Source organism: Rosa rugosa, chromosome 7 (genome assembly GCF_958449725.1).
Source record: "Rosa rugosa chromosome 7, drRosRugo1.1, whole genome shotgun sequence".
NCBI classification, from domain to species: Eukaryota; Viridiplantae; Streptophyta; class Magnoliopsida; order Rosales; family Rosaceae; genus Rosa; species Rosa rugosa.
Genome location: NC_084826.1, coordinates 25,759,540 through 25,831,482, shown reverse-complemented (window position 1 = coordinate 25,831,482; position 71,943 = coordinate 25,759,540). Strand labels below are relative to the sequence as shown.

The 71,943-nt window shown below is 38.8% G+C and overlaps 5 protein-coding genes and 1 pseudogene across 12 annotated transcripts; 4 read left to right on the top strand and 2 right to left on the bottom strand.

Annotated features, from left to right (window-relative positions):
• Positions 1 to 1,416: 1,416 nt before the first annotated feature.
• On the top strand, positions 1,417 to 3,678 carry LOC133721623 (glucan endo-1,3-beta-glucosidase, basic isoform-like). Its single transcript, XM_062148293.1, has 2 exons — positions 1,417 to 1,561; positions 2,560 to 3,678. Exons 1-2 carry the CDS (start codon positions 1,486 to 1,488, stop codon positions 3,504 to 3,506), a joined length of 1,023 nt encoding a protein of 340 aa, XP_062004277.1. The 5' UTR covers positions 1,417 to 1,485; the 3' UTR covers positions 3,507 to 3,678.
• An 8,083-nt stretch (positions 3,679 to 11,761) lies between these two features.
• On the bottom strand, positions 11,762 to 12,793 carry LOC133723112 (glucan endo-1,3-beta-glucosidase, acidic-like; annotated as a pseudogene).
• A 15,446-nt stretch (positions 12,794 to 28,239) lies between these two features.
• LOC133721268 (phosphoenolpyruvate carboxylase 4-like) lies at positions 28,240 to 31,093 on the top strand. 8 transcript variants are annotated; one of them, XR_009852140.1, is made up of 6 exons: positions 28,240 to 28,754; positions 28,903 to 29,021; positions 29,647 to 29,721; positions 29,831 to 29,902; positions 30,225 to 30,308; positions 30,780 to 31,093. XR_009852140.1 is itself a non-coding variant. In XM_062147835.1 (5 exons), the coding sequence occupies exons 1-4, from the start codon at positions 28,736 to 28,738 to the stop codon at positions 29,899 to 29,901; spliced, it is 342 nt and encodes a 113-aa protein (XP_062003819.1). In that variant the 5' UTR covers positions 28,240 to 28,735; the 3' UTR covers position 29,902; positions 30,780 to 31,093. The 8 variants fall into 8 exon arrangements, 1 of the variants encoding a protein (XP_062003819.1); XM_062147835.1 differs by lacking the exon at positions 30,225 to 30,308 and having other exon boundaries at positions 28,849 to 29,021; positions 29,647 to 29,725; XR_009852144.1 differs by lacking the exons at positions 28,240 to 28,754; positions 28,903 to 29,021 and adding an exon at positions 29,028 to 29,168.
• A 13,552-nt stretch (positions 31,094 to 44,645) lies between these two features.
• LOC133721254 (thaumatin-like protein 1b) lies at positions 44,646 to 45,733 on the top strand. The gene is made up of 2 exons (XM_062147820.1): positions 44,646 to 44,803; positions 44,940 to 45,733. Exons 1-2 carry the CDS (start codon positions 44,749 to 44,751, stop codon positions 45,626 to 45,628), a joined length of 744 nt encoding a protein of 247 aa, XP_062003804.1. The 5' UTR covers positions 44,646 to 44,748; the 3' UTR covers positions 45,629 to 45,733.
• A 2,633-nt stretch (positions 45,734 to 48,366) lies between these two features.
• Positions 48,367 to 50,231, bottom strand: LOC133723111 (uncharacterized). The gene is made up of 3 exons (XM_062149939.1): positions 49,971 to 50,231; positions 49,675 to 49,853; positions 48,367 to 48,400 (listed from the first exon to the last, which is right to left on the bottom strand). The coding sequence occupies exons 1-3, from the start codon at positions 50,226 to 50,228 to the stop codon at positions 48,367 to 48,369; spliced, it is 471 nt and encodes a 156-aa protein (XP_062005923.1). The 5' UTR covers positions 50,229 to 50,231.
• Positions 50,232 to 62,053: 11,822 nt separating this feature from the next.
• Positions 62,054 to 63,203, top strand: LOC133722169 (glucan endo-1,3-beta-glucosidase, basic isoform-like). Its single transcript, XM_062148989.1, has one exon. It carries the CDS (start codon positions 62,141 to 62,143, stop codon positions 62,990 to 62,992), a length of 852 nt encoding a protein of 283 aa, XP_062004973.1. The 5' UTR covers positions 62,054 to 62,140; the 3' UTR covers positions 62,993 to 63,203.
• The last annotated feature ends 8,740 nt before the right edge of the window (positions 63,204 to 71,943 follow it).

Genomic DNA, 71,943 nt, shown 5'->3' with positions numbered 1-71,943 from the left:
TGGCCGGTAGCATTGGAAATGATCATAGGAAAGCATCCTGAAGATCTCATCTCCTATTTTTTGTCATGTACATCATCAACTTCAACAGAGCAACGCATTCAACTGAAGGATCCCGATGTGTTGGACCAACGCCTCTTGCCTCCTACCAATTAAGTTCCTGAGGAAATGATCTATTGTAACCCTTGCATTTGCTTGCTTGCAAGCGACTTTCAACCAACCGTTCATCAGAAGCTTATTGTAAATTAATTAGAACTCTCGCTTATCATAAATGCAATGGATTCTTCTCTGATCTAGTTGTGCTATCTAGCAGCAATATATATTGTCGGCCACAGCTGTGCATGTGAGGCTTATAACAGGAGAATTCAATTGTCTCATAAGTTAGGCCGGGGATAGTAGCCAATACGTGGTGCTCATTAGCTTGCACGTAGGCATAGTACGTGATCTCATCCTTAAAATCTTACTAGCTAACAGGGCAGTACCCTCTCAGAAGACAAGTCTGCCCTACAATAATATCTATCTGTCCTAGAGTTCATGTATAATTAATTGATATGGGATATCAATTCCGGTCAAGGAAGCAATTCACTCCAAAGGTCCCCAGTCTCCGCACCATTAGTTACGTACATATTGCGATAATGGATATGGATGCGCGCAATCACTTGTTAGGTGACACCGCAACTCATGCTTAATGTTTTCTGACAACCATGCATCAAGCATTCCCAACTCATAAGAAACGAAAGTGTTACGAAAGTCGGACTCAAAAAGGAAAAGACAAGAAAGTAAATTATCAGATTAATTCAAGTTAATTAATGCTACCACTTGATTAATTGTGGTATTACAAGTGGAAATCTGGAATGGTATTACAAGTTGGAATAGTACGTCAGACTTCTATATGCCGCCTTCTTCTTTGAACATTTTCGAAGGAGTGGTATTACAAGTTGGAATTAATTAATCGAAGACAGTGATGGCAATAACCGTGTTATACAGGTACGTTAAACTGTAAAAGGATTAATAATCTCACCATTACCTCTCTTACAGGACAATAGTTGATACATGGATTAATGAACATTCAACATTAATTTCACTCGGATTTTTGAACAATTTTCCTCTAAACTTTTTACTTTTTACCCAGATTTCATTGCCCAATTTTTATTAATAGCATCATGCATGTTTCTATGTTTTAGTTGGAGCTTCCGATGGAGACAAGTTAATTAGGAACAAGTCTTCTTCAACTTGTCTAAAGGGGAAGAAACTAGACTTGTTCAACCGATCATATGGTTGATAAGTTAGGCTTGCTCTGCAACTTGTGAAATACGTACTCACACGCACTTTGCATATGTGGAAATCTGGGTCAAGTTAATTAATGCTACCACTTGATTAATTGTGGAAGTGCATTCAAAAATGTTTGAGTTCTCTACTTATAAAATGGCACCTCAAAATGTTGTTGAAACATGCAATTTGCTAAGTTCATCCTTTTGAATACGCAAGATGGCCAAGTCCCATGTAGTTGCAGTTTCCAAGTTACTACTTTTTGGGATCCTAATGGCTACCTTTACCACAACAGGTCTCTCTCTCTCTCTCATGTAATCATGTATCATTATTTAACGTGCATGTTAATTTTAATCATTGTTTCCTTACCATATATATACATAGGGTCTTTTTAGTGAGGGATCCATTTTTTGGTCTTTTCTATTAGACCAACTTTTTGATCATATTTTAGAATCTTAACCGTTCAGATTTTAGGCCCAAATGTGTAGATCACTTCTGCAAATTTTCAGCCAAATTGATTAACGTTAAGGCATTCAAAATGGCGACTTAAGATTATAAGTATGAACGGTTCAAGTTTGACAGATTTGGTTCGTTCATTGATTATTCTAGTTTGATACCTTAACGATCACCGATTTGACTGAAAATTTGCAGAAATAATCTACATATTAGGACCTAAAAACAGAACGGTTGAGATGCCGAAATGTGATTGAAAAGTTAGTCTAATGTCATATCCCTATAAAAGACCAAAAAAGGGATCCCTTAGTGGAAATGTCCTATATATATATATATATATATATATATATACATACATACATACATACATATATATACACAGTCCTTCTCAAGTAAGGATATCCTTACCTATAGCCTTAGGACCAAATTTTTAGTTTTTAACCACTTTTCGATCATATATTCACATTTTAACCGTTCAATTTTTAGGTCCTAATGTATAGATCACTTCTGTAAATTTTTAACCAAATTGATGATCGTTAAAGTATTGAACTCGATTAAACCAATGAACGAATCGAATCTGTCAAACCGGAGCCGTTGTTCATTATTGTAAATTGCAGTTTTGAATGCCTTAACGATCATCAATCTGGCTGAAATTTTGCAGAGATGATCTATACATTAGGACATAAAAACTGAACGTTAAGATATGAATATGTGATCGAAAAGTGGTCAAAAACTTGAAATCCGTTCCTAAGCTAAGATAAGGACATCCTTAGCCAAAAAGAACCGATATATATATATAAAGCTTGTTTTCGAGTGCTAATGTACATGTATCTGATGCAGGTGCCCAAATTGGTGTTTGTTATGGAACTGTAGCAAACAATCTACCAGAACCACGACAAGTAATATCACTTTACAACCAACATAACATCAAAAGGATGCGGCTATATGGTCCTAACCATGACGCTCTTGAAGCTCTTAGAGGCTCCAACATCGAGCTCATGCTTGGGGTCGAACACGAACGCCTTCAGGACATATCTTCCAACCAAGCCAGTGCTGATGATTGGGTCCAAAACAATGTTGTAACCTATGGAGATGTCAATTTCAAATACATTGCAGTTGGGAATGAAATAGAATCAGGTCCATTTGCACAATTTGTTGGCCCTGCCATGGAAAAAATTCAAAATGCAATTTCTAAGGCCGGTCTTGCAAACAAAATTAAAGTCTCCACAGCGGTTCATCCTATAGTCCTCCAAGAATCCTTCCCTCCATCAAAAGGATCATTCAAGCAGGATTATCGAGCCTTTCTTGATCCTGTCATTGGTTTCCTTGTGGGAAACCAATCTCCGTTGCTTGTTAATATGTACCCATACTTTAGTTACATTGACAACCGAGAGATTAACCTTCAATATGCTCTTTTCACATCTCCATCAGTTCAGGTTCAAGATGGACAACTTGGCTACCAAAACTTGTTTGATGCACTTCTGGATGCACATTACTCCGCTTTAGAGAAGGCCGGAGGCGGTTCTTTGAAAATTGTTGTATCAGAGACAGGTTGGCCTTCCGCTGGTGGTGATGGCGAAGTGACAACAATAGAGAATGCGAGAATCTACAACTCACATGTGATTAATCATGTCAAGGGTGGTACTCCGAAGAAACCTGAAGGTCCTATAGAAACTTACATATTTGCCATGTTCAATGAGAATGAGAAAACTGGAGCAGAGACTGAGAAGAATTTCGGGCTCTTTTTACCAACCGGAGATCCTGCTTATCCTATCAATTTCAACTAAGATTTTTCTAGGATTATAGGGGCATTTCTTTTATGCACGGACTAGTAAAGGTAAATAAAAGCTAGGTTGTAACCGTAAACCTAGCAAGAGCCAAAATACGTGTATGATAATCAAGAAATGAATGCCAATAAGCGTGTAGGCATAATTAATAAAAGACTTGCTGAAGTTAATTTCAGGAGCGGCTATTGCTACGTACTCTATCATATTTTATGTTCACCTTACATATATACTTTTTTCACCCCACACATTAATTTTTTTAATTTTTGTTTTTACTTCTTTTATACATTACCCCTAGCCTCAAGAGTAAATTTTTGATTAAGTAAAATAAAATAAAATCATTGTCCAATTATATAACTAAAGATTTTGATTAATCATTATAATATGAAACTTTGAGAATATGTATGATCATAATTTTATTAAAATATTATCTGAATATAATTTCAAATCAAGTTTCTAGAATTCTAGTTTGTAGTTTCTTCTCAATTTGATTTCTCCATTAAAAAAAAAACACTCACTCTCTACTGTGTTTTAATTATAACACAGAAGGAGTTAAGTTAATTAGTTGTTAATTGGTTTTGTTCACTTTTTTTTTTCTCTTTCTTCTTATTAAAAAGATGATCAAATGGTTTCACTCCTGCCCCCATGGTGACTCGAACCCATAACTTCGTACATAAGTGTTCTAACTACTGAGCTAACACCACTTGTTTTTGCTGGAGATTTATTCAAAATATTTCATGTTTAAATCTTTTGCTTTTGCTACTTATTTATAATGCGACTCATCACAATCCATTACGTACATGTGATCTAACTTGGAGCTTTCTCTCAACAAATTCTCACATCGACCATATGTTTCAAAAACAAATCACTCACCCCCTACTTATTTGTTCTAAGGCCTAATTATTGTCCAATACGTGTATCACCCATAAGCCCATTCTTGGTGAACAAGATATGATTTAATATCGATAATCTGTTTCTGATACCACAACCGAGTAGCATGCATATATGGTCTACTATTAATTTGTTCGGCACATGAAGAGTATCCTCAACCTAACCACTATTTTACAGCGTTTTTACCCAAACAGCCTCCATTCTATTTGTATTGAACCACCCACATTTAAGTTGTTTTGTTACTTTTTCTATTGTGTAATCTCCTTATTCTTCCACACAAACATTATCTAGAGTTTGGGAAAAGCGATCTGTTTTTTATTAAGGAAATGAATCTAGTTAAAGGTTTACACTGCTGTTGAAACTGTGGCTGAACAAATTGAGTTATTCTACATACACACAAAAAATATTTTATCGTTAAATAAAATTGAGTCAAATCATAATTAAACGTTCATTTTCAACTTTAAGAGGACTATATCTCCAGGCAAAGGATGCTGGCCAGTAAAATCTGACCAAATATTGTGAGTTGAACAAGTGAACTTAAATGATCAGCAACTAAATATTGAGCTTGGACAGCTTAGATATTAATGAATAGGGATTTGTTATATAAATTAAACCTTCATTTAATCTAAAGCATAACATGATATATCAATACTATTTTTCAAGCCGCAACCGCTCTCTTCTTCTATCATTCAACTTAGAGATGGCAAACGGGCCGGCCCGGCCCATTTTAAGCGGGCCTAGTCGTGCTTCGTGCCGTGCTTGGGCCGACCCATTTATTATCGTGCCGGGCTCGTGCCGGCCCATTTACTTAAACATTAAGCCCGGCCCGGCCCATGCCCGAGCCCATATCTTACCGGGCCGTGCTCGTGCCGGGTCAATAACGGGCCGTGCTCGTGCCTACCCACTATAAAACACAATTTTAGAATCTTAATTTGAACAAATAGAAATTAATTTTATTTAACTATTTAGAAAATTAAAATAAATTAAGTTCTACAACGTTTTTCTTATTCTTATCTTTTTAAGATTAGATTTCTAATAATTTTTATATTTCACTATAAGAAAGAAAGAAGAAAAAAAACTCAAAATATATTGTTTTTAGTATATTATTGTGAGATTAATCTTTAATAATATAATGAAGATTTAGTATCTATTATTCTTTTCTTCATTCTATAGTTGTATTATTATGAGATTAGTCTTTATTAATAAATATTAGAAAAAATACTTATGTCAAAACAAGGATATAATGTTTTGTTTCATTATTTTGACAATATAAAATAAAGTATTGGTGGAATTGTCATGAGATTTTAAATAAAAAGGTCTCATATTCAAATCTCATCATTATAGTTTTTTAATATTTTTTTTTTAAAAAAATGAAATTTTGTGTTTGTAACGGGCCGGCCCACAATATGTCGTGCTCGGGCCGTGCCGGGCCCATTACGGGCTCGGGCTGGGCCGGGCCAATGGGCCAATATTCTTAGGCCCAGCCCGACCCGTTATTCTAACGTGCTCGGGTCGTGCCGGGCCACTAACGGGCTTGGGCCGTGCCGGGCCGCTTTTAAGCGTGCCGGGCCCGTACCGTGCTCGTGCTTTGTGGCCCGTTTGCCACCTCTAATTCAACTGCGTAGTTCTCTATAACCATTAATGACTGCGATTGATGCAATGGTCACCTGCCTTGCCTCCTCCCTAGCCTTGACCAATGGGAAGAAGTCTGTGGACCTGCGTCTGTCAAAGCGGTTGAGACAACCAAAGGTTTTCTTGGTTGGTAAGCTGCTTACGGCAAGAGAGTTTTCTCGTAGTTCTTTCCTTGTCATGTTCAGATCTACATTGAGAATCAATGGCAACCTTTGTGTCGAAGAGGTTGGAGAAGATGATAGGGTCTTACTCTCATTCACAGACCCAACTGATGTTATTAGGGTTTAGAAAGGTAGGCCGTGGTAATACAACAAAGCTTCGATAGCCCTAGCAGAGTACAAAGGTGTTAGTCAGGTAGCAGAGGTGCCCCTAAAGACATTATCACACTGGATGACACTGCAAAGCATATCGCTGGCAGATTGGAGTGCATTATGCGCCTCACTGATAGCACGCTCGGAGACTTCAAGGAGCTTGATAGACCGACTTTTCGAAACAGGGTTCTACGCATCAAGGTCGAGATCGACTATATGAAGCCCCTGCTGTTCCGACGCCAATTCTGGGTGGAGGATGAGGTACTGTTCATGATTCAGTTCCGGTACGACAAACTTTTTGGTCGATGTAGTACATGTGGCCTTGTCACCGTCGGCCTTCCTTGTTCAGGACCGGAACTGATAGAGGCCAATGATGCACAGGTTGGAGTGGTGGCGCAACCCACTGCCCTAATGGTGTTATGTGGGACTGAAGGACCAAACCCAAACGTCAACAGGATTATGGTAAATAACTAAACCCTTGTTTTCACGGCTCAAGTACCGAGCAACATAGCATAAGCATTTCTTCCTTAATCTGTGATAGTCATGCACTGCCATCTAAGGCAAGTTCAGATTAGGGAACTAGAAGAGCCATGACACAATGACACACTTATCATAGAGCAGCAACGACTTAGAGAAAATGATGGGGCAACACTGAACAACCAAAGCAAAAGAGAGGTCGCCCTATTGACAGTGTGAACAAGTTGCCGTATGGAATAGTGGGAAAAGGAAAAAATGCAAAGGACGACGGAGAACCAGACAAGGCAAAGAGCAAGAAGACCAACTTGATGCTGAGGTTGTAGGATGTTGATGAGCCTGAGGCAAGCACTAGCTCTGACCCTAAAGGGAAGGAGAAAGTACTTGCTTAGGGTTTCTATAATATAGACATTCTGAACTCATGCCTTCTCAAGTGGGAGTGCTTTCTATATGCTTCTCTAAGATGTATCTAGTTGATATGTGTACCACAATTGAGTGTTGGCAGCTTAGCCTAGACGATTGATTTTTCCTTGAAAAGCGAGATTATTCTTACTTAGTTTGTTGGCTTGCTATTTTCGCGAGCGTCCTTTTAGTCCTTAATGAGTTTAGGTATGACTTAGATAGGTTATCCGGTCTATTTCAGATTTTTTTATGTAAGTTCTGTTAGACTCTGGCCTGTTTTCATGACTTTGATTTCTAATAATATCAATTCATATTCAAAAAAAAAAAATTATATATCAATACAATCTAATTAACAAGCTAGGGATTCAATATGGGGTAATGATGGAGGATAAGAATAGGCCCGGTTTAGCCGGAAAACCATAAAAGTAAGAAGCGGTGTAGAATCAAGAAGACTGATTGGAAAATAGCTAGGTAACTCATGCGTAATGAGGTTACTAGCCATTGGAATATTCAAGAAGATTTGGTATTGGACTTTTCGGGTTTCTCATGCAAAAAGTCAGGTCTTGATTGAGAATTAGATTTGATTAACTTTTTGCCAGAATGTCCGTTTGAGATACATGATATCTTTCTAGAATGTGAACGACGAGATCTTCACGACTAACTTTAGTGAGTCCTAATAGATTTAGGCCAAAAAAATATCATCTTAATTATCCGATTTGGGATTTAATATTTTTAGGCTAGTTTTACATTTGTTTTAGGATTCTTTTATTTTTAAGTTTTTAGTTTCCTTTTTAATTTGGATTCTTAGGGTTCCTTGTTACATTATAACTATGATTAGATTATGATTTGGATGCCTATAGAAGCCTCATCATGCTATGTTTCATATCAAATTTAATAAAAATTAGAGAGTTTTTTCTCTCTCTCTCTCTCTCTCTCTGGTGGATTCCAGAACTATGTCTTTTAAGGTTTATCACTTATAAACCCTATTACTTCCGATTATGTTAGGTGATTGCGTTAATAACATCGGGGTGGGCTTATCAAATTATTGCAGCTGCTCTCAATAGAGAACCATGAATAATCGAATACTGCTCTATCATCATTATTGTCATGATCATCCTCTAACTCTAATTGCAGCTGGTAGTTATTAGGAGTGTTCTCATTCTTCAGGATCTTAAGATCATTAAACTTGGCCATAATATTATCATATTCTGGCAACTTCGGGTTCACATACTTAGGCTTCTTGAGAGCACTGAACTTGGTATATATATCATCCCAATAAGGCAATTTGGGGTTGACATGGTTAGGAGAAAGGAAGGTAATAAGTTGTAATTGATTCTTGCGATATTGTCATCGTCCTTTTTCTCTGCTGATGATGATCTCTCTAGTGCCTAAGCAGAAGAAGAACTAGTGAAATAGGGTTTAACCACTGAGTTTGGAGGAGAGCAAGAATATTCTTCTGGAAGGTAGGATTTACAAAATGATTCCTAGGCAACCATTTCACAGCAGTTTCTATAAATTTCTATAAAACTCTCCCGTAATGCTTTCTGAATTAGTCCCTGATCTCCTCAAGCTTAGGAATCACCCCGCATCTCAATCTTGAAGAAGCAAATTAAAGACAAGATTTGAAACTGCTTCAGCTAGGTCTCTTTGACGACATTGCTTTCAATATAAAAGAAGTACGAGCATGAGGATGAGCTTGCAGAACTTGCTTGTTGGGGAAAGTGTACACTGAAGATTCGTCTCTGATGTGTTGTTCTTGTTCGATCCTGAGGTTTAGTGCCTTGTAATCTAGCTTCTCAAGCTCTCTCCGTAACTGCGTAGAAATAGCAGACCTTTCCTCTTTGAAGCACTTGAGCCCCGACTGAACTTTTTTGAGTACTCACAGTTTGAAGCTTTTCCCCGCCCCAACATCATGTCTTCCTTGGGGTTTGGGAAGGAAGATAGAGCAAAAGAAAGCAATTAGAGATTTGGTTTTTCTTGTTTCCTAATTCCTAGAAACATTGTGGAGGGTGTTTTATACTTGTACCTGACAGTGGTGCAGTTGCTATAGCTGTTTTCTAGCTGGAATTCATACCGGGACTGGAAATTGATCTCCCTTTCTTAACATCTTGGGTTCTTGCAAAGTGGTATTTCATTCATCTCCTTATGCAACAAGGACTTGAATGAAAGGAGCCCTGTGTTTATTTCCTTTTCTCTCACGTTATATATTCAAACGGTGATATCTTCTTTAAAAAATAAATAAATAAATAAACACCTCAGAGGGTGATAGCCATAAGTTTCTTTCAAATTTTCTTTTGATATGAAGTGGTCAATCTAGCTACTTTTAGCGACCAAAAAAACAATAATAATAATAATAAACTCTATATGCAAGCCAAAGTCAGAATCCTGATAGAAGCATATATTGATAGAAAGCATCAAACATGAACCATGACAAGCAGAAGGCAAGAAAGACGACGCCCAAACAAACACCACCCAAGCCACAATCCGACCAAAAGAAGGGCACCACAGGTGACAGCGCCACAGTGGCACGAGTCTTAGATAAGTCCTTAGACTATCTCCAACGGATTGTCATTTGCCACTTGGAAGCCCAACAACTATAAATGACACATGAGAGTACCCTCCAACCCATATGTCATTGCCACCATGAATGAAAATTTGGTTTCAAACTGTCAAATTTGACAGAGCCAAATGAAATTGTCTTTTCTTTTTTTATTGTTTCTCTCTCGTTCTCCCACTTCCCTCCGCCTCTCTCTCTCTCTTCTTCCAACCCAAAGCAAAATAGATCTGCAATTTTGGCATCACCATTGTTCTTCAGTGGGTCTTCACTGAGTTGGGCATCAAACCCCGTCATCCAAGACGAGCAGTTTGGGAGCAGCAAAGGTCACCATTTTTCGCCGATGGCGGGGCGCATCAGAGGTTATTTATATATGCAAAACCAAAGGATGATGTATGTATAAATTAAGGTGAGGTGGGAGATCAATTTTGAGGAATAAAGAGGGAGAGAAATAGAGATTAAGTCATTGAGAGTATCTGGCCATCTGATCATCTATGTTTGGGAGATATGGAGGTTTCATGGGACAAGTTTGTAATTATATTTTGAAGGAATTGAGGATTTTAGACCTTAAGTTTTGGGAATTCATGAGTTATTGTTTCTTGAAAGAAAAGGAGAGAAAGAAATGGGGAGATTTAAACAGAAGGAAGAAAGCTGCAGAAGAAGAAAAGGAACTTAGAAACAGAAGGATCGAGAAGAAAATAGAGAAGAAAGAGAAAACGTTTTTCTCTTTGTTATAAAATATTCTTAAAAAAAATAATGATTTTGATTGGGAGATGAGTTAATGTACAACGAAAACAATCCAGAGAGGCCTCCGATTTTCTTGGAGTGACCTCGGTTTTACGAAACCTAGGTTTTGTGTTGCTGGCGGCAGTGAACCTTCAGTCCCCATACCAGGCAAGGCTGCGGCGTGCTCTAGGCTGCGGCGACGGTGGGGCAACAGTGCGGGATTGGGCTTGGATCGGGTCTGGTTCGGCGGCGGCGGTGTGGTTCCTGATTGTTCCAATCGGGCTCTGGGTTGGTGTAGATGGGGATCTGAGCAGTTGATCATGGTGGTGCTTCCGGTGAAGGGCTCGGCGGTTTCTGGACTTAGCACAGCGGCGGAGCCCTCTCGAACGTGTGGATCTTCAGAGCGGCGGGGATTCCTTTTCCAGCAGGTTCTCAATGTAGGCTCGGGTATCTTCTTCTTGATTCCGGGCGGGTACTTGATTCTCTGTTACGTGTAGCAAAGAGGCACCAGGATTGATGGTGTTGCACTATTGGAACAGCCGGCCACCAGAGTTGTGGTAGAGGGGCTTGCCACCGGAGGACATGGCGGCGGCAGAGGCAAAGGAACAAGATGCGGCTCCTATTCTGCTGGCTTGGGTTTGGGCCTGGGCTCAATCTTAGGATAATGGGCCAGTTTGATTTTCTTTCTGCTAGACAAGACTGGACTTGGGCTTGGGCCTATGGGCTTGGACTCGGGTCAAGGCAATTGGGACCCTAATGTTTTAGGGTGTGTAAGGTTGGATTAACTTTTATGAGTCTTCTATGACGTTTCTAGTCTCTTGCTTGTACCACAATTGCGTGATTGGCAAGTGAGGGCTAGTTGAATGATTTATTTTCCGTAGGAGGCGAGGTTTTTTCATTCTTGTATAGGCTCGCTTAAATGTGAGCGACCCAATGATCTTTAAAGGTTTGCTTTAGCTTAGCTAGGTTACTCTGGATTTTCTTGTCGGATTTCTTATGTAAGTTTGGGTAGACTTCAGCCTTTTTGCTGTTGATCTAATGAATTCAACTTCTATTTCAAAAAAAATAATCTTAAAAAATAATAAAATAATATTTAAATTAAACATATCTACTGGAGTAGAAGTATGTCAAAATTGACAATTGCCACCTCAACCTTCAAATTCAAATTTGACATAGACATTTTGACTCCATCTCCAATGATTCTCTTAGAGCTAGAACATGTCATCCACAATTCCGCATTAATCTGGATTTATACACTGGCATGGCCATAAATGATAAAAGATCTATCATTGCTACTAGTTGGCCTTTTTATTATAGTTATTGAATTACATAAGAAGAGTACCCATGATTCCAGAAAGCACTAGAATTTTGGCTTAATTGAAATCGATGTGAGATATATTTAGGCTGTTTGGTTGGGTAGAAGAGCCCCCAATGTCTCTCAGTCTGTGGACCTTTCTTTTGATTCTCATTAAACATGGCAAACACATAAGCCTCTATAGTGCTTCCAGGTTTCTTTGGAGTCCCATTAGCCTTCACATGATTGATCAAATTGGAGTTGTAAATTATTGCATTCTCAATTGTAGTCACTTCTCCATCCCCACCGGAAGAGGGCCAACCAGACTCCGATACAACGATTCCCAAGGAATCGCTGCAGCTCTCTCTAGTGCCGAGTAAACTGTATCGAGAATAGCATCAAACAGGTTTTGATACCCAAGCTGGCCATCATGCACTACAGGTGATGGAGATGTAAAAAGAGCATACTCGATATTAATCTGACTGTTTTGATTGTAAGTAAAATAAGTGTATAGATTAACGAGCAGTGGAGATTGGTTACTTTGGACCCAGGAATTAGCCTTGTCTTGGCTAGAAGAAATGTCTTGAAGGCGTTCATTTTCAACACCAAGCATGACCTCGATGTTGGAGCCTCTAAGGGGCTCCTTGGTTAGGATCATAGAGACGGATTTTCTGAATTCTATACTGGTCGAACATAGATATTACTTCCTGTGCTGGCAGTAAGTCGTTTCCCAATGTTCCATAACAAACACCAATTAATCTTGGAACCTGCATCAGATTCAATGAAAGATATACTATTTAGTGATTGCGAATTCCGCAACGTGAAGAACATAAAACAGGGGTGTGTGTGTGTGTATATATATATATATATATATATATATATGAGAGAGAGAGAGAGAGAGAGAGAGACCTGTAGTTGCTGCTATGTGAGCCATTACTAGTATACCAAAAAGTAGGATTTTTGAAAGCATGGAAGGGCTTTTGGCAAGTATATTGGCCTTTGCCATTGTACAGTGAAGTAATTAAGCTAAGAAAAGAAGCAATTAAGTGTAATGCTTCCCCGACTTGTGAGTTACAGGTGCCATCTTTATAGATCGAGTGATTCACTAATTCATACAGAGGAATGTTGACTAGATAACAGGCTAGCTAGCTAACTCCACAAAAGAATACAAACATGCATATTACTAGCTAGCTAGCTAATTTCGAGTACACCCTCTGCCCCAAACTCTCTGCAGTTTTGAGAGTCGGTCAACAGCTTCTCTGGATTTTGACCAAAAAAAAAAAAAAAGCTAGCTAGCTAGCTAATTCCACAAAAGATACAAACACATTACTATTACCTAGCATATACAGTTACAATAGTAAATAGTGCTACTGGATTTTTCTTGCACATGCAAAGCCAAGTCGTACTTATATACAATTATTCATGTCTGTCAATGATTTTTATAGAGGAATTATTAATGCTGGTCTTCTCCTAAGTCTCCTCCGTAGGCTTCTCCATTCCAGCACATGCATTCTACTACAGTCACTACTACAAAAAGGTCATCAGAGGACGGTGATTTTCTGTTGTGTGATGAACAAACTGACTGTGGTCTAAGTGAGTGTTGTGTGATTGAAAAATCAGACAACGGTGATTTCACCGTTGTGTGACAATACTTTGCTCAATAGAATACTTGTTTCCGTTGTGTGAATTCTGCCCAGGCATGTGCTTGGCATGGCATGCCCGGGGATGTGTCGGTACATTCAGACAACAGAAGAAGGAATTCGCCGTTGTGTGAGATTCATAACACACAACAGGTATAACTCATTCTTTGTTGTCTGAGACTAATAACAGACAACAGATATAACTGATTTTTTGTTGTCTGAGGTAAGTATCACACAACTGAAGTGAAATTATCACCATTGTCTGTTGATTATTCAGACAACAGAGATCATTTTATTTCTGTTGTGTGTTATGAATCTCACACAACATAATTTTGTTTTCTTTTGTTGTTGGTTGTTAGTTCACACAACAGCTATATTTGGTTAGCTATGGTGTGAATATTGTAATCAAATTGGGTAACAACAAGTGATTGTTGTAGGAGAAGCCTCAATTCTGAACTCTTTTACAGTCATACAACACATTGTCTTGTATTGTGTTGTATGACTAAACCTTGGACAACAAAAAGAATATCAATATAAATGTTTGTCCAGAAATAATGCTAGATATATTACTAGATAAACAATACTCTAATCCATATCATTCAAGTACCATTATTCAAGCATTCATACATTCAAGTAACTAGATAATGCACTAAATCAGAGCATTCCTAGTTACCTACACAAGAATTAAAAAACATTCATATCCTCAATAGCTCTCTTAGCCTTCAACTGCCTTTGGCTTCAACAAAACTTGAAATGTCTCACTCCCCCAATTGGCCTGCAAGATGAAAACTTGTTTAGTGATTTGATAAAATTTGACAATGCCTGCATTAGGCATAACATGATTCAATGGTTGCAGAAGAAAGATAATACAAAGTTGCATGGGAATGTGATGAAAGAGTAGTGAAAACGAAAATGCAGGAAATTAACAGCAAAGAACAAAAAGTTCAAGTGAAACCAAAACCAGCAAAGTCTAGAAATCACAATATAAATACATTGATTTCCACCATTACCACATGAGTACATGACTCATGACTCTAGATACAAAATGGGCATGTTCTTTCTCTCAAGGACAACAAAAACGACATTTAGCTAAGGATAGAACAGAGCCAACCTTAACAATGATATGCAATCCTAGCTTAGGATAGTTTTGTGAGATTTGCAATTCTAAATAGAAAAAAAAAAAATACATGCTGTATAATTATAGGCTTTAAGGCAACACCTTATTATCTTTGCAAGCATAAGTAGCATGTTATGACTTTAAGCACTAACCATTATACAAATCATTAAGCTTCTAATAAGAATAGATGCAGTTTACAAAAATCAATTAAGGAAAAAAAAATGCCAAGCACACAACTCTTAAGAAAGGGTGAGAGAAATCATGAAATGTTTGAAATAATGCTAACAATGAACACAAATACATGAAAAAGAGAGATCATCAATGATTGAAAAAATGCAGTAAAAACAATTATTACCTCATAGAATGCAGGGTATTTGATAGGCCTAACTATAGATTCAAAAAAGATTGAAATTAACATAAAAAAAAAAAAAAAGAGAAACTGTAGATACAAAATGGAGGTATTGAAGTCTAAACCCATTGTATGTTTCCGACTAGATGGGACAAAGATGAGCATCAAATAGAGAACTACCGAACTTTCATTAGTAATATTCCAACCATTAAAGACATATATGGCATAGTTAACCAAAATCTTTTAGACCATACCTTCTAGACTATCAAGCATTCACAATGACAAATTCCTCTTGTTCATGGAGTAACAAAAGTGATGGAAGGAAGTCTTGACAAGTTCTCTCATAGAAAAAGTATTATGAGAATGAAACAGAATATAAGTTGCTCCAAAACAACTGCAAGATAAAATAAGATTTAATCAAGAATATACCAATAATAGAGAGTGAAACTCATGAAAGCTAGCGCAGCAAGATTTGGGCCCCAAAGGGGTATCCCATTTCGGGTAGGGTTTTGTAGGGATTTTGAGTTTTCTTAGTTAGTACTATTGAGACTTGCCTATTGACACAGATATTTCAAATGCACATGGTGATAATTAACAACAACCATTGAATTTCAGTGAATGATAAATTTTATTTCATAAGAATGATGCTTGACAAGTGAATTAGCAAGTAACCAGTAACCAAATGTAAACTATGAAAGTGCAAGGACACTGACAAACGACAAATTACCAGTAACATTATAAATTTTGTTAGAACTCATAATATTTAACAAAACATCCACAATGATTAACAATGGAATTCCTATATACTTAACCATATTAACTGATTAGCAAATTAGCAATATGGAAGATTACAAAAGAATAGCTATATATACACACACACCCCAAATAATAGTTATTAAACATGAAAACACATAAGCAAATTAATCAATAAAAACTGCAGCAAAGCTTCTGATCTATAATGAATAAAACATCAAAGAGAACATGGCAAGCTCTGAATTCTTGACATGATAAAATGTATTGCATTTTAAAATCATAGGCCAGCAAATAAACCATTGTATGAAAACAAAAGCAAACTCTGACGAATACCTTCCGATAGGCAGCCTCAGCTGGTATTGTGCTCAGACAGGAGCAAAGATAACTCTAGGCAGAAGGAAGGTTAGTGTCCAGATTTATGTGCAGAATATCATTAAAAAAAAAACAATGTAAAGGAACATGTTTGAATATAATTGATGATGACGAATTAAATGACTAGACAATTCAAAGCACAATCAAATAGCACCTAGCTATCGAACCCACTTATGATGTATAATGGTGTCTAACTAATAGAATCTTAATATCAAACATCGTGCAATGCATGAATTCCTTACTTCAAAATGAACTCTTTTCCAACTGTATCAGGATATGAATATAGTAAGTACCTTTGTGCAGGCTCTTACAGAAGCTGTAGTTCTTCCCTGAGCATTCTCACTGTTAAAAACATAAACATTGAACGATCAACCCAATAACTCAGTAAACACATTAATATACCTATGAAAGCAAAAGAATAGATAAACAAAGATGACAAAAGGTTCCAGCGTAGTTGTTTACTCATCTTGTTTGGCAAGATTTACACTTTATATATCCCAGATATTAGTAACCAATTCTAATATGAAGTCTTTGCCCTGTTTTCTCCCTATAGAAAGGGAAAGACAAACCTTTTCATAATCAATCAACAATAACTAAGAACCAAATCAAATTATATCAATGAACCCTAGACCCATACTAAATTAAACAAACAAAACCTAAAATTACTCTCAATTGATAACCCAATATCAAATACCTTGACTAGTTTCGTGGCCGCGACTTGTTCAACCTTACGCATAAATGGACAGAATGAGTAATATGGCAGCAAACTTGTACAACACAATTAGGTTTTCCCCAAATCCTTAACTTGCAGAAAACATTGATATAATTTTCAGGACAATAAAGCAAACGGACATGAAACCGGTCAAAATAGAAAGATGAAGATCTTTATACTTAATAAAAGTGAATAAGAATATGGTTTAGCAAGAAAGTACCTAATCTGCCTCATTTGCTCAAAAAGATCACTTAAGCTTTCAGAACTCCAAATCTGATTCTTAAATGAGCGATCGGTCCTGCATATCAGTTTTTAATAAGATGCCTTGTGTTGATCACCACTCCTTAACTGGGTTGGTAAATCTCAAATTATATAGACGCCATCACATAGAACAGAACAAAGGCATTTAGATCGAACTGTATGTTTTGACTATACCTTCTTCTTCGTTCTCTTAGTCTGCAACAAGAAAAAACCATTTCTTAGAAATACGTAACTTTTAAAGATACCAAAACAATTTGAAACAACCAAATCGATTCCTAACTCGATCTCTAGAACCCAAATAGTAAAACCCAGAATCCGAATTCCGCAAACATGAACCGCAAAGGGATTGATCGATCAAAAATTAATTACTAGTATTGTGGCGCCATCAGCAGTGATTCAAACACTCAGAGAGAAAATACTATTCTCACCTGGCCGTTAGATTCAGCAGGGTGAGCGGCGAAGCCAAGAATGAGAGTGAAAGGAAGAAGGAAGAAGAAAAGTTGGGAAGCAATGCCTGTAGACGACGGGGGTCTTCTATTTCAAGATAGGACCCAAACGACGCCACTTTTAGAGTACAGGAACACCAAGTCACTGAGCCAGAGGCACCAATCGAGGCGGAGAAAAACCAAAACTAGGAGGAGGCTCAGGCTGTTGAGGATGGTGACGGCGCCGGAGAAGAGGCTGAGGCGGAGGATGAGAATAAGGAGCGGAGTACAAACCTTGAAATTGAATCCATTCGCCGGAAAAGGGTTCGAAAGAGAGATGGGTTTTTTGTCCAGCTTTGTTTAGAATTTTCAATCTATGAAGAAGAGGACTGAGATCGAGATGGTTTTGCAAGAGAGCTGGGTTTCTAGGTTTAAGAGAGGACAAAGATTTCGGTTAGGGTCGAGAGAGAGCTGAGCGTCGAGCGTCAAGTGTCGAGAGGAAGGCTTTCTTTTTCTTCCTTTCTTTTGGACACGATGGCAATTAAACCTAGCTAAAAATTTGCATAGTTATTCACACAACACAAACCTTACCAACTGTCGTCTGAGTGCAGCATTAAAAATCAAAATGTGAAATCATGGAATGGCGCCTACATCATTTTAGCTCAAAGTTTGTCATCAACCTTTCATAATACATTCTTATTATTTATGTGTGAGTATTATTTCAATACAATTATCTAAAATACATTATATTAAGAGTTCCTACCATTGATTATGTGTGTGTCTACATTTGTTTAGCCTCTCAAGTTAGTCTTATTTAAACGATTAATTTTGAACTATACTCCATTTTCTTTTGGTACATAGAAGTTTCTTAAATTTGTAGACTGTGTTTGAAGATAGCTTATTGTCAATCTATAAGAAACGAGAAATTCTAGTAAGTTAGCTAGGTGCAATATTGGTACCGGAGACAACAAGATAGTAAAGCATGCGTCTTACCCCTTCTCCTTATACGAGGACAAACTTTGCAATTTAGATTTAGTTGGATGAACGTAATTACCTGGGAAACATATTCCTCATCTAATAATACAGGTCATTCCACTTAATAAACGTATTATTTTTCCTTCATTTGTAGGTAGAAGAAAATTGATTTATTGCACAATGATGTTTGATTCATGATTGACTTGCTAAATAAAGAAAAAGAAAAAAGAAAAATAATTACAATGGAGGGTAGTTAGGGTAATTTGTAAAAAATAATTGAATTAAAGTAATAGAAAAATAGAAGAGGTGTGTGAATAGAGAAAATGGGTGTGTGAATAGCACCACCCTGTGTGTATATATATATATATATATAGATTATAGACCGATAAACAGACTTTCTGTTAATTGAATTTTGCAATTTATTAATTACATTATTAATTTCTTACCTTTGTAAGGTGAAGAATATTTTCTGTAGTATCAGTACAGTTTGAAATTTGAGTCTTGAATTTCCATAGACCTAAACTTTTGTTCCATGACAACACTCTAGACTAGGACTTGAATTATTGCTTTGAAATGACATGCCTACAAGATTCTTGCTTGCTCAGAATTGATACGATAAGCTTATTGTCCCGCTAGGCTTCCAATCCCTTTGTTTGATCAGAATGGTAATATCGAGAAATGTAATTAGTTCACTTATGTATGGAGGGGAATGCAAGTCAATAACGCTATGGAACTTTATGAATTGATTCCACAAAAGAGTACAAAACATAGTAAGGTTGCAGTAGTACTACTAGATTTTTTTTTTGCAAAAAGGCAAGTGATGCTGTCAATATGATTTTTGTGGACGAATGGTGATCTTCTTGTAAGTCTCCGCTTTGTAGAATTATAGTGTTGGAAAATTTAATATTAAATTATTAATTTTCATAATTTGTGTATGAATAATTTAGTGAAAATGTGTGAAGTTTAATAAATGTAAATGATTATACAATGAGAAGTCATGACTTTTCATGTAATACCCCGAAAATTAGCTATTAATTCCTAATGGTTTCGGGAATCATTAAAGTGTTCATTGATACCATTTCACTGTTCAAGGGTGGAGCGGAAATTATTTCGAATAATTATTCGTTCAGAATGCTTTGTTTCAGGGGTTGACTTTTTATATGTTAGGATTCTATGAAAACTTACTTCACAGAAATTGTAGAGCGCATCGATACGATTTCGTGGACATACAGAAGTAACAAAATGCAAAAATCGGAGTTCGTATGAGGAAGTTATGGCTTTCGAAAAAAAGTTTCCATTTTGGGACAAATAGAAAAATTTGGCGAATTTTTCAGAAAACCCTAATTTTTCCAAAAAAGGAAAATACAGATCCCTTTTTCTCTCTCTTCCTCCCGACACTGGAAATAGCCTCAAAACTTCGTCTGGCGATTTCTTTGCTGTCCAGTAGAAAAGAATACTTCAATTCAGTGTTAATTTGATGATTCTATTCATCCCACAATGAGGGTATATATACAAGTACAAAGGAGTAGTCTAACTCTAATAGGAAACAATCTTTCCATAAATATAGGATATCCTAATTAAATAAAATCCTAATTACATATAGATTTACAGCGATTCTACACTCCCCCTCAAGTTGGTGCATAGATATCTATCATGCCCTTGTCAACTGAGCTGTCAAATACCTTCCTGGACACTCCTTTAGTAAGAACATCAGCTAATTGCTCTTCTGAGTTTACAAATGGAAAGCGAACAACCTTTCTGTCAAGATTTTCTTTAATAAAATGACGGTCAACCTCCACATGCTTTGTTCTATCATGCTAAATTGGATTATGTGCAATCTCAATGGCAGCTGTATTATCACAATGCAAATCCATAGGCTTTTTAGCTTGTATCCCAGGTTTTTCAAGACATTACGAATCCACAACATTTCACAGACTCCGTGTGCCATACCTCGGAACTCAGCTTCTGCACTTGATCTGGCAACAACTTTATGCTTTTTACTACGCCAAGTGACAAGGTTCCCTCCAACAAAAGTGAAGTACCTAGATGTAAAACGTCTGTCAGTTTTATCACCAGCCCAATCTGGATCTGTGTACCCAACAACTTCCAATTCATCTTTTTTTCTGAAACCGTAACCCTTTACCTGGCGCCATCTTTAAGTACTTCAAAATAGGAAAGACTGCATCCATATGCTCTTCACTAGGACAATGCATAAATTGACTAACAACACTTACAGCATAAGTAATATCAGGTCTAGTATGTGAAAGATAAATCAACCTTCACCGCCCTTTATCAGTTGGAACTTGATCAAGATAGATAGCAAGTCTGTGATTCATCTCAATGGGTGTCTTGATGGGTCTGCAGTCCAGCATCCCCGTTTCAGCAAGTAAATCAAGAACATATTTCGTCTGTGAAAGTGAAATCCCCTTCTTAGACCTTGCAACTTCAATACCCAAAAAATACTTCAGTTGTCCCAGATCCTTCATTTCAAACTCCTTTGACAAATACTTTTGCAATTCATTTATCTCTTTTGGATCATCCCCTGTAACAATCATGTCATCAACATACACAATAAGAGATGTAATCTTACCACTCTTGCACTTGATGAACAAGGTATGGTCAGAATTGCTCTGTCTGTATCCAAAGGCTTTCATGGACTTTGAAAATCTTCCAAACCAAGCACTTGGAGACTACTTCAGGCCATACAAAGACTTCTTCAATTTACACACCTTGCCAATGTCACCTGGGTAATTCTTAACACCTGGGGGCACATCCATGTACACTTCTTCCTCTAAATTCCCATTAAGAAATGCATTCTTCACATCAAACTGGTGCAAGGGCCAATCTTTATTTGCTGCAAGTGAGATTAGAATCCGGACAGCATTAATCTTTGCCACAGGTGCAAAATTCTCCTCATAATCATTCCCATAGCGTTGTGTATATCCTTTAGCAACCAACCTCGCCTTGTATCTATTAATAGTTCCATCTGCATTAAGCTTCACAGTAAATACCCAACGACATCCTACAGTCTTCTTTCCAACCAGCATAGGTACTAGCTCCCATGTTGCATTTTGGTTTACCTAGAGGGACGATGTGAGAAGCCTGGAGGAGGACCTGGTTTGCGTTGGACAGCCATAATAGAAGATTCGGTAGGTATCGAATGCCCCATAGCCTGTTTCTCTTATTGCACCTTGCGAATGTAAGCATAGCTCTGCTCCAAAGAGAATTTAGGTTCCTTGCGCAGGATTTCTCCATGCACCTGATCATACTCTAGGTCAAGTAACATGCATCCGAGACATCGCTGAGGTCTCTTGAACTACAGCTGCAACATTATCATTCTGAGAGGCCACCATTTGATCAATCTCCTGGAACATCGCCACTAACTCATTATAGTAGGTAGGAATAGGCCGTCCATTTTTCTTTGCTTCAAAACACTTATTGTTCAATTCAAAGATCCGGGTTTCATCAGAATCATCATAAAAATTTTTCTCTACAGCTTCCCAAATATCTTTTGCAGTAGGGAGACAAATATACATGTTCATAAGAGAGGACTCCATGGAGTCAATGAGCCAACTTTTCATCTTTTCATTGTCCGTGGCCCAAGCTTCATACTCTACAGAATTTATGGCGGGTTCAGCCTTCACTCCGGTCAGATAACCAACCTTCCCTTGTGCTCCAATGCGCATCCGCATGAGAGGAACCCATATGGTCTAGTTGGATTCATTCAAGACAACACTTGTTGGGAACGCAGAGTTGTCTTGTTGGGTGGTGTAGTGGTGATGGATGACTTGTGAGGATGGCACCATTGCCTTCTCGGGTTTGACTGTTCGCCTTCAATTACAGGTCCGGCCATTAAGGAATTCAGGATTTTTGCAGGATTGGGTTTTCTAGGGTTTCAAGATGGATCTGAATTTTTTTTTTTTTTTTTTTTTTGAAAAAAGGTAGGGTGATGGTGGTTTGGAATTCAATGGTGGTGGTACGCATTGGTTTGTGGTGTTCTTCAGGATTCAAAGGATGTAGTGCAAGTTCAAAGGATTGAACCTGGCTTTGATACCAAGTAGAAAAGAATACTTCAATTCAAGGTTAATTTGATGATTCTATTCATCCCACAATGAGGGTATATATACAAGTACAAAGGAGTAGTATAACTCTAATAAGAAACAATCTTTCCATAAATACAGGATATCCTAATTAAATAAAATCCTAATTATATACAGATTTACAGCGATTCTACACCACCATAGGCCTCTCCACCGGTCTTGATTGTCTTGCCTTGAAGTCCTCCAGCGATCTGTGGTAGCTTCTCCTCCCTTCTCTGCATCTACGCGGTAGTGGAATGAAAACTCAATCCGATCTCAATTTTTGGTCAACAGCAAGTTCTCCCTCCTCCAGCCACTTTAGATCGAGCCGCTAGCCATTCTAGAATCCCCAGGAGATGCTGATCATGCTCCTTAAGTGGTTTTAACAGAAAAGAAGCATGGATGGAGAACTAAGCCAAATCAAAAAATGGTGAAAATCTCCAATCTATCTACTGTTTATGTAATTTCCGGCTTATTCGCTTTGATTTAGACTTTGTGCTAGTTGTGAATGTTATTGGGCATATTGTTAGGAAGAGATTAGCATAGGTTCCACTACCCAATTCGAAGGTGGACGGCGGCGCTTGGCGGTGGCTTCCGACCACTTCAAGGATAGGTTTTGTTCCTGATTTTGATCTACTCGTCGATACGAGTATTTCGATATAAAATAAGTAATTTTTGGAGATTGTACATTATGTTATGGATTTTAGGGTTTTTGATTCGATCGGTTTTTGATCCGTGAGGATTTGGCTATTCAATCGACTTGTAGTTTTGATATATTGATCGTATAAGTATTCTGGAGACCTTAGGTGGTCTTGGGCGAAGTTTTTCCTCGATTGGCGTTACTTTCAAGGTTTTAATTCAAATGGGGGTTCGAAACTTAATCACTTTTTATTTGTGTACTAAGTTGTGACGTATATTACTTAGGTGATTGATGGAGCGTATTCGATACCTTATCTCTGCTGTAAGAGAAGATGTAGCGGGATTTAGAGGTGAGTAAATCTCACATGGTTCATTTACGAACAGAATTAGTTATTATTCGAAATTATGTGATAAATTGTAAATCGTTTTCGGAAATGAATATTTGTTTTAAATAATATGAACTCAATCGACTACTGTTCACAAGACTGCGGTTCACAGGTATGTAAAATGAGTTTTCAAGTATAAAAATGATTTTCTCTAGTTTTGTGATCGTGGACTATAGTTGGTATTAGTATCATTCCTCAGCGGATGACTATGTGTGTGTGTGTGTGTATATATATATATATATATCAAGGTTCGAAAAATCGCTAGGCGCTAATCGGGCGGTGGGCTGGGGAGGAGCGCCCAGGCGCCTAGGCGGGAGTCTAGGCGGCGCTTAGGCGGTTTTGTATTTTAAAATTTTTATTTATTTTTATATCATAAAAATATATATATATATAAATATATATATATATATATATACACACACACACACGAGTATATATAGCCTAATATATGAATACTTATTATAACTTATAACTAATAAGATATTCAATAAAATTATATTTTATTCCAAGTTTCCATGCCCACAAACAAAACTAGTGAATTAAAAGAGGGAACATAGGGAAGAGTATTCTCCGTCAAAAAGAGAATACATGAAAGACTAAACATAAAAGTTACCTCTGTCCCTCCCACTCCCCCTCTCTCCTCTCTGTCTCCATTCTCCAACAAATATTTATATAATTTGTATAGGAAACATGGAAGCCTTACACGCCACCTAACATATTCAAAATTTCAATATTCAATTATTCTTCTAATTATGCAGCCACTTGCACATTTATCCTCTCTCTCTCTCTCTCTCTCTCTCTCTCTCTCAGCAATGTTCATTGTCATCTTTTCTTCCTCTCTTGCCCAAAACCAGTAGCCACCACCCTCCACAGTCTCATATTTCTCTTCATTGTTCAATCACCTCGTGAATTACTTCACAAAAACAAGGTTTCAATTCTCATATTTCAAGATCTTGATTTAAGGGGAAGTTGGGGGTGGCTTGGGGGGAAGCTGCGGTGGCTCGAGGGGAGCAAAGGGAGTTTGAGGCCGAGATAAAGCGGTGGAGCAGAGGCTCGGTGGAGCTGCGGTAGAGGAGTGGTGCAGAGACGCGGTGGCTTGGTGGGGGAGAGCGAATACGAGTTGTGGGGATCGAATGGTTTAGGCGTTTAGCAGATTAGATAATACTATGTTGATTTCCAATTGATTTCCACAGCTCGAGTTGTGGGGATCGAGCTGCCATCTTAATACTTGTTGATTTGGGGTTTCGGTGTCGCGAAAAAAGAAAGAAAAAGAAATTGAAACTCTCCCAGCCGCCCAGCTACCCAGACGGAAGCCCAGGCCGCCTAAGGGACCGCCTAAATCCATTCCGCCTAACAGCTCCGTTTAGCCAATACTTGCCTCGGTCTCCCGCCGCCCAACACCTAGGCGGCCTGGGCGGCCGTTTTTTAGAACACTGATATATATATATACGTGGAATATATATTGATGCAGTTGTTTAATGAGGTGGAATTAACTTGTTTTGTGAATTCGATGTTGCTATTATTGTGATTTAATTTTCTAAGAAAATGAATGAGTTTGGTTCTTTTGAATGGAAACAATTATATTATTGACATTTCGTAATTGAGAGTTTTACTTGTTAAATTGTGTTGGTGGTTTGTGGTGTGAAAACAATATTTTGAAATTGATTTCTTTATTATTTTTGGAGATGGGAGTTGAGCTTTGAAAACAATATTTGTTGCAATCGAGTTTATTGTTTTGGAAAGTGTTGAGGTTGTTTAACAATTTGAGTCTTGAGAGATTTTTCAAATGTTTTGGTCTTTGTACCGAGGGCCACAGTAGTGAATGATGGTGGGTTATCAGAACCCTGCCCTTGGTCGGGGTATGGTTATGATTCAATTAGAGCTCTAGTTTGTCTGTCATTGTATGTCATGGGGATAACAAGCAGGTTACTTGCGACTCATGAGTACGTATTTTTAAAAGAGAGTTTGAGGTGTATCCTTCTTTTAATTGTCCAAGGAGAGACTTGATTTCATATTAAATTGTGCGTTGAAATTTATATGATTTTGTCACTTTAGTGATGTATGTTACCCTTAAGAGGTAAGTTTGTCGAGTTTTGAAAACGAGTCATTTTGTGGGATCGTTTTAATGGAGTTGAAATGGTGATTTATGTTTCATTTAAATTGTTTGATTTCATAATTGATTTATGTTTTACTTTGAGTCGTTTGATTTTAATGTAATCGATCTCCTGAACTAAACTATGTGCAGGAGTTGCTATGATTTGAATTATGTGATTTTGGGTGATCTCCTGAACTAATTTCTATGCAATGATTACTAATTTCTACCTAGTGTGATTGTATGTTTGGTTATGTTTTGTGGAGTTAAATATTGTTGCTTTGATTTATCTCATGAGTTGAGAAATTTTAAGCATGCGTGATGTGAGTCATTTTATTTGAGTTTACTCATACAAGCTTAAAAAGCTTACCAGGTTTGTTGTTGAAACCCGGTGCACTATTCCATGGTTTAAGGGTTTTACCTACAGGTCAGGGTAACCAAGATTTAGGTCGTAGCTCGTTGACATAGCAGTTTTAGGTTTAAAACCTATTTTGTTTATTTTATTTACTGCTGTTTGTAGTATGCTCTTAGTGAGCGTTTACATTTACCTTGATACTTCCGAGCTTATGTAAACACTTGGTGATTTGATATTTGACTCTAGTGATTGAGTCTGTATTAACCTTTGTGGTTTCAATTCGTTTATTGTTTAACTTAATTGGAAAAAAAATTCTATGTTTTTGGGTGTTTCGTTGAGTTATCACGTTTCGGATTCCAATTTCTTTATTCGAAATTCGGGGCGTGAGAGTTCACAAAAGGTATTTTTGGTGAAAAGTCATATCTCTTCAAAAGTCACCTTACATCTATAAAACACTTGCTACACCATCTTCTGAAGATCACTTCTTGAATTCATCTTTCCTCCTCTCCTTTTATATATGAGTCTTTCCTAGTGTGATAAAACCAATTGAGTCTTTTCAAGAGAGAGTTCATACACAATCTAATTTTGCTGTTCTTGAGGTTTGGAGTGCTATTACCATAAGAAGAAGGTCGTTGTATCCTGGGAGACGTTTGCCATTGAAACCTTTAAGCACCAATGAGGCGGTGATTCCGTCTTAAGGACATAAAACCAAGTTCTAGACTCAACCATATTATTTAAGGTTTCCTAACTTTTATTCGTTTTGGATTGTTTAGATTTATGCATTCAATTTAGTATATTATTTGCATAAATAATTTCTTAATTTTCCTATTAATATAGCAATGTTACCAACAATTAGCACATTATACAGTTCACGAATATTCGAATTATTGGATCGTACTAAGCAGTTTCACAAACTTTTCCACGATTATTGGATAGGCCGGTAAACAGATTTACTATAGCTAATCGAAAGCAGATGAAATGACATGTGGTTTTAGCCTTTAGGGCTAACTTTTGGGATTCCCAGTTAAACTTATTTCCTAGTCTTTACTACGCTACTCAATCTTGCTTGGTCCTTCCTTAAAGGGACACACTATTTCTTCAGTTCCTGAGGAAAATGAAGACCCCTTAGGCCAGCTTGATATAGCTAGCTAGGGTTTGGCATTTTATGTGGACTTGATCAATGGATATTGCAGACTCAATAATGCATATAGGACTGCTATTACATACTGCTTGGAAAGTACCTCCACTTGTTCATGGCGAACCCACTCAAAACATATCCAGTGAATAGTGAAACCATTTCGTAAACACCCTTACCGCAGAGAGCGAGGTAATTTGTATTGCTCTTTTATATTTGGATTTTTATTTTTCATGTTAATCAATCATCAAATATATGCAAATTTAAATTTAAATTCTGAATTGCAAAATGTCACTAAGGTTTCAGATCTGTATCGTATCAATCCACAATTGTGTGCTTCAATTACAAAGAAAAAAACTGATATGCGTGTGCATGTGCAGTCTGAAACTGTAAAAGTTCATGTTGATCTAAAAGGCTCATAGAAACATGTAAAGCCCTTCTGGATAGCCCATGCTACCATCTTAGTAGATTTTTGTTGCACGAAGACAAGTCGTGGAGAAGAGTTTCATGGAACTTCAGTAATTCCACAAAGATGACTAGATGAGTGGTGCAAATTCATTCAAATTAATGCATGTCTCTAGACAGTTTCTGTGGAGGAATATATGGCATGGTCCTCTCTCTCTACTCGAGTCGCTCATCTGTACGTAGGCTCCATTATTCAACAAAATTTAATTGTGAAGACAAGATGACTAATTAAGTTAAGGAATTAGAGGCTTAGAGCTAGCTAGCTAGGCATGCAAATGTCATTTAGGTTTGCAGTATTTGCGTCATAAACTAGGAATCAGTCCACACTACCACAAATGTGGCCTAAAGATACTAATATTTACACACTTTTGCAGTATTGGTGTGTGAAATGGAAATAGTAAGCCACCGTTGTGAAATTTCGGTAGATAAATTATGGTCACACTGTACAACAGTGTGAAAGTGAGAAAATGGAGATATTTATAATTTAGTAATAACTCACTATATCTGATATTGGTGTCAAACCCGGTAATGGAGCTGACACACTTGCCTTTATCGATTTTGTCAATCTTTTATAACCGTCGGATTAGTGATGAAGAGCTGATCGACGATGAGAGAAAGCTTCCTTCAATATACCCCCTTCACTCCAGAGTTGAAACCTAATCTATTAGATCTGGAGGTTTCTCCTCTCTCTCTCTCTCTCTCTCTCTCTCTCTCTCTCTGTGTCTCCAGACCAAAACAAGATCGATCTAGTTTTTTCTCCCCTCCTTTTAATTTTCGATCTCTCTCCTCTCTAGTGTTTTGAATCTTCTGGGTGACTGTTGCAGTAAGGAAAAGATCTCGTCTCCCATCACTTAGCACTACAAAGAACTCGAAGCCGCCATTCACTTGCTCCAAGCTCTGTGTCGAGGTCCAAAATGGCGTTAACTTTAAGCCAAGGAGGGATTCTCGAGAAGAACGGCTCTCCGTTTGAAGCCTTCAGCTTTGTTTCATTTCTCTCAAGATCTGACCCGTTGCCGCTTAATCTCCAGGCCTCGATCAAAAGTTAGTCGAGGTTAGAAGTTGCTTGGATGTTGGTCAAATAAAAAACCCAAGCTTGAGCCCTTCGATCTCTCTCTCTCTCTCTCTCTTCGTCAAACCCTAAAATTCCATTCTCAGATGCCAAGTTCTCTGGCAGTCTAGTTCCTATCGAATCTATGCCTTATCTTCTCCAAGGTAGTTCCTATTCCAACTCTTCCTTGTTCTCATTGTTGTTTTTTCTGAATTTGATCTATTCTGATTTGGGTTTTTTGGTGTAAAATGGACCCAGATTTGAATGTTATAAGCATTTTAGTGAATATAGAGAAATTATTGATTTGTGCAGGGTTCGTAGACAAAAGAATGTGGCATCCCTATCAAAATCTTGTGAGTGATGGTACTTTTAATCAGCTTCTACAGCGTGGTGTTTCCTCAGACCAGCTTTACGATACCATTTGCAAGCAGGTTGGTTCTTTTCCTTCTATCCTTTGTCTTGAATTGTATGCCTGGACAGAAAATAGTGCGGCAAATATCACTCATATTGTTTAGTTTTCTGGTACAGATAACACTCGCTCAATTAAGGAACTATGATCTTGTTTAAAACTCACTCAGGTTCTGCTTCATTGATGTTGCCTCGTTTAATCAGCACACTGTTGAACATAAGATGTGTGTGTGTTTCTTGTTGACTCATTTAGATGTCTTGTTCTCAACCTTAAATTCTTACTGTACATTTTACACCAATTAATCGCCCAACCTTACAATACAAACATTTCAGACTTTCTTTGACTGGATAGTGGCTTTGCTCAACGTTTAGGATGTAAACATTATGATTAAAAGACATGGTGAAAATTCTTTAGGCTAATAATATCAAGTTACTTGCAACATCTTTTAAATTTAAGAGACCGATCTGATCTGATCTGATCTTACTAGTGAAGACAGAGATAGGTTGATTGAAGATCTGGTATTGTTTTTCCAACCTTATTCTCTTCTTACAAAACAATTTTACTGGGGTGAGGGTGGTTGCATCTTAATGACATTGATATATTCTCTAATTTTCCTTATGATTTATATTTAACTCTTGCTTTTATAGGTGCGAGATATAACTTATATATGGCAGACAGATGAGCTTAGACGTCATAAACCCACACCAGTTGATGAAGCTAGGGTAGGTAAACCACTTCAGCATTAGAGCCATTGATTTTCACATGCTTTGGCTCTTTGAAATTGTGTGTATCTCTTACAGACAATAAAATTGTATATATTGTTTACCACAGGTTTGAACATTGTGGAGCAGTCCCTTTGGAAAGCTGTACCTCATTATTTACATCGTGTCAGCAATAAATAAGGTTTGTCTTCAAATTCGTTTCTGGGATCGATTGATCTGTTTCTAGTTCTTTATATGCATAAGTTTCCATGTCATTCAATATTGTTGTCAAATTTGAAACATTTGTAAATCTTTTCCACCAAAAAATTAAATACCTTATGTAAGGCAGAGTCAAAGATTTTTAATGGAAAGCATATACTGTGAACAATTTTAGCTATGAATGCTATTCGATTTCTTTTCTTTGGTTTGATGTTGTTGTTGAGAATGACCTAATTTTGTTTCCTATTATTGAATTGAATTGAAATTCTGCTATCGTTGTCTTGACTCTCACCATCACCCTGCAGGAGTCAATCATTAAGGAGATAACCGAAAACCCTTAATATGCTGCTGGCAAGCTGCTATTCTCCGCTCAATGTACCAATTACACTGTAAGCCTTTAACTGTTGGCATCTTCTCTGTGATAATTTAGAAGATTTTCCTCTTTTTGTCTCTGCACTCTCAGAAATGCATATATTGGTTTTTACGTTTGACTCTAACTCTCAAGATAATTTGAATACTATGACAGTGAGCAGTGGCTGACATGAGTGATTACTTTTGAGCATTTACAGAGGCATTATTATTCTTAGTTTAGACCTTCAGCTATGCTGCTATAACTAATGTTTAATAACTCTAGCCAGGAGTCAAATATTCTCTTTGACATAGCTTGACTGGTTAATGGGGCTTGAGGTCCAAATAGATGGTGTTCCCCTTTAAATTTGGTAGAAAGCAGAAACAACTACATGCCCACTATGTAATAAAATATTAAATAAGTTATTTACAATAGATTGTGACAGTTTTTTCATTGCATAGTTTGTCTGGGATCTAATATTGACTATCATGCTCTTATTTTGGATCAACAGCCAATGGATTTTGAGTTCCCAATGGAGTTTCTTGAGGCTGGGAATGTATACAAGTATGCAAAGAACTATGTTTCTCGGCGATCCGTAAGCTGTTGTTACCACTGCTTGACAGATTACTTGCTTGATAGTACTTGACAGTTTCGTCAGGAGATCATACATATATTAGGTAATCATATAACCATTTCCTTAATCTTGTGTGTTTCAGAATTTTAATTGTTCCACAGCAATAATTTTAGTTGATATCTCATATTATGGCTATGTAACAGTCTTGGCTTGTCTAAATTCTGGAGCAGAGGAGAATCAGGAGTTCATTGGTATCACACTATCATGCCATGGTTTATTATTATTATTTTTTTGAAATAAGGGCCGGTGCGGCTGCCCTCAAGCCTCCATAAATGAAACTGTCGAATACAAGGGGGGGACATTGAGCCTAAACCCCAGATTACAATAAGAACCTAGAGTACATCCTGAAAAGAGATCCAGTGACGACTCTACTACACAATTGTATTCAAAACCACACCAACTAGCAAAGAACTCGCTCCAGACGGTTCTATTTGCTTCCCAGCGGTGACACAACGAAGAGATAACTAGATCTGCAACTCCTATACAGCTACGCATAATGTCCATTCTCACAGCTCTCCTATCATGTTGCCACTGGAATCTACATCCAGTGGCACGAAGTCTCATCCTGCCACTAGGAGGCAGCGACCATTTGACAACGCAAGGAACTCGCCTCCTACCTAGAGCAGACAAGGCACTGAGAGTGCACCCACAGGCACGAGGCCCGACATGCCCTACACGCCAAATGTAGGGACTTATTACTCGCAAAATGCGCAAACCAACTAAACAACAAACAACAGTAAACAACACACTGCAAACAATAACAGTAAAAACAACAACAAAAAACAAGAAGTAAAAGTCCAAGCAGCATGGCCCTGACAGTAAGGCCCAGCCCAACTCCCGCACACCACCACCAACCAGCTCCACCGTCCACCAGGCAAGCCACCAGAGCGCACCACCATCAACCCGCCGCCTTGCACTGAACCGTCGTCGTTGCGCATCACAGCGCCACAACACCGCCACACCACAAAGCCGACCGACCCAGAACCCGGCCGACGTCAAAACCCAGCTCACCGGAGTAATCAGATCCAGATCTCTGCAACGAAATCGAAGATCCAGCCACCGCCTGGAACCCAGCCTCAACCGAGCCGCCCTACGCCTCCGCCGCTGCACCATGTCCGGCCTCACCCACGATCGGAGGAGAACAGATCTAGATCGCTCCGCCCCGATCGAGAAACATCCACTTTCTTCCTTTGCTGTGCTAGGCCACCACCACAGCACCACCCTACAAGGACCGATTAGGCATCCTCTCCCGGACCGAAAAGCAGCGGCAGGGGCGCCGGCGGCGTTCGGCCGGGAGAGATAACTCGCATTCTCTCTCTGGTTTTTTCGCAGCGCGTGAGGCGCGTTCCTCTATTAATAGGGCTTTATCATGCCATGGTTTAAGGCTGCCAAGAATTGTATTTTCTCATTATGTGGTTTGATAAAAATTATTGATATTGTAAATTTTTTTTTTTTTAATTTATAATATTGGTAGTCACCATTATTAAGATGGAGCCACATATTTTATATTAAAATAATGCAAAAATGAAGTCACCAATAAAATGAATGAGATTGCTGGTGGTGATGGGGCCCACAGTTTTCAGTCACCAAAAAAGTGATAGTGGTTTCTTGGGTATATGTCACGGCAGCAACAGAAACCATTAAGTAATAGTGGCAAAGCTGGTGTCTATTGCTATCCCCACACCAATCATTGGTGTCTATAGGATCAACACACACCATTCTCAATGGTGTGTATAGGCCAGTTTTGTGGTAGTGCCATCTATGACACGTCAGATTCACAGAACCTACTGCCGACAGATATATCGACGTCGATATACTTTTTCCATATGTTCATGCCTGGCAGCTTCTTCCGATCCCCGGCCATACTAGCTTTGAATTACGTTCAAGTGTACAACATGTGTTTCTAATTAAAAATGTGTCTGATTTTGGTACGGCTAGGTGTTTGAAGCCTAATTATTCTAATATAGCTTGGAGTGGTAGCATTGGAAGTGATCATGGGAAAGCATCCCGAAGATCACATCTCCTATATAATTTTTGTCATTTCCATCATTAACTTCAACAGAGAAACACTTTCAACTGAAGGATCGATGTATTGGACATACGGCTCTTCGCTCCTAGCAATTCACTTCCTGCGAAAGTGATCTCAGGTGCAAACCTTGCATTTGCATGCTTGTGAACAAATCCACAATCTCGACCAACCATTCATCAAATTTCCCCGGAGTTGTTACTTTAAATATTACACAATTTTGTCAGTCAATGTCAGATTTAGAAATCTGTATTAGCTTCTTTCAATGTAAATATGTCTGCGTTAACTCTTTGATGTTGTAAAGTGTCTCTGGAATATATTCGTTTTGGACTGAAAACATTATCATTTCAAAATCCAGATATAAATATTAATCTCCATTAATTCTAATTCAGGTGCAAGACCAGTTACTCCCAGAAGCTTCCTGTAAATTTGAACTCTGTCTTCTCTTGAATTTCCCTGATCATTCAGCTTCGATCTGTAGCTGCACAATCGTTATTGTCGGCCAGATCGAGCTGTGCACCAATTGATTTATAGAACTGCCTCATCTACCTCCCACTTAATATCTTTACTTGAGATCACGTGGAGTCATGAAGACTAGTTCATTTGCCTGTTCTTTTTCTTCTATCGTTTTATTCCAAGTCTTCTAGCCTCGAAGCAATGTGAGGCTTCTAACATGAGAATTCAATTGTCTCATAAGTTAGGCGGAGGTAGTAGCCAGTACGTGGTGCTCATTCTTGTACGCAGGCATAATAATATCATCATAGAGTCTACCAGATAATAGGGCATTCCATTCAGAAGACGTACAAGGGTGCCATACAATAATATCCATCTTTCCTTATCAAATAATAATATCTATTTGTCCTAAAGTTCGATCATGAATAATTAATTAACTGATATTGAAGATGACTTTCCGAGAAGGAAGCAATTTGATCCAGCAATCAAAAGGTCCACACCATTTGTTACGTACGTATTATGATGATGCATCATAAATCAAATGGTCGACTTATTGGGTTGACTCCGCCAGCGACTTGACTTGGTTACTCACTCGATCACTTACTAGGAGACAACCGCAACTCATGCTTAATGGTTTTAGACAACCATGCACCAATCATTCGTAAGAAAATGAAATTGAATATGTTACGAAAGTTGATAGATCGAGTAGGGACCCAAAAAGGAAAGGAAAATAAAGTACTTAATTAATTAGTAGATTAATTCAATGGAAATGTAGGACTTAAATAGTAAGTCGGACTTCTATATGCCTTCATCTTCTTCTTTGAACATTTTCAAGGGGTAGTAAAACAAGTTAGAATTAAAAGATGGATGACAGTGATGGCAATAACCGTGCTATGCACGTCCGTTTAATTGTAAAATGATTCATAACCTCTCTTACAGATGCATGACTAATGAACATTCAAAATTTCACCGGGATTTTGAACAATTCTCCTTCAAACTTTTAACTTTGTATGCAGATTTCATTGTCCAATTAATGTATATTAATAGCACCAATCATCTACTTCGTAGCTGGAGCCTGCGAAGGAGACAGGTTAATAAGAACAAGTCTTCTCCAACTTTTCCACAGGGGAAGAAACTAGTCTTCTTCATCAACTAATTGTTAACGAAGAAGATTAGTTTTTCTGTTAATTAGGGTTAATTAGATTTAATTGTTACTTAGTCTATTATTTGCATGCTTATGTGATTAAGTGGCCTACAACTGTTTTACACGTGTCTCAATTCTGCTCACTTGTTCACTTGTATAAATAGCTGTACTCTCTCTTGCTTCGAGTTAGTTGAAATAGAATCACAATAATAGAAAAATCTCTTTTCAATTCTTCTCTCATTTTCTCTCTAGCTGTTAAAGAACCCTAGCTTTCACTAATTACCTCTTTCATAAGTCAGGGTTGCAATGCAACTTGTGAACTACGAACTCACACTTTGTATTTATTTGTGCAAATCTGTGTCAAGTTAATGCTCACTCTTGATTAATTGTGGAAATTCATTCATAAATGTCTGATTTTACCGTCAAGAATTTCGTAGGAACAGTAACGCAGACTTAAAGTTTACTCTTCCTTAGGATCAAGGTAGGACTATACCTTCTTTGTAACTGACTGCTACGCTGCTTACAGGGAAATTCTGCACAGAGACTGGATTCACAATAGCTGTTGTGTTCCTTCTACACTTCACCAAGAGTTGATGATGTGGAACAGGGTGACAGACAAAGCAGAATTGATTAAAGTTGATCCTAGACCCTTTCCTATCTCTGCCAATGCAGTTGATGCCAGGTACTACTCAGAGCCGTCTCAAAAGTTTGCAAGATAGAAAATATGGCCCTCTTTGTGTGATTATACATGAATATATTGTTGAAAATTTTTGTTATATACAAACAAATATAAATACATAATTAATTACTTTATTTTGATTTTTTTGTTTTATTTTGGCCCTCTTATCTTATATTATTATTCCACTTCTTTATAAACAAAAAAATTTCGAGAGAAAGAGGACTAAAGCTTGTTAACAAAAATCCATTTACAGACAAAATTACAATTGAAATATTATGAATTATTAATGAAGATAAATACAATACTATCCAAAAGACAGAAATAAATGAAAGAGGGATCAAGGATAAATGTAATATCTACCAGAACAAGAAAATGGACGCAGAAAAAGAGCCCAGAAAATGAAGAAATAAAAAGCAAATCACTTGCAATGAGGAAAATGGGCCCAAAAGAACAAGAAAATGGGGGTAGGAAAAGGGGCCCAAAAAAGAAATAAAAAGTAAATCAGCTGCAATGAGAATTGAACTTGTACTACTAAGTTTGAAAGAGAGCTAATTGCCAACTGAACTACAAAACTTTCAAATAGTGAGGGTCCTTTCATAAATAATATAGATGTACAAAGAAGTATATATAGTTTGGGGCCCTGTTCCATCGCACACTTTACACAGCCTCTAAGCCGGCTCTGGTACTACTTTTAATCAATCACACATTTACAGGTTACTGGCATCAATAACAAGGGCCGCCTTGTAGGGGTGACGGCCTCTGACTTAGCACAATGGGGCTAACCTTAGCCAAAGAAGACCTAGAAAGACATGACCATGCTATTCCCCAACCAAAGCCCAATTAATGGATCGCTTCCTTACAGAGGAAGAAGTAGAGGTCTTCCAATCTTTGTATGACAGACTATCTTCATACTTGGTTGAGAAAGAGGCCTATGATCGAGTGACTACAATGAGTACATTAACAAAGAGATCTCTGACCATGAGGAGGAAGAGGAGCCAATTCAGTTATCTCCTGCTGCCTTGGATGATACTCCCCCTAAGGTCAGAGACCCCACTAAAAAGGTAAATTTGGGAACAGAAGATGAGCCAATGAAAGTGGCGATCAGCTCCCTGGAGCCTGACGAGAAATAGAGGGTCATTGACTTATTGCAGGAATTCAAGGATTGCTTCACGGAGAAGTATGAAGATATGCCAGGCCTGTCAACAAATTTGTATGCCATAAGCTGCCAACTATGCCTGACAAGAGGCCCGTGAAGTAGGAACCAAGAAGAGTGAACTCTGAAACCCAAATCTTGGTCAAAGAGGAAGTTGAGAAGCTGCACAAGTCAGGCACCATTAAGGTGGTCAAGTACAACCAGTGGTTATCCAATATCATGCCAGTTCGCAAGAAAAATGGCAAGATGAGAGTCTGCGTTGACTACAGAGACCTCAACAATGCTACACCCAAAGATGTTTACCACATGCCCGTATCGGATATGTTAGTAGATGCAGTAGCAGGTCATGGAGTTCTATCCTTCATGGATGGAACAGCAGGCTATCATCACATTCTGGTAGCGAAAGAGGACAGACACAAGACTGCTTTTAGATGTCCTGGTTTCACAGGAGTCTTCGAGTATGTGGTTATGTCCTTTGGACTGAAGAATGCATGGGCTACATACCAGCAAGCAATGAACCTGATCTTCCATTAACATACTGGGGAATATCCTAGTGGTTTACATAAATGATGTGGTCGTTAAGTCCAAGAAGTGGGGAGACCATATCATGGACCTGTGAAAGGTCTTTAAACACATGCGCCTTCACAAGCTAAAAATGAACCCAGTGAAATGCATTTTGGTGTCCAGGCAGGTGACTTATTGGGCTACATTGTCCATGAAAGGGGCATTGAGGTGTCCGAGGACAAAGGCAACGCAGTCATCAAGGCCTCATCCCCTCGAACAAATAAGGAATTACATAGGCTATTGAGCAAAATTAACTTCCTACGCCGGTTTATTTCTAATTCTGCCAGTAACATCCAGCCTTTCTCCTCTATGCTGAAGCTATAAGGACAAAAAGAGTTCTTCTGGGAATGTAAGAGACTTTCAATAGAATCAAGGCCTATCTCGCGAGTCCGCTAGTTCTCGTCCCTCCAAGACCTGGTTTCCCACTCAAGCTCTACATTTCAGCGACAGAGCTATCTATTGGTAGTCTGTTAGCCCAAGATGATGAAGGAGAGTAGAACGTGCCATTTTCTACCTCAACAGAACGCTAACAGACTACGAAAGCAGGTACACTTCCGTGGAGAAACTCTGTCTGACGCTTTATTTTTCTAAATGTAAAATATGCCATTATATGTTATCTTTCACTACATGCATTATCGCTCAAACAGACCTGGTCAAATACATGCTATCAAGGCTTATATTCAAAGGCCGAATAGTTAAATGGGTACTGGCCGGCTCATTTGCATTATAGCTCAAACAAACCTGATCAAAAACATGCTATCGCGGCCTATACTCAGAGGTTGTATAGTTAAATGGGTACTGGCCCTTTCATAATTTACAGTATGTTCCCTAAAAGACTGTTAAGGGTTAGGCTATAGCGGACTTTCTCGCACACCACCCAATGTTAGGGGTGCTAGAGGTCCGAGATTTGTAGGTTGCATCAGGTTTGCTCAACAGACTTGATTCGCCATACATACCTGAGTTCGCTCATCTCATGCAGGCGACAATTTCATTGCAACCTTGGGTCCTATGTGTGAGCCCCCGAAAAATTTTATTTAAATTTTGAAGGTAAATTTTCGCCAATAAGATTTTCGCAAGGCGATTTAAGTGACGAAATCTATTTCAGAAATTGTTTTGGTGTCGAGACCACCCATTAGGCCGAAATTTAAACTTTGGACCAATGCTCTTTCATTCGGGCCTAGGGCAAAGTCGCAAAATAATTTAGGAGGTTCCCGACGCACAACGAGTAAAAGAAAAGTTACGAGCCCAAAACCGAAAGCAATTAACTAGGAGAGTTTCGTAATTCCTTGTAAGGGCAAAATTGTCTTTACACACGAGGTATAAATAAGAGGAAGCCCTAGCAGCCTTCTCATTTTTTTTCTGTCTTCCTCTCTCGGCCACGCCTCTCTCTTTCTCCCCCGACCTATCTCTCTCTTCTCCGTCCCTCTGTCATCACCGGAACCACAGTGTCCGGCCACCGCCTCACATCACCGCTACCACCAATCGAAGCACCACCTCAATCCGACCCAAACCCATGAGAGATCGACCCCATGCATCAAACCCCGACCTCTCGCTCCCTCTCTCTTCTGATTCCTTCTGCAACCACCGGAGAACACCAGCTCCGGCCGCCATCTCACCACTCTGCCTCCATCAATCGACGCAGCACTAAAACCCGACCAAAGCCTAAGCCTCACCTTCGACATACACCGCCTGCAGCCACCATACGCGGCCACCACAGTTGTGACGCCACTGCCTGACTCAGCGAGCAACGAGGAGCAAAACCCAGCGAGTCCTCTTCACAGATCGACGCCGCACGACGCCACACGAGCATCGTCGAAGCTCGAGGCTCTGCTTGCCTTCATTCTCCCATCTCCGGCGCGAATCGAGCCAAACCACCACCGTAAATGGAGTCAACGTGTTCTTGTTCGCCGGAACCCTTTGATTCCGATCTCTGGTTCCGCCCAGAACTCTTGCACGCGCCTCACGCGCCGCCGCAGGCGCGTGGACCACCATAGCCACTGTGGACGCCGCCGTGAGCGCCACCAGCTTATCCTGTTCCTCTGGTAAGCCGGATTTTTATCCCTTCTCCTTAGTTGAGGCTTCTAGTTTGAGTAGATTGAACTCTAATAACTTGTTATTTGATTTGGAGAGCTTTGAGGTCCATGGAGTCTGGGAACTCGAGATTTTTGGAGGAGGAAAACTGCTAGCTTAGCTTCGAATTGAGTTGGGTAAGGTAAAAACCAGGAACTCTGTGTTGGATACGAAATTGACTGAGAATGGATTATTGATCCTATTTTTCGTAATAGGGAGCTTGAAGGATTAGGGGTGGTGGAGTGCAACTTCGATGACTTGGCTACTAATTTGGAAAAGAAGAATGGTAAGTGTCTGGGTGTTTGGATCTGTTTTGTAGTATGTTGTTCCTACTTAGTGGAATTCGGGATAATTGGAAAGGATATTAGTATGTGTTGGAAACTTGCCATGGTAGTGAACAAAGATGAAAATGGTTGACTGCTTGAATGTATGGAGAGATTTGGGTTGTCAATTAAATTGGTTTGTCTGTTATTATTTTGGAAAAGTGTTGTTCTGCAAGAATGGACAAATAGAGACCAATTTTGTGGTTTTTGACAAGTTGACTAAAATTGTGTATGATGTGAAAGGAAGTGAGTAATTATAGATGTTGAAAGGGTGTTGATAATGAAAATGGTGGATTTTATTTGATTGAGCTAGATTAGGATATTGGATTAACGTTCATGAAATAAGGTTAAAAATCGGAGTATTTTAGTGTCGCCATATCTCGAAGTTATTGTAAGAATGTGATCATTGGGAATGGCAACTACAATTTATTTGCTAATATTTGTTGATTAAGTAAAAAGGGTCAAACTGGTTGACTTGGGATACATTAAGGAAATAAGTATAATTACCATATCTCGAAAGGAGTCTGAAAGGCGAAATCCTTCGGGAATGGTAATTATTATTTAATCACTTAAGTTTAAAAGCTAAATAAAGTGATGTCAAACCGGTTGACTGAAATTTTAACATGGAAAGAAGTGTGATCACCATCTCCCGAATGAGCTTACTCCGTTAAGTGAATTGTTCGGGAATGGTTACCATTAAATATCGATTTAGAATAAATTGGTGACTCAAAGAAATTGAGCAAATGAGTTATGAATTGAATACTTATCGGATTTGGTTCTTGTTAAAGGATTTGAGCGTGTGCAATTGGATTTGGACAAATGATCGAAAGTCGGGAACGAACACGAACGTGGGCGAGCACTCCAATTCCAGGTAGGGTGAGTTGTCCCTTCCTTGTTAGAGGCTTTTCAGTATATGTAGAATGCTCTACTATGATAGTATGTTGCCTGCAAGAACGTTTTTGGTTGTTCATTAGTCGATGCCTCGTGATTCATGTGTTTTCAGAACTGATAATTGCTAATTGCGAAAACCGAGGCTAGACTTGCATGTTGAGATACTGTACCCTTGTATGTTTATACTTGTGACCTGAAAGTGAATGGGACCTAGACGCTTAGATTCCTAGGGATCCCACGGTGTCGATAACCGTGAACCTCCAGAGGGGGCCGTGCTCCTATGTTTGTCGAGGAAAGATAGTATAGACAGTGAACCAGTCATAGGAGACTCAGGGCCAGGAAATGGACACTTTCGCTACTTGTAGTCAGAAATACTACAGAGTAGTTGGCTGGTTCTCGAATTCAGGACGAACCAGGTCGGTCACTGATTTGTTTTATATTAGCCGGCAAGTAAGTATCTCGGAGCTCCAAATTGTGTGAAGCATACTGCATATGCTTTATAAAAGAAATAAATGTTTGTGGTTGCCTATTTTTAAAAGTATTTTCGATAAACGTGCACAATATTATGTAGTAAATATTTTCAAGTATTATCTTTCAAACCTAGCATGGTTGGGTCGGCCCCTACTGGGCATGCGAGGACGAAAGCTCACCCCTACAACAGTGTGCAGGTTTCGAGGATGTGGTCGGGGAGCATATAGAGGAGGCACGTGCCTGGCTTGGCGTGTTCTTCTTTGACTTTATCAAGAAATAGTTTTGGTCCTTTATCGGATCTTGAAGTAACTTGCTTATTTACTTTCTTACTAATTTATTTATTTATTTATTTCTTACTCGCTTACAAAAAAATTCCGGGAGGCCCGTAACCCTGGGGCGCGTCTCCCATGCTTGTAGTTACTTAGTGATTTGTTTTATTTTCCAAATTGGGCTCTGATTGCAAGCCCAAAACACTTAGCCCATTTCAAATTCTGCTTTTGAAAATGTGTTGTTTGGTTGCTAGAACGACTTGTCCAAGAAAGTGTTTTGTAAACCAACAGTCTGAACCTAAAAGGCCTTGCGATTTCGGGTTGATGAGTTATCGGGATGTCAATCGTGACATGTCGGTTCCTCATTGGCTCGGAGTCGTGGCGCTGTGGGACCCCTATCTCGGGTCACTACACTATGCTTTGATGGCTCCAGAACTAACATGATGGAAAGAGCTGGAATTGTTCTTGAAACCCCATCTAGGGATCGTTTCTCATACTCCTTTCAGCTAGAGTTCCGGTGTACCAACAACCAAGCTAATTATGAGGCCCTCATTATAAGCCTAGAGGTACTTCTGAAGCTCGGTGTCAGAGACGTGCAGGTCTTTGGGGACTCACAACTCTTCATTAACCAATGAGCGAGAAGTATAAATGCATAAGTTTCTCGTTGGCACCCTATTTGGAAAGAGCACTTGAGCTGCTCCTACAGTTTAACGATGTAGATTTGGAACACATTCCTAGCTAGGGAGTTCAACTTTGTCGTTAACGAGCTTGCCCAAATCGCCATAGGCATTACCCTCAAGGATGGAGTTAGCTAATAAACAGATGGACTAAAGCAGATGATGGGGATTTAGGCTAACTTGGTTTAAGGTAGGGCGGTTTTAGGGCTAACTTTGGGGGTTCTGAGTAATCTTTACTACTCGATCTCTCTCTGTCCATCATTCACGGGACACACTTTTTTCTTTGGAATCTTCTTGTGCCTGAACCACTTAAGCTAGAAAATAAGTTCTGTAGGGCCAGCTTGATATAGGGTTTGGCATTTTATGCATGTGCACTTGATCAATCGATATTACGGACTTAATAATGCGTTTAAGACCGCTACTGCGTACTTCTTGGAATAGGGATGGCAAAAATTCCCAGCGGAGCGGATCTCCATTGGATACCCGTCCCTAATGGGGGGAGAATTCGGGGACAAATGGGGAATTGGGATGGGGATCCCCAATCCCCACTATTTAAGATTGGGGATGGGACATGGATGATATTGTGAACCTCATCCCCAAACCCGCCCCAATAATATATACATATATTTAACTTATATATTTTTTAATTTATTTTTTATAATATAAATCACAAATATATATACATTTACTACCTTACTTTAATGGCTACACTTTACTTTAATGGTGTTTTGACTTTTACACTCACTCAATTATGATTTATGAATTTAATCATGTTTTAAATTTATTTGGTGTAGATTTTAATTTTTAAAAAGGCAATGTGAGAAAAAATTATTTTATTTATTAAATTCTTATTAGGGATTTGGGGCAGGTTTGGAGACTTAGTCCCCAGTGGGGATGAGGACGGGGAATCCCCAATATATTTTTATTGGGGATTGGGGCGAGGATCGGGGTCATTGTAGAGAATGACCCCGGGGATGGGGATGGTATTGTGATCATCATCCCCAACTCACCCCATTGCCATCCCTAGCTTGGAAGGTACGTACCTCCAACTGTTCGTGGTGGCAACACTCAAAACAGATCCGGTGAAACCAATTCGTTGATGCCTTTATTCTTGTGTCACTTGTGTGGCAGAGGTGAATAAGTCCACATTCTCCCCTCAACCCCTTTCCCCACTTCAGCCATCCGGTGGACAACGGATCGGATATGTGATTTCAAAAGAAAAGGCCTCGTGTAATACTATTTCTTATAACTCAATAATGACTTGTCATGTATTTTTTCTAATGTGGGATCCTAAATCTCTGATCTTTTAGTCTCTATTCCAACATTTATCACAGAGAACGTTGTAATAGGTCTCAAATATCTCGCTCTTGATATTTGGATTTGTATGTCTGTAAATTGATTGGTGTTAATCAATCATCGCATGCAAATTCAAATTTAAATTTTGAATTGAGAATTGTCACTCAGCTTTCAGATTTGTGCCGTATCGATCAATCCACAATTTTGCCCTTCAATTGAAAAGAAAAAACTGAAATTTATAAAGCTGTAGTCTATAAGTATAACGTTCATATGAATCTAAAAGGCTAGCTCATAGAAACATGTAAAGCCCTTCTCGATAAACCATGCTACTCTCTTCGTAGATTTTTGTTGCACGAAGACAAGTCGTGCAGGAGAATATCGTGGAACGTCAGTAATTCCACAAAGATGAGTGGTGCGAATTCGTTCATGTCTGTCGGCGGTTTTTGTGGATCGGAGGAATATATGGCATGGTCTTCTCCCATAAATTACTGGAGTCTCTCGTCTGTGCGTAGGCTCCACTATTCTGCGGAATAATTGCATGGACTTATAGCTAGCTCGTCATTTACGATTTTATCATTTGCATCATAAACTAGGAACTAGATGGACTATGACCTCAGGCGCGCCATTTAATTTATTGGTTTTTTCCATACGTTCATGCCTGGTCGTTTCTTCCGATCACCGGCCATACTAGCCTAATTTGTTCCAAACTTAAAAAGAGTATAATAAAAAAGGGCAATGATATAGAGCATCAATGAGGCCTAAGATTTGTGTCCTCAAATCTTAGGTATCATGCCAAGTAAGCAAATACAAATTTTATTTTCAATTCCACATAATATATTTTGCCACATGATAATATTGCAACACCAATTTTACCATTTTATACTTCCTTTTAGATGTTAGGGAGTGAATTAATTACAATAATGAATTTAATTAGGTGACGAAAAAAAAAAGATAAGTTATTAATTATGTATTAATTTAAGAGATATGTCTACAAATCCTTTGACCAATATTTTTCTTAATTTAATTAAATTCTTTCCTATAATTTTTCTTTCCAAATAGTATTAATATATATTGAATTAGGTGTCAAGAAATAGGCATTACTTTTCTTTCCAAACATTGATTAATTTCATCCAAAAAACTAGCATTAATAAATTGATTTTGAAAAATAGTATGTCTAAACTAACAGCCATTAATTATCATCTACAATCTAAATATATGGGGGCAAAAAACAAAAAAATAATAAACTCAAATATAACGTTTAAACCCTAGCTACATAAAAAGAAAAAATGAACAAAAGAATATATATAATCGTATGAATATGTATTTTTCACACTATATTTTCAAAATTTACAAGAACCCAACAAAGGTTGAATTCATATACATGTGTCAAGCAAATCTATTGTGATCGAATGTATGTGCAAATCCATTGACTGAATTACATGCAATAGCCACACCCCCAGAAAAAATTGTTATTTAAATCTAAGCATGAGTGCAATGAAAAGAAAAGAAAAAACTAAAATAATTTTTTTTAGAAAGCCAAAATAACATAGTCATTAGATTTTGGAAGGATAAAATGATATTTTTCTCAAGAGTTACATAGCATGATTTGACAAATAGTTGATGTGTGTAGGTGACATGGTATGACACCTAAAATTAAAGCCACAAATTATTTTCCAATAAAAAAAGGCAACGAGATAATCTAACTTGTTGACCAAAAAAGAAGAATAGTCTATAAATCTAGTTCTATAAATATAACTAAACCACAACCTCGATCATCACATTGCAACCACAATTGGCTGTATTTAGGGCAACAGATCGAGATATTCAATCATGATGAAAATCCAAGTACTTCTCTACCTCACCTTCGCCTTCCTTTTCTTTCCAGGTGAACAGACACTTCTTATTTCCTTCGTGTGCTCTTCTTTGTTGCAAGACTGATTAGTGATTACCACACTTTCAGTACTTTTTGCAGTGGAAATTATTTATTTTGCATTTGATTTTTTTCCCCTTAATGCATGCAGGCGGACATCCGGCTACAATTTCTTTCACAAACAAGTGCAACTTCAAGGTCTGGCCAGCAACCCTAACTTCTGATAACAAACCTCAGTTAGCATTGACGGGGTTCGAGTTAGCACCCCAAGCTAGCAATTCCATAGACACTCCGGTTCCATGGAATGGCCGCTTCTGGGGCCGTACCAACTGCTTCACGGACAATTCAGGAATGTTCACTTGTGACAAACCAGGGGATTGCGCATCCGGTCAGGTCTCATGCAACGGAAAAGGAGGAATTCCGCCAGCCACTTTGGTGGAAATTAATATCCCAGCAGGTGGGGGTCAAGATTTCTACGATGTTAGTCTTGTTGACGGCTTCAACTTGCCCATCTCCGTAACCCCTCAAGGCGGTCACGCTCCCGGGGACTGTCGGAGCTCTAGCTGCAGCGCCAACGTGAACGCTATGTGTCCGAGTGAGCTACAAGTAACGGGGGCTGGCGGGAGCGTGGTTGGCTGCATGAGCGCGTGCTTGAAGTTCAATGAGCCCAAGTATTGCTGCACTCCACCTAATGAAAAGCCAGAGACATGTCCTCCTACAGACTACTCTATGAAGTTTAGTCAACAATGCCCTGAGGCTTACAGCTACGCTTATGATGACAAGAAAGGCACATTCACTTGCTCCGGGGGACCTAACTACGCTATTACTTTCTGCCCATAAGAGTCATACACCATATATCTAATATTATGCTAGAAAGGAATTATCACGACAGAGATATCATTTCCTTAGATGTTAAAATAAAGGAATAATCGATCTTTTTGAATCTGGAATTTGACACCCAGCTATTGCCATTATATCATTCATATGATATGACGAAATATTTCGGTTTCAATGTATGGCGTTCATGGTTCCGATAATAGAGAAATACCGGTCATCTTTCTGACCACATCTCAATTCTCACCGCATACAATTTATAATGACTTAATGATAGATGTACGCATAAAACTAACAATGACTTAAGCGTACTCTCCAGTTTGAATCGTATTGTTGTAATTACTTTCGAGTATTCAGAGCTCGCTACTGTATGCACCTTTGTTTTTGCTGGACAGCTACACATATCCATGCATTGTGTCACCTAATATAAATCAAGTCAACGTAGGTCACCTAATATAAATTAACTCAACCTACGTATTTTGAAGATGTAGATTGACTTTGAGCGATTGAGCGTGCTATTACATTTTGAAGATGAAAAGCTTACATAAGCTAGCATTGCCTTGAATTATTTCACAGGTCTATTGCATCTGCGAATTAGTATAGGATGGGATGCTCATACTTCTACACCAAATAATGTTTCATCAGCATTAATACCGTGCCCATTTGTATCTAGAAATTATCAAACAGTTTGAATTACATAAAAATATGTTTCTAATTTAGGCATCAGATCTCTAAATGTCTCTGATTTTGGTACGGCTAGGCTTTTGAAGCCTAATGATTCTAATTGGATTACGTACATTTGCAGGCACATTTGGATACAGTGCTTCAGATTTGGCATAGATAATATGGAATCAAATGAGAAATTGATGTTTTTGAGTGGCCGGTAGCATTGGAAATGATCATAGGCAAGCATCCTGAAGACCTCATCTCCTATTTTTTGTCATGTCCATCAACTTCAACAGAGCAACGCATTCAACTGAAGGATCCCGATGTGTTGGACCAACGCCTAGGGTCTTGCCTCCTACCAATTAAGTTCCTGAGGAAGTGATCTATTGCAACCCTTGCATTTGCTTGCTTGCAAGCGACTTTCAACCAACCGTTCATCAGAAGCTTACTGTAAATTAATTAGAACTCTTGCTTATCATAATTGCAATGGATTCTTCTCTGATCTAGTTGTGCTATCTAGCAGCAATATATATTGTCGGCCACAGCTGTGCATGTGAGGCTTATAACAGGAGAATTCAATTGTCTCATAAGTTTTTTTTTTTTTTTTTGATCAAATTGTCTCATAAGTTAGGCCGGGGATAGTAGCCAATACGTGGTGCTCATTAGCTTGCACGTAGGCATAGTACGTGATCTCATCCTTAAAATCTTACTAGCTAACAGGGCAGTACCCTCTCAGAAGACAACTCTGCCCTACAATAATATCTATCTGTCCTAGAGTTCATGTATAATTAATTGATATGGGAAATCAATTCCGGTCAAGGAAGCAATTCACTCCAAGGCTGTGTTTGTTTCACAGATTTTGGGCATTGAGACATTTCCTGTGTTTGAGAGTGACAATGGAAGGAAAAATGCTTCCCAGTAAAAAGAAAAAAGATGTGGAAAATGATTCTCCCCAACCTACTCAGGATCCACTTTCCCTATATATATATTCATTTCCTTTCCACAGTCTCCGCACCATTAGTTACGTACATATTGCGATAATGGATATGGATGCGCGCAATCACTTATTAGGTGACACCGCAACTCATGCTTAATGTTTCTGACAACCATGCATCAAGCATTCCTAACTCATAAGAAACGTAAGTGTTACGAAAGTCGGACTCAAAAAGGAAAAGACAAGAAAGTAAATTATCAGATTAATTCAACATAACGACTATTTTAAATAGTACGTCAGACTTCTCTATGCCGCCTTCTTCTTCTTCTTCTTCTTTGAACATTTTCGAAGGAGTGGTATTACAAGTTGGAATTAATTAATCGAAGACAGTGATGGCAATAACCGTGTTATACAGGTACGCTAAACTGTAGAAGGATTAATAATCTCACCATTACCTCTCTTACAGCACAATAGTTGATGCATGGATTAATGAACATTAATTCAACATTTCACTCGGATTTTTGAACGATTTTCCTCTAAATTACTTTTTACTCTTTACCCAGATTTCATTGCCCAATTTTTATTAATAGCATCATGCATGTTTCTATGTTTTAGTTGGAGCTTCCGATGGAGACAAGTTAATTAGGAACAAGTCTTCTTCAACTTGTCCAAAGGGGAAGAAACTAGACTTGTTCAACCGATTCTGTCGTTGATAAGTTAGGCTTGCTCTGCAACTTGTGAAATACGTACTCACACTTTGTATTTATTAATTTGTGGAAATCTGGATCAAGTTAATTAATGCTAGCACTTGATTAATTGTGGAAGTGCATTCAAAAATGTTTTGAGTTCTCTACTTATAAAATGGCACCTCAAAATGTTGTTGAAACATGCAATTTGCTAAGGGATAGTACTTGGCTGACCAGGTGTGGTTAGCACCTCCTGACCAGGTTTTGGATGCTCTTCTAAGTATCTTACACGTGTCCCTCTTTCTTTTCCAACAACCTTTTTTCTACTTTTATCCGTTTACATAATTATCAAGCCTTAATGTAAAATTCAAAAGCATAGATCTAGCCTTCAACATGCCATATTTCACCTAACGACATCCTGTCTAAACGGTTACTTTCAGGGCGGAATCACTGCTGTTCTAGGCTTCATGAATAGTCAATCTTAGCTTGAAACTAATAAACAGAAAAAATTGCAGTATTCAGAAACTTAAACATATATTTTCAGACTACATATTGGGCTTCATATAGAACTTATTTATTTAACATGAATACAGAAATTCAGAGCCTCATTCTCAGGTAAACAGCTAAGAAGCTGTTTAGCTATCCATAAGAATGATTACAGTTACTTACTTGTAATGAAAGCACACTTCAAACAATGATAGGAAAGCCGAGCAAACTGCTACTATGGCTTTCTTGTTTGAGAGAATATAATTCTGTCTCAATTTTCGAATGCCTTACAGATGAAACTAAAGCTCTTTATATAGAGAGCGGAACTCAAACTGGAATTCAAAATGCTAAAATATACAGTATGACTCCGTGATCTTCTGCTTTTCTGAGTGCTCCTGATGATGGAGGTCGGACGGGGAAAAGCAAAAGCATCTGGGTGAAATGTTTTTCACCTTCTTCTTTTCTGAAAAGCAAAAGTATCTTTTGAAAAGGAAACAGTTGCTTTTTGTTTTTGGTGCCTTTTTTCTTTCACCAGCTGCTACATGTTGTCATCAGTCTCTGAGTGGTGGCCAAAGACAAACGAGTGATTATCTGTTTGGGCCATTCTAACTGTTGTAGCATTGTCTTCTACGTCCGTGTCGACATACATCTTGTAGTGGTTGTTATTTTCAAGTTTGTCCATCCACTGCATGCATGCCATTGTTGAGTCTATCTCTTTTCGGGTGAGAGATAGGAATAGGTCACTGCTGACGACGTCAGGGTGATCGTAAGCAGTGATGATTATCTTCTCTCCTGCTGCCAGGAAGGTATTACTGAGATCTTCAGAGATGATCTTCTTTATGTATTCCAAGGTCATGGCCTTCATCCATGGGATGCTGGAGTTTGGTTGGCCATTAAACCCAACACAGGCAGGTTGCAAATATTGTCTTGGAATAATTCTCACATAGTGATATGGAGCAATATATTCAACCTCACCATTTGCTTGCCGGATCCATTCTGGAGGGGTGGATCTAAACTTCAGACGAAGCTCACAGTCTGTTTTTCTAACATTTTTAACTGTATTGACGATGATGGGTGGCAAACCTTTTAGATCATCATTAGTTTTGGTCCACAGATTATGGACAAAACCATTTTCAACAAGCCAAAGCTTGTGTTCTTGTGGATGTTCACTCTGAACATTTATAAGGTATCTTCCAACATATGGTCCCGCGATGATGAAGAGGGTTGGAGGAACTAGGTCTTCTGAATTATGTCTTCCTATTAGATTGTGGAATTTATGCCAGTCTGCTTCAGTGAGTGCCATGATAGGGACCCTAGCACTTTCTGGACTTTCAAGGAAGTTAATTTTTTCTTTCTTGACAGCACTCTGCTGTAGCTCTTCGAATTGTGGTCTAGCATTCTCGTATAGTTCTTCAGCTAATGCAAATAGGGCTGGAAACATTAGACCACTGCTTCTTTCCTGAAAGGCAAATAAAAGATTATCCAGAATTGCCTTCTGGTGGTAAGCTAATCTCCTGCCAGTTCTGAACACAGGAGTATCGAAGGTTCGAAGTTCATAATTGAAAACATTTATTACTCCAGTTGGAGTAGGTTTGCTTTTTGGCAAAGCAACAGCCGTCAACGGTCTTGATGAGCCTTTACCGTCTGCCGTTTGAGACGGGCTAGTCAATCCTTTACCCTGGGATTGATCAGTTGTGGCTAAGCCTCTTGGACTTAGCAGGAATCTCTTGAGGATGTTTTCTTTGGGATCCTCATTGGTTTCATGTTCTTTCCCAGCTCTTCTGCTTCTGGGATTGCGACCTTCGTCGTCGTCATCATTCCTTTTGCTGAACATGGCTAATTCTCTTGTTAAGGCGTCTGAAAGATAGTTCTTGTTTCCTGCAATTAATTCAACAACGTAATCATATTGGTTAAGGAATAATTGCCAGTTAGCTAGTCTTCCTCTATCAGCAGCTTTATCAAGTTTGAAATTTTTGAAATTCTTTACTCTGGCACAATCGGTGCGGATAGTAAAGGGTTTTCCAAGGAAAGCTGGAGAATTTAAAATAGTTTTCTTAACAGCTAAAATTTCTTTTTCCCCTGTGGGATAATTTAGTTCTGCAGGGCTGAACTTGCCACTACAAAATTTACAGATCTTTTCAATGTTAGTTCCAGGCGCTTTCGCCAGAACTACACCGGACCAGTAATTATCACTCGCATCTGTTTGGAGGATAATCTCATCATTCTCTTCTGGTTGTTGAAGAGGAGGGAGGTTTTTGCAGAGATTTTTTATCTGCTTCACAGTTTTTTCATCATCTTCTGTGAAGTTCCATTTTCTTTTGAAACTCGTTTTAGGCGATAACATTGCTGTTAACCCTGAGATCTTGGGGATGAAATCTCTCCCATAATTTATGACACCAAGAAATCTCTCTAGACTTTTGGCATCAGGTAGTTTATCTGGGAATTTCCAGATTTTCTCAAGGATATGAGGTTGGAGTTTTATCACTCCATTCTTGATATTTATTCCTAGGAAATCAACTTCATCAAGGATAAAGAAGATTTTCTTTTCACCTAGGATAATTCCATGCTGAACTATCAGCTTTACAACCTCATGGAGGTGTTTCATGTGTTCTTCTCTGTTTTTGGAGAAGACCAGAATGTCATCTATGTAGACGACGCAAAACTCCGCGACATGCTTGAAGATGTTGTCCATCTTTCTTTGGAAGATTGAAGGAGCTTGCTTGAGACCAAAAGGCATCACTAACCATTCGTAATGTCCTTGCGGTGTTCCAAATGCAGTGAGAGGTATACTCTCAGGATGCATCTTGACCTGCCAAAACCCCGACTTTGCATCGAATTTTGAAAAGACCTTAGCTCCTCTGAGCTGGTTGATCAATGCTCGTACTTGAGCAATTTGATAGCCGTCTTTGACAGTCTTCTTATTGACATCTCTGTAGTCAATAACCATTCTAGCTTTTCCTCTAAGGGTTTCTGCATGATTTCTTACGTAGAATGCTGGAGCATGATGAGGGCTAGTGGAAGGTTGAATTAATCTCTTGTTCAGGAGATCTTCAATATCCTTTCTGAATTCTTTTTGGTCTTCCTCTTTGTACTGAGGAATGGCTTTGACATGACAGATAGCATTCATGTCATGCAATCTTAATTCACAGACCACTGGGTCTTTTTCCCAAAACTTCTGAGGATCTACATCGATGTTCTGCTCAAGTAGTTTCTTGATTTTTTCAAGAGTGGGAATTTTCTGAAACTCAAGCTTATTCTGAAAGTGCTTGAGGTTATGCTCATGGATGAAACTAGCTTCTTCTTCTTCACTAGTTTCTGCTTCTTCTTCTTCTTCAGAAGAGTCTTTAACAAGTAATTCTTCTTGTTGTTTGATTTGGAGTATGGGTTCAAATTTGGGTTTGTAGGGGGTAAGATCACCACTATTTTGTTGCGATCTCTGATATTGGGTAGTAAAGTTTGGACCTACAATACTTTTGGCCTGAGTAAGCCTATCAGCCCAGAACACCCGTTCTCCTTTTCTGAAGCCGATTGCTTCTTCATCCTGAATAAATCTCTGTTGGAGAATGAAATCATTACCCAACAAGAAATCTGCGCCTTGGCCTTCAGATTGCCAGACGTTATGGATGATAAATGTTCCTCCACCAATGGTGATGTGAACATTTTTTGCTACTTTATTCATGGTGAGATGGCTTCCATCAAAAGTAACACCAGTAGCTGTTTTCTTTTCTTCTTTCCAAAATTTTTCTGGAATTGCAAATCTCTTTGCAACTGTAAATCCTGATCCATTATCTACAAAGGCATGTAGATGATATTTTTTATGATCAGGGAATTTTAGTCCAATCTCTATGTAGTTGCTGTATCTACTCGTAGAGACGACTTTCGATTGCTGAAGCTCATTTTCTTGAGCCTGTTCCTTTGGAATGAATGGTTTACATTCTACTGGAACATTTTTCTGAGTGGGAGATTTATCAAAACTAGAAGGTTTTGTATCATCCCAGTCTGTAGGAATTATCTCTTTGCTATTTGGATTACTGAACCATGACGGAGGGTCATATTGGACTTTATAATCAAACTTGCCAGAAGGTTGGCCAAGTAGATCCCATGTTTCAGTAACTGTTATAGCTGCTTCTTGCTTTTCTAAGAGATGAACAGGTTCTGGTGGTTTCACCAGTTCTACCTTTTCTGGTATTTCAACCAATTCAAAGTTGTCCTTCATTTTTTCTTCGACGATATCTTCCGTTTTCGAGGAAGATGGTTCCATGGTTTCCTGGAACAAGGTTTCTTTCTCTTTTTTCTCAAAGAAATATTCTTCATATTCTTGTTCAACTAGTTGGCTGACAAGTCCATTCTTGGTTTTTCTTCTTGCTTCAGCTATGAAGCATTCTTTGTGATAAGTCTTTTTTGACTCCTCACAAAACATAGGGAGACCATTCATTTCGTGACATAAGCAGTAGTCACAAACGAATGTACCAGGGTTCACCTGATAAGAAGATAGCAAAGATTTTGTCTTATTTTCTTCCCAGTTTTTGATTTTCAAAATATTCATTTGTCTGGATTCGAAGTACTCTACTTCAGAATCTGTCTCAGACTCAGATGAATCTTCTTCTTCAGACCAGGCAGAGTAAACTGTCCTGTCGTCTTCTTCGTCATCAGAATAGACTAATTCGTAGCCTTTCATATTTGCTGATTCTACTATATGCTCATATTCTTCAAAGAGAACTTTAGTAGAAGATTTTTTACCCTTTTCCGGGCATTCATTGGCATAGTGCCCTTCAGCTTTACATAACCAACATCTGCCAGCTTTCTTGCTTGGTTGTTTATGTTGATGAGTATTCTTCTTTTTCTTGAAGAATTTCTTTTTTGGATCTTCCTCCTGTTGTTTTTTGTAATTGGAACTTTTCTTGAATTTCCAATTCTTTCTTTGATTACTCCTTTTGAACTTTTTAGAGTAATATTTTCCTTTCTTCTTTCTGTGGAACTTGGATTCATGACATCCCCAGTTGGTTGGCATATCCAGAATTCCGTAACAGAAATTTTCAACTCCTTTGAGTTGTTTCTTGGCCATCTTAGCTCTAAGATTGGCTTTGCATTGTTCTTTCAGTAATTGCCAGATTCTGTCGGCAATTCCTCCAACTGAAAATCTTTCAATTGGTTTTTCTGCTATGCTTTCTCGCACAGCTGTTCTCCATGGTTCAGGGAGTTTCCTGTGCAACAGGTTGACTAGATCAGTGCTTTCTAGTTCACCAATTGTACAGTAATATTCTTGAAATTCATTCAAGTATTCTTCAAAATATCTCATGTCACAAATTTTGAGAGCATAGATATTTGATTTGGCCGTTTCTCTGGCCTTTTCACTCATATTTGCAGAATCTCCACAGAACTGATCGTACAGGGGTACTGCAAAGTCATACGGAGATTTTGAAGCTTTGATATCTTCAAGCCATTCTTTTCCTCTGGCCGTTTCTTTGAAAGAGAAATAGTATTTCTTCGCTACTCCTGTGAGAGTAGTTTCAAAGTACATCTGAAGATCAGGAGCTTCGAATTTTCCAAAGGTGAGAGCAGATGCCATCATCAGGCTGTCTACCCATTGGTCAAGAGTTTTTCTCTTGTCTAAAGTTTTATCCAGATCTAACCAGATACCAAAATTGGTAATTGGTACTCTGGGTATCTTGTCCTCTGGGACAAATCTTTAAGAATTTCTTTCTCCATCTCTGCCCGTGGGGGCCTTCTGTATAGGGAGTTTCACCTTTCCTTTTTCTCTGGTGATGGAAGTTTTGGAGCTTTCTCCTTCTTCCATTTCAACATCTTGGTAGGGAAGGAGTTTTCTTTCCTTTCCTGGATTGAAATTTTTCATTTCTTCGATTAGTTTTTCTAATCTTTCTGGATTTTCACAGAATTCTGCTTCTTCATAGAGATCATAGAGCTTTTGTGTTCTAAGCATATTGACTGGTCTGTTTAGATCAGCTTCAAGGTCTTCTTCAGTAATTGGATCTTCAATAGTGGATTTTGTGCCACTAGTACTAGCTTCTCTAGTGCTGTAGCTTCTTCTGAGAAGAGTTTTGTTTATCCTGATATTCTCAGGACAGACATCACTTTTTCTGTGATTGTCAAAATTTAGACTGATTTCTCCAGTCTTTCTGCTTTCATAAATTTTAGCTTTTGCACTTTCTGCTGGTAGCTTCGGACCAGATAATTTCCATTCAATAGGAAACGTTACTTCATTCCAAGTAACCTTGTGGATCTGTTGTGAATGGTTCTTCTGACTGGTGAGGAATCCAGTAGTAAGACCAGGGATGTTTGATATCCTTGTCTTTGGCTCTACTGTAGTACTCATCAGTTTATAGTATATCCTGTATACTATTGCCAATTCTTGCATATCATTTTTCATAGATATGCCATCTGTTTTGACTCTCAGTCGGAGACAGTGAGCTGCATCTTTCAAGCTTGTTGAGAAGTTGGGGAAGCAGTTGAAATATGCTACTTGGTTGCACAGAGATGCTTCAAGGGTTCCCAAAAGACTAGCTTGAAAATCTTCCAGCCTGTTGTCTTGTAAGACACATAGAACTGAACAGTTTATGCCTTCTCGAGCTAAAAGTTTTATGCCTACTTGGACTGCTCCAATATGCATAAATTGATAATTTTTTGCTTTTGCTCTGGCGATTTCTGCAGGAGTGATCAGTAGTAGATCTGTTTCTCCTGTTGTAGAGGGGGTTGTAAATTCCAGCAATTTGAAATGATGGCTGTCCATCAGGTCAAATGTTCCCCTTTTGTATATTTGCTTGAAATCTAGCTTTGGAATTGAGGCGTTTTTTACCTCATGCTCGATTTCATTGTATTCAAATTCTTCAGAATTTAGGAGTTGTACTCCTTTCTTTTTCCCGAATATGCTCATCATATTGACATCTCGAGTTTCTTTCGGGTTTTCATACCGAATACTAGTAGAACTAGTTGAAGGATCCAGAAAAATTAAGTTTGGAACAGGATTCTCTGGTCTTTCTAATGGTTTGAATCCATTAGCTTTCTTTTTTACTGTAGGTACTTTCTTGTCCTTCAGTATATTTTTCATAGAATCCAGCGTTTTTTGCTGTTCATTGATTTTTCTACTAACAGTTGTTAGCTTTTCTTCTTCCGTTTTTGGAAGATCTTTGATATAATCCAGTTTGTTTTCCAATTTTTCCAATTGGTGGATTATAACAGGAATTTTTTCTAGATGTTCTTGATATCTAGAAATCTCTTTCTGCAGGATCTGATATTTTTCATCAGAAGATTTTAATAGAGAATTCAGTCTCTCTATTATTAAATCAGACATTGTCCCCATCGGGGATTCCCCTGCTGAGCTATTTTACAAGCTCTGATACCAGTGATTTGCGGATCTAACCAATGCTCAGGTAGTCAAGAGGTCTTTGTTCCTCTTGCAGAGTATATATGAAATTTTCAACTTCTTCTTCAACTTTATAGATTCTTGTTTGCAATCTATAAATGATATCCCAATAGTTGGGAGTTTCTCTGCTAAGATTATCTCGAAAGATTTTCAATTTTCTCAACTTTTCTTTTTCTTTTTTCAATTCTTTGCTAGTAGTATTACAGATAGCAACTAACTCAAGTCTGTCGACCACTGAAATTATGAATAGTAAAATTTAACTGCTTACCTTTGAGCATTGAGGATGAATAGTCTGCAACATATTATAACAAACAAATTCAAAATATGGGCCCACTATGTTTCCCTAGTAATAAGTGTAAAAGGAGTAAACCTGCGGTAGATTTGGGAGGTGAAGCAAAGGAAGAGATAAAGAGAGGCAAAAAGGTGTCTTATGTGTAGGGTTTTAATTGGCTATGGGCAGCCCTTGCTGACCAGGGCTGGTTAGCGAAGTTTTTTCCTTTGCTAAGTTCATCCTTTTGAATACACAAGATGGCCAAGTCCCATGTAGTTGCAGTTTCCAAGTTACTACTTTTTGGGATCATAGTGGCTACCTTTACCACAACAGCTCTCTCTCTCTCTCTCTCTCTCTCTCTCTCTCTCTCTCTCTCTCTCTCTCTCTCTCTCTCTCTCTCTCTCTCTCTCTCTCTCTCTCTCTCTCTCTCTCTCTCTCATATGTATCATTATTTAACGTGCATGTTAACTTTAGTCATTGTTTCCTTTTTACACCCACACACACATATATATATATATTGTTCTCGATTGCTCTATATATATATATGAGAAAAATTCAGGTACCGTCCTCAAACTATGCTGCCAAGGCCAATTTGATACCCGAACTCTCAAAAGTATCACTGTGATACCCAAAGACCTATATTGGCATCAATGTGATACTTCCGTCAAAAAAATCCAACTGCTCCGTTTGTTTGCTGACGTGGCAAGCACGTGGGCAAAAAAAAAGGGCAAAATGGACTTTTTACCCTCTTTTTTTATTATTATTATTTTCTTTTCATTTCTTTTTCTTCTTCTTCTTCTTCAACCTGACTCTTCTTCTTCTCTCTCCACCTCCTCTCTCTCCTCTCCTTCTCCACCACCCAAACCATCACTAACCCCGCCGATATCCTCTCCAATTAGGCTCCGCCATCGTCCGCAAGCTCCAGTCCTTAGGTTTCACCAACCTCGTCCTCCACACCCACACCAACCTCTACCTCACGCGCTAAAACGACGTCGAGTCCTTCTTCGCCGCCGAAAAGCCCCAATTCGTAATCCTCGCCGCTGCTAAAGTCAGCGGCATCCGCGCCACCAACACCACCCGGCTGACTTCATCGCCCTCAACCTCCAAATCCATACCAACTTCATCGCCCGAAACCGAAACCGATATATTTTTTCCGGTTTGGTGTCGTCCCTTTTTTTTTGCCGGAACCGTGTTTTTCGGTTCAGTTATAGCTTGTAACCGGTTCCTTTACAGAGTAAGAAAACAGCAAAGCTATCTAGATTGGGGAAGAATCTGGGGAAGAAATTGGAACTGGAAATTGGGGAAGTGATGAAGATGAACTGGAAATCCCGATTCAGGATGAACAAAGGGAGTTTTTTTTTTTTTTTTGTTACAACAAAGGGAGTTTTTTATTGTTGGGTATTTGTTTATTGTTTTTGGGTTAAAAAGCATGGGCTAGTGGGCAGTGGGGCGTGGGCTGCACACAAATATGACTTCTTCTTTTTTTGTTTTTAATGTTTAATCTAATTACTTTTTGACAGGACCCGCCCCGAACTTCACCTTGAAATCCGGAGTGGCCCTGCGGGGCCCACCTTAGAAGAAATTCTACCAAAAATTTGGCGGAACTCCCTCTAAAAGTGGACTACCCAAAACCTGTAGAAAGACACTTACACTTCTAAAATAATCCACCCTTACTCTTCTGGAGCCACCCTGCTCCCTGTATCACAACATCTCTCATTTCACAGTACAATTCTGAACTTAATAATATTAATCTCATAGGTTATCAGAGCAATCTAATGTACATGCGTACAAAAGAATATAATACAAGATAAATGACCGATACTTTTATAATGCGGAAGCTATGACAGCTATGCCTCAACCCCATGTACGCTCGACCTCAAGCTAAACTGGCTTGCAAACTGGGCATTTGAAACCGAAGGGCCCAGGGGAAAACATTTAAAAACCGTTAGAGTGAGTGGACGAAAAATAAGTAATTTCGAATGAATAAGTAAAATGTAATGCTTTCCCAAGTTATTCTCTAAAATCTCGCATGCAGTAACAATCTTGAAAAATACTTTTAATCATCATCTTTATTGCAATCTTAATCGCGTAGAAATAGAACATCTTGAAATCTCTTAAAATCTCATCCTCAATCCTTATAAAAACATCCTTTTCAAGAGGCTTGCTTGATGACTGACTGCTGTCTAGTCATCTCATGCCATCTAGGAGGGACTGCCACCCAAATGACGCATCGGAAGGGACTGCCAACCGGAATAGGAGGCGGTGGTAGAAGGGACTGCCAACTAACCACAGGTAGTAGACGGGACTGCCGACTAACTACCTCATGTCATCTGGAATGGACTGCCACCCAGATGACGCATCGGAAGGGACTGCCAACCGGAATAGGAGGCGGTGGATAGAAGGGACTGCCAACTAACCATCTCATGCCATCTGAGAGGGACTGCCACCCAGATGACGCATCGGAAGGGACTGCCAACCGGAATATAGTCTGGAAGGGACTGCCAACCAGATTATTACCTAGAAGGGACTGCCAACTAGGTAATATGCGCATGCGCCGTAAATAGCCTCCTCAATAAACTGGAAACAATCTCTTTCAATTACTTGCTTTCGGAAAGAAACTCGCTGTTACTTCAATAAAACATTAATAATCCACTGAAAGCATAACTCAGGATTATCCCGCTAACTCAAACCTCAATATCTCAATAAATCCTCGAAAGCATAAAATCAAATACTCTGTAAATCAACAAATGCTTTCTGAAAGAAATCTCAATCTAACTTCAAGGCTGAAAAGCTCAAAACTCAATAAATCTCGATAATTCAACTATGCTCAAATATTTGCTAAAACCTTCGTACTCGTATATCATCGTATAACTGATATTCGAAATCAATAATTCTCATAATATTTTCTTAATCAATCACTTCCTGAAAATCGTTTTCCAACTCAATACTCATAAATAAATAGCTTGAAAAATCTGTTGAAAGTCTTCGGGAAGGAAATCCACTAAAAATCTCGTAACTCATAGAGCGTAATAAATCTCAAGAAATCAAGGTCATAAAATCATAATGCTCAATAATTCAAATAATAAATTAAACCTCAATCGGAAAATAATAATATACTGCATGCACATTTAATTTAAAATAAATGTGCACTCACAGTACTATTTAGGCAATCACGTATACGAATTCCTTCATCGAGCAATAGCTCGGTATATCGGCCTGTACACAATTATAATTCGTGAATAACAATCCGGAAATTAAATACGATTCCCACATCAAATCCTCATAAATTAACATTTCCATTTCTTCTCCAATTTAACCCAAACTTCACCATTAACACCAAAACTTTATCATTTGCACCAATTCTTTAATTGAAGGTTTCTAGGGCAAAACTGAGAGAAATCCGATAGTGGAATTCTCATAAATCAATAACCAAACTATTGAACTTCAGAAATTCCGATTAATATCCAAACCTCCTCCAATTTCCACCAAACATCTATCCATAAATTCGTAACAATATAAACTACTCAATAGACCAAACAACTCACCAGGAACTGCCGGACGCGCCCTCACGCGCCGCCACAGACGACTGCACCTGGGCCCCACGCGCCGCCGATCAACCACCATATCTGGCTACCAAATTTTACCAACATCATCAAATCAACATTCTAAGCGTCTTTCATAACTGTGGCCAAGTCAGAAAATACCTCTAAGTGGCCGAACAATTAAACAAACCGAAGTAGAGTAAAATTTTCTAATTATGCTTTCTTCCTCCACGCTGCAAATCGCTTCAAGATATTTGGGGAGCTTCAAGTACGCCTCAAGGCGCTTCTAAAAAGCCTGGCTTTGTCGCCGGAGGTGACCGGAATTTAGGTCAACGGTCACTTGCTACAGTAAAATTCTCGGCCTTGGTTTGCCGTTTTTCTGGCCAAGACTCGATGAGCTACCACCACAGGCGTGTCCGGGAGGAGGAGAGGAAGCCAACGGTGGTCGCGGTTCGCTCCCAGGTGGCCGGAATCGAAAAGTGGCCTGAGGTGCAGAGGAGAGAGAGAGAGAGCTCGGGGAGAGAGAAACGGAGAGGAGAGAGAGGGAGTGGTAGAACTGATCTACCACAGTAAATTTTCAAATATATATACTAATTTACCATGAACAGTAACTTTACCTTTTCGCTTATAACTTTCGCATACGAACTCCGATTTTTACGTACCACATATGCACGCGCTCGGTTTAACGTCCTCTACAACTTTCATGAAGAACATTTTCTCAAATTTTGACCCGAACAAAAAGCCAACTTTTAGGGCCCCCTAAAATATCGAAACGGAGCCAAAAAGTAAATGTAAATGTCGTTTACCCATCGAAAGGCTCGTAAACTGGTAAATTTAGGTTCGGGACGTTACACTTTTATACATTCACCACTAAATATCAATTAAAAAACCCCTACTTGAGGTCTCAAAAGAACCGTGCGGACCTTTTCCTACTTTTACACAATATAATAACCAAAAGATGATTCTCATTCACTCGGCCTTCACAAAATGACGCGAAAGCAACTTCCCAATCTCCAAAAAGTTGACCCATTCCTTCCCTTCAAAGTTCAAACAACTCCGACTGCCAAAAAAAAAAAAAGTTCAAACAACTCAGCTGGTTATTGCGAATGATCTCCCTCATGTTGGCTTCAGAATGTCGACGTTCCTATTCACGTTTCTCTTGGGGTTGATTGGTTCGGCGTTTGCTTCGGGCTTGGCCTTGGCCTTGGCCTTCGATTTTGGTGCAGCAGCGGCGACCTTGACGACAGTTCCCATTCTCTTGCCTCAACCTCGCTGCCAACCCCAACTCCCGATCCCTGCCTAACTCCGCTTCTCCTATCACCCTCCACGGCCGCCACCTCCAAACCAACCCATCCTCTTCAATTTCTCAGCATCCAACCACCGAGCTCGAAGAAGAAGCAGACCCAGAAGAAGATTTTAAAAAAAAAAAATGAGGTGGGTGGCTGGTGGCTGATGACATTGTCAGGTAATTAAGGAAATGTGGTGGCAGAGCTTGCAGCGGTTTGGCTAGAGGAAAATCCCAGAAGAAGAAGAAGAAGAAGAAGAGAAAGAAGAAAAAGAAATGAAAAGAAGAAGAAGAAGAAGAAGAGAAAGAAGAAAAAGAAATGTAAAGAAGAAGAAGAAGAGAAAAAAGAAAAATAAATGAAAAGAAAAAAAATGAATTAAAAAAGGGTAAATTGGTCATTTTACTTTTTTTGAGACCCCACGTGCTTGCCACGTCAGCAAACAAACGGAGCAGTTGGATTTTTTTTACGGAAGTATCACGTTGATGCCAATATAGGTCTTTGGGTATCACATTGATACTTTTGAGAGTTCGGGTATCAAATTGGCCTTGGCAGCATAGTTTGGGGACGGTAACTGAATTTTTCTCTATATATATATATATACACACACACATTACATACATACATACATACATACATATATATATATACAAATATATATATATATATATATATATATATATATATATATATATAAAGGCCCTAGTGAGAGATTCCATTTTTTTTTTGTCTTTTCTAGAGATAGGAAATTAGACCCACTTTCCGATTATATTTTTGCATCTCAACCGTTCAGTTTTTAGATCCTAATGTGTAGATCACTTTTGCAAATTTTCAGCGAAATTGATTATCGTTAAGACATTCAAAATGGCGATTTAAGATTATAATTATGAACGGTTCAAGTTTGACAGATTTGGTTCGTCCATTGATTTAATTTAGTTTAATACCTTAACGATCACTGATTTTGCTGAAAATTTGCAAAAAAATGATCTATACAGTAGGACCTAAAAGCTGAACGGTTGAGATGCCGAATATAATCGAAAAATTGGTCTAATGCCATATCCCTAAAAAAACCAAAAAAAAAAAAAAATCCCTTAGTGGAAGGGTCCTATATATATAGACACACAGTGTGTGTGTGTATTGTTCTCGATTGCTAATGTATATGTATCTGATGTAGGTGCCCAAATTGGCGTTTGTTATGGAACTGTAGCAAACAATCTACCAGAACCATGACAAGTAATATCACTTTACAACCAACATAACATCAAAAGGATGCGGCTATATGGTCCCAACCATGACGCTCTCGAAGCTCTTAGAGGCTCCAACATCGAGCTCATGCTTGGGGTCGAACACGAACGCCTTCAGGACATATCTTCTAACCAAGCCAGTGCTGATGATTGGGTCCAAAACAATGTGGTAACCTATGGAGATGTCAATTTCAAATACATTGCAGTTGGGAATGAAATAGAATCAGGTCCATTTGCACAATTTGTTGGCCCTGCCATGGAAAAAATTCAAAATGCAATTTCTAAGGCTGGTCTTGCGAACAAAATTAAAGTCTTCACAGCGGTTCATCCTATAGTCCTCCAAGAATCCTCCCCTCCATCAAAAGGATCATTCAAGCAGGATTACCGAGCCTTTCTTTATCCTGTCATTGGTTTTCTTGTGGGAAACCAATCTCCGCTGCTTGTTAATATGTACCCATACTTTAGTTACATTGACAACCGAGAGATTAACCTTCAAGATGCTCTTTTCACATATCCATCAGTTCTGGTTCAAGATGGACAACTTGGCTACCAAAACTTGTTTGATGCAATTCTGGACGCACATTACTCCGCTTTAGAGAAGGCCGGAGGCAGTTCTTTGAAAATTGTTGTATCGGAGACGGGTTGGCCTTCCGCTGGTGGTGATGGCGAAGTGACAACAATAGAAAATGCGAGAATCTACAACTCACATGTGATTAATCATGTCAAGGGTGGTACTCCGAAGAAACCTGAAGGTCCTATAGAAACTTACATATTTGCCATGTTCAATGAGAATGGGAAAACTAGAGCAGAGACTGAGAAGAATTTCGGGCTCTTTTTACCAACCGGAGATCCTGTTTATCCTATCAATTTCAACTAAGATTTATAGGGGCATTTCTTTTATGCACGGACAAGTAAAGGTAAATAAAAGCTAGGTTGTAACCGTAAACCTAGAAAGAGCCAAAATACGTGTATGATAATCAAGAAATGAATGCCAATAAGCGTGTAGTCATAATTAATAAAGGACTTGCTGAAGTTAATTTCAGAAGCGGTTATTGCTACGTACTCTATCATATTTTTTTGTTCACCTTAAAAATATATTTTTCACCCCACACATTAAATTTTTTAATTTTTATTTTTACTTCTTTTTTACATTCATAGTTCCCAATATACCCCTAGCCTCAAGAGTAAATTTTTGATTAAGTAAAATAAAATAAAATCATTGTCTAATTATATAACCAAAGATTTTGATTAATCATTATATTATGAAACTTTGAGAATATGTATGATCATAATTTTATTAATATATTATTTGAATATAATTTCAAATCAAGTTTCTAGAATTCTAGTGTGTAGTTTCTTCTCAATTTGATTTCTCCATTAAAAAAAATTAAAATAAATAAATAAATAAAAAACTGTTGTAGAGAGACTGAATTTGGGAGAAATTTTCTGTGTATTCTCATTGATAATAGGGGCCTCTTTATATAGAAGATTACAATGCATAGAATCTCAATCATACAAGGAAAGTAATTCTACATTGATTAGGATTCTAGATCCTTCTAACTAAATCCTATTACCACTAGGTCAAGTAACCTAGAGTTTGGGCTAAACACAAATTAGGTTTCCCTTGAACACTCCCCCTTGTGTTGCCCAAACGCGGTGCTTCTCTCGTTGCCTTATTAAAAACCTTGCCGAGTAACAAAAACCCAGTGGGACAAAAATAACCTCGGTCGAAGGGGAAAAAGAGCACAACACACCCTTCACGATTCGAGACGAACATGTAGACATCTCCCCCTGATGTTTGCGCCTCCCCCTGATGACTACGATCATGGGAGTTCAGATAACTTCCGCAAGCCAATTCTTGCCACATGTTTCTCGAATGTGGATTTGGGCAATGACTTAGTAAACAAGTCTGCCACATTGTCCTCAGATCGAACCTGGTTCACTTTGATCTTGAGGAGCTTCTGTTGTTGCTGATTGTAGAAGAATTTAGGCGATATATGCTTGGTGTTGTCGCCTTTGATGTAGCCTTGTTTCATTTGTTCAATACAAGCAGCATTATCCTCATAAATGTTCGTTGGCTCATCTGTGGTAGACTTCAAACCACAATTGCTTCGAACATGCGTAACTATGGATCGAAGCCATATACATTCACGGACTGCTTCGTGAAGAGCAATAATCTCTGCATGATTCAAAGAGGTAGCGACTAAGGTCTGCTTTGTAGACCTCCAAGATATTGCGGTATTTCCCATGGTGAAAACATAACCAGTTTGGGAGCGACCTTTGTGTAGGTCAGAGAGGTACCCAGCATCAGCAAAACCTTCCAAAACACTTATATCGTTTTGGGTTGGGGATAGGGAACGCGGTCCACCATGTATGGCGTTCCTGGCACTTGATGGGTCCGAATCCATCATCTCTCTATAGGGATATAACAAGCCCATATCGATCGTACCACTTAGGTATCGAAAGATATCTTTAACACCAGTCCAATGGCGTCGTGTTGGCGCAGAGCTATATCTAGCTAGTAAATTCACTGCGAATGAGATATCCGGTCTTGTGCATTGTGCCAAGTACAATAATGCGCCTATTGCACTTAGGTAGGGCACTTCCGCCTCTAGCACATCTTCATCGTCATCTTTTGGACGAAATTGATCCTTCTTTGGTTGACCATTGGGGTGCTTGAGGGCTTAATCTTTTCAGTGTTGAAACGCCTAAGCATCTTTTGAGTATAAGCTGATTGATGAATCAGGATACCATCTCTACGGTGCTCGAGTTCCAAACCAGGCAAAACCTTGTTTTCCCAAGATCTTTCATCTCAAACTTGGATTTCAAGTGTTCAGCGGTTTCCCTTAACTCTTTAAGGGTGCCAATTATGTTCATGTCATCAACATAAACCGCTACTATTGCAAATCCGGAACTTGTCCTTTTTATGAACACACATGGGCATAGTTCATTGTTGACATATCCCTTTCCAATCAAGTAGTCACTTAGACGGTTATACCACATCCGTCCGGATTGTTTCAATCCATATAGTGAGCGTTTCAATCTAATCGCAAACGCGCTCCATGGTTTAGAGCCACTTGATTTGGGTAATTGAATTCCGTCTGGAATCTTCATGTATATCTCTGTATCTAGATCCCCATATAGATACGCAGTAACCACATCCATAAGCTGCATATTCAGTTTTTCGGAAACTACCAAACTGACAAGGTAGCGGAACGTAATGACGTCCATTACGGGAGAATAGGTCTCCTCATAGTCGATTCCAGGGCGTTGTGAGAAGCCTTGCGCCACAAGGCGAGCTTTGTACCTTACAATCTCATTTTTCTCATTACGCTTTCTAACGAATACCCATTTATGACCAACTAGTTTGGTGTTGGGCGGTATTGGCACAACTGGTCCGAATACCTTTCGTTTCGCTAGAGAATCAAGTTCTGCCTGGATTGCATCTTTCCACTTTGGCCAATCGGCTCTACGTTGGCATTCATCAACGGAGCGTGATTCGATGTCATCGGTCTCAATAATCTCACGCGCCACTGAATACGCGAATACATCATCAATGATGATGGAGTTTCTTTCCCACGTTCTATGTACACTAGTGTAATTAACAGAGATCTCTACGTTCTCAGGGATAGGTTCTGACATTGAGGCGTCCCCCAATGATGTCTCATGGACATAACCATAATCCGGAACATTCTCATGGGACGGATTTTCAGTATCGATGATCAAAGGATTTGTTTGTGCCTCATTCGCCTTCTTTCTAGGGCGAGTATCCTTCGAACCAATTGGTCTACCGCGCTTTCTTGCGGGACCTGCGACCATAGATGCCACATCATTGCCATGTTGGGCAATGGCGTCATCTCCTGGTGTGACAGGAGTGGCGTGACGTCCAGTATTTGAGACATCGATCCTTGCAGGCACGTTTGCAGCAGGTATGTGTGATCTCGTCACTTTGGCAACATCAGAAATGCATCAGGCAGAGTGTCTGCTACGTTCTGGAGCTCGATTATTCTTTGCACTTCAAGTTCGGACTGTGCGGTACGGGGATCGAGATAAGACATATTGGGGACAGACCACGACAATTCCTGTCGTTCCTGTTGAACATCTGTGTTCTTATCTCCCCCTAACGACGGGAAGACTGTCTCATCAAAGTGACAATCTGCAAATCTAGCGGTAAAGAGATCGCCTGTCAAGGGTTCAAGGTAGCGGACGATCGTTGGAGATTCATATCCAACATAAATGCCCATTCGTCGTTGTGGACCCATCTTAGTACGCTGTGGCGGCGTAATAGGCACATAAATGGCACACCCAAAAATGCGTAAGTGCGAGATATCAGGCTCGTACCCAGTCACTAGCTGTAACGCAGAGTAAGATTGAGTGGCAGTGGGTCGTAGACGAATTAGCGTCGCTGCATGCAATATTGCATATCCCCAAGCAGAAACAGGGAGATTGGTGCGCATAACCAATGTCCGTGCTATCATCTGTAGTCGTTTGATAGCGGCTTCTGCGAGACCATTTTGGGTATGAACATGGGGAACTGGATGCTCTACATCAATCCCCAGTGACATGCAATAGTCATCGAATATTTTCGATGTAAACTCCCCAGCATTATCAAGTTGAATCGACTTAATAGGATGGTCAGGGTAGTGAGCCCGTAGACGGATAATCTGGGCGAGGAGTTTAGCATAAGCAGCATTCCGAGTGGACAATAACGCGACATGTGACCAACGTGTCGACGCATCAACCAATACCATAAAGTATTTAAAAGGTCTGCATGATGGTTGAATTGGTCGACAGATATCCCCTTGGATTCTTTGTAAGAACGGAATAAGTATTTTGGGATCCTTTGCGTAGGACGGTCTCGGTCCTAATTTTCCGAAGGAACAAGCTTTGCAGAAAGAGCGAGGGGCCTTAGAAGCAACCAATGAGGATTTTGGTTGGGCCTGAGCGTCCGTAGCGCTATTAGAAGCAAAGTGTGTGACTACATCTCCCATTATGGCGTTAGAGCCATGGAAAGTGGTGTGTGTAGCGTCATGGCTACTAGGAGGAACAACCATGGCGTCATGCTCATGGTTGGCGCCATTAATGGCGTCATCACATGGGACGTGGGCGGTCTTGTGGCGCCCCAAGACAGCTGCAGTTCCTGATGCTGCAATGGTTGCGGTCTTGCTAAGTCCTGGAATCAATTTTCGATTCTCGCTTCTTCTCACTCTGAAGAATGGATGTCCGTGTGAAGTCTTTAGTATACGGAGCATCATATCAAGAACAGGATGTCCTAGTCGGTCATGTCAAAGCCAATATGTGTCTGAATCCAAGAGATCTTCTCTTATGATATTATTGGATTCAATAGGTCGAATTGTAGTGGCATAAAGTCCACTACTTATCTATACACTCAAGTACCTATTACAAGATATAGATATTTATACTATAATATATTTATAATATAACAGTCTAAATGTTCTGTCCAAATGGTACTCAAGTTTGAAAACAAACTAAGATAGATGATGAAGAAACAAAATTGAGTTAGAACTCCTTTGAAACAAAACAGATTTCCGGCAGACTTGACCTCAGTGCACTAAAACGGTCATAACTTCTTCTAGAAAATAGATATCGACGAGCTGTAAAAAGTTCTGGAAACTAGACATCCGTAGCTTTCCATCCATATAAACATCATAATTTTCTAAGCTCTGAACGATTTTTGACACTCCGTTGAAGTTGACTGATCTGCAGTGGCAGTTTTCCGAATCTGTAATGGATTTGATTTTTAAAGCACAATTTGTGTTCAATTCGGTAATGATCTTCTTGAGACTTCTTAGATGCTTCCACATGTCTTCCACAGGTCTCCTAGTATGAGTAGATTTCCATTTTACCTGTAAAAACACTAACTAAGTTAAATTGATCAAGATAAAGGAAATAACTTAGCAAAATATAGGGTTTAAACATTATAAACGTCACATTTTATGCTCCTATTAGCGGGGCATGCCGGACGAAGGCCAGGGGTCGGACGGACCTGTCTGCAGTCGGGTGGAGTTGCCGGCGACGAGGTTGCAGCACTGCATGTCAAGTTGCAATTGCAGGTTAGGTCGCTGCCCAAAAACCTGCAACCCCAACCTGCTCCGACCTCAATCGCTGCCCAGACGCATCTGGGAAGCCTCCGGCCTCTGTCCAGCAAGCTCCGCGCCGCCGTTGCTGCCTGGAACAGCCTGCTGTGTCGCCGTCCACACTTTAGCAAAATTGCTGACGTCCGCTGCAGATCGGGCCTCATATATATAGGTTTTTAACAAGGCTCCATTTGTTGAAAAAGTAGTCCAAAGTCCAAAGTTAGACACTTTTATATTAATTTGACTATGTCTTGTTCATATCTCTTGATCGAAATATATAATACTTTATCTGGAAAACTTCCTTACACGTGAACCATACAGATCATACTCCTAGTCCCAACTAAATTTATAAATTCATCCAATGCTTCCAATATATAAGAGAGGATGTCCTTATTTTAAGATTTTGAGGATTTTTACTATTTTACACTAGTATATTATCTAATTCAATGATTTCAACCATTGATCCTTTAGATTCCTATGCAAGAATCGTGTCTACAAAAAAACAACCAAATCCATAATCATTTGGTCACTCAAAATGTGTAAACAAATGTAGTCCGTTAGATAAAATTAAAACGAACATTGTGCTAATCAAATTATTAAACATTTTCTGATTTGGCTAATTTTTTGTAGGATTCATGTGTGTGTAGGTAATTAACTAGAGAATGAATGGTGTGATTATTAAAATACATGCTAAAAATAAAAATATCCTCAAGTTTAAGGACATCATTTCTTGATCCTCCCTATATATGTCTATTTGTTGAAAAAGTACTCAAAAGTTCAAAGTTAGGCACACTTTTATATTAATTTGACTATGTCTTCTTCATATCTTGAGTAAGATAATTATAAATACGTTTATCTGGAAAACTTCATAGTTGACGCTCTTCGATTCTTGGTTGGAAGTTAGCGCTTGAAATTATATCCATGATGATGATTTATGCTTTTACTATTCTTTTTTATTGCTATAAATTAGAGACCAAGGGGCAGCCTTATAATATATTCATAAAGTAGTGTAACACTTAAATACTCAGAAAAATGTACATTACAGTTGTTGATCAATTTGGAAAGATGTTATTTTAAGATACAAGGCTTTTACTTCGTCATAGTACTTATTGTAGGTATAAACATAAAAGCCATATATGATCACTTCATAAAATCATGTAGATATAATTATATAAATAATGAACAAGAATTAGATAGATCATGACCCATAACTTAAATTTCATCCTAATTAAGTAAGTTATGACACCTTTATTTTAGATAAGTTTTACTCAAAAGCTAATCCAAATAATCTGTGTCCTAAGTGGTCTAGAGCATGTGGGATCAATTGGCAACCACGATGGTAACCCTATTCTTGCTTCATACAGAATTATTGGATCTACGAACATTTTAGTTGTTGAAGCCACTGCTTTAAGAGAAGGTCTTCATACTGCGGCTTTCCAACGGGTTTCTCATATAATTGTGGAAAGAGATTCTAAGCTGTTAATTAACTGTATTTTGGGGAATTCGTCAATACCTTGGATCATATGCCTTCTCGTGTGTGATATTAGACTTTTAGCTCAACAATTTTAAGCAATAATCTTTAGACAAAGCTTTATATAAGCAAATTTCCTTGCAGATCATTTAGTGTCCCTGTAATGACCTTGATTTTCAATTTAATTTCTTATATTTTGTGTAGAATTAAAAAAGTTCATTTGCACTAATTTTAGTCTCAAAGACTTGCTCTTTCGGGATTATTTGAGAAATCGAAATATAAAGAAATAACAAAAGCTCGAAACGTACGATTTTAGAAACTACTGTTCACTCACTCTCTCTCTCTCTCTCTCTCTCTCTCTCTCGGCCGAACCCAGAAAAACAGAGCAAGAGGCTCTCCGATCGATCTCTCCTTCCTCAAGCCACCCCACGACGTCGGACCACTTCCTACAGCTTCGCCCCGACCTTGCGCAGCTTCCGGAGGAAGCCTTGCTCCTCGGCACGGCGGGAAACGGTGGTGGCAGCACTGTTTCAGGTTAACCCCGATTTTGTTCCAAGCTCGATATCTCGAGCTACCGGTCACCAATCCTTGCCAAACTTCATCCTCAAGCTCGCCTCGACCTCCTAAAGCTCCCATAAGTTTCCTTGCACGACGGCGCTGCGCGTGGTGGCGGCTGGAAGCCAGTCCTTATTTGGATCGAACGGAACTTTTGATCCGGATATCTCGAGCTGTAGAGCTTAGTTTAGGGTGATTCTTGGACTGGGAGCTCACCTTGAGTTTCTGAACAAATCTCCAGAAGGAATCGAAGAGAGTTGTTAAAGTTCTTACGTGGATCGGAGCACCTGCCGGATTCTGGAAATTTTCCGGCCACCGTAGCTTCTGAGGTAGATTTCGATCCCTTCCTGATGTTTTTTTGATGTCATGCCTTCTGAGGGGAGCAGCCCGGCCCCGTCACCATTGGTGGTGGTCGGCGGCAGCTCTGCCACTAACTCCAGCAGCCCTTTCTGGCCACCTCCGGGGGTCAAAAATATAGTTTCTGTACATTTTTAGATTCTACATCTCAATACGATCATTTTGATGTATTATACGCATTTTTTGGATATCGTATGATTTAGTTATGAATTTTACAATTTCGATCGTTCAGTTTGTGATCCGTGAGGATTGGGTCATCCGATCGACTTGTAGTTTTGATATATTGATCGTAGGACTGTCCCGATGACATTGTGTGGTCATGGGTGAAGATCCGACCGCTGGATCTTTGTTTAAGTGTGTTTTATGATTCATTTGCTAAGTTGCAATCATATGTGATTAGGTGATTGACGGATCGATTGAGGACGATTTAGGATCGTTGTTTTTAGGCTATTGAGAAAACGCAGCTGGATTGGAGGTGAGTAAATCTCACGTGGTTCATTTACGAACTGAGTTATTTAATCGTCAGAATTGATTGATAATTGTAAATCGTTCTCAAAATAAAATTTTGTTTGAAATAATATGAACTTGATCGACTACGGTTCATAGGGATACGGCTCACAGGTAATGAAAATGAATTTAAGTATAAAATCAATTTCTTGGTTTTAATGCGTATGAACTATAGTTGGTATTAGTGGTCATTCTTGTGTGAATGACTACGTGTATATATATATATACGTGGAATATATGTCTGGATGATGTGGCATTGTGATATGTGGAATTTTGATGACTTATATTGTTGAAAGAGTGATTTGGAGTTATGGTGTGACATTTGTGAGTCGTGTGGGATTTCTTTAAATGTCTGAAGATTGAAGGTTACAGTGGTAATCTGGATTTCTATTCTGAGGACCAAAGGGTCTGAAGTTTGGTCATAAGGTTGAACCTCGGCAGAGGTGACAGGTTACGATTCAGTTGTGCTCGAGTCTGTCGTTGTTCAGGGAAGGTTTTTTGAGGTTTTTCGTTTGTGTTTACGTGAGATTGGGATTTCTATGAATTCTATTGTTTTCTTTAATTGTAATCTCCTGAACTAAAATTCGACGCAGGGATTACTATAGTTTGAATTGGGTGACTTTGGTGATCTCCTGAACTAAACTTTCGATGCAGGGATTACTAATTGTTACCTAGTGTGATTGTATGTTTGGTTGTGTTTGTGGTCTTAAATGTTGTTGCTTTAATTAGCTCACGAATTGAGAAATTATAAGCATGCGTGACGTGAGTCATTTTATTTGAGTTTACTCATACGGGCTTAAAAAGCTTACCGGGTTTGTTGTTTACAATCCCGGTGCACTA

Coding starts and splice junctions, on each gene's coding strand:
- LOC133721623 (XM_062148293.1), top strand. CDS start 1,486: ATGGCCAAGTCCCATGTAGTTGCAGTTTCCAAGTTACTACTTTTTGGG. Junction 1,562..2,559: donor GGCTACCTTTACCACAACAG/GTCTCTCTCTCT, acceptor TATCTGATGCAG/GTGCCCAAATTGGTGTTTGT.
- LOC133721268 (XM_062147835.1), top strand. Junction 29,022..29,646: donor ACGATACCATTTGCAAGCAG/GTTGGTTCTTTT, acceptor TTGCTTTTATAG/GTGCGAGATATAACTTATAT. Junction 29,726..29,830: donor AGTTGATGAAGCTAGGGTAG/GTAAACCACTTC, acceptor TGTTTACCACAG/GTTTGAACATTGTGGAGCAG.
- LOC133721254 (XM_062147820.1), top strand. CDS start 44,749: ATGATGAAAATCCAAGTACTTCTCTACCTCACCTTCGCCTTCCTTTTC. Junction 44,804..44,939: donor CGCCTTCCTTTTCTTTCCAG/GTGAACAGACAC, acceptor TAATGCATGCAG/GCGGACATCCGGCTACAATT.
- LOC133723111 (XM_062149939.1), bottom strand. CDS start 50,228: ATGTTCAGCAAAAGGAATGATGACGACGACGAAGGTCGCAATCCCAGA. Junction 49,854..49,970: donor GCAAACCTACTCCAACTGGA/GTAATAAATGTT, acceptor TTTGCCTTTCAG/GAAAGAAGCAGTGGTCTAAT. Junction 48,401..49,674: donor GCACTCACTGAAGCAGACTG/GCATAAATTCCA, acceptor TCTGTTTATTAG/TTTCAAGCTAAGATTGACTA.
- LOC133722169 (XM_062148989.1), top strand. CDS start 62,141: ATGCGGCTATATGGTCCCAACCATGACGCTCTCGAAGCTCTTAGAGGC.